This window comes from Neoarius graeffei, chromosome 22, assembly GCF_027579695.1.
Source record: "Neoarius graeffei isolate fNeoGra1 chromosome 22, fNeoGra1.pri, whole genome shotgun sequence".
Taxonomy (NCBI): Eukaryota; Metazoa; Chordata; class Actinopteri; order Siluriformes; family Ariidae; genus Neoarius; species Neoarius graeffei.
In genome coordinates this window covers 42,958,190-43,030,278 of record NC_083590.1, presented here as the reverse complement: position 1 = coordinate 43,030,278, position 72,089 = coordinate 42,958,190, and the positions used below count along the sequence as shown (strand labels likewise).

The window sequence follows — 72,089 nt, the reverse complement described above, 5'->3', positions numbered from 1 at the left end:
GATATAGAGCTCTGGGACTCCAGCAAACCACAGTGAGAGCCATCTCCAAATGAAATCTTAGAGATGAAGCTTCCTACATGTGACCAGCCTACCAAAATTCCTCCAAGAGCACACAACTTAGAGTTGTGTGTTGGAGTTGTTTGTTTGCAACGAGTCTTTTTTCCATGAGTGTTGGCGTTAATCACTAATCTATCTTCTCTACAAATAATTTCCAGTATCTTTTTCATTTTTGATTGTGCTTTCACTTTTCCTTTTTCTGCATTTTAAATTTTTTCAGGGAAAGCCAAAACCAGAAGTTTTTATTTCCTCTAGTGCAAAGACCGCAAGCAGAGGCCATCCATATCGGATCTGCTTTAATATCAACAGATCTTTGATTAAGGTACATAAATCCATCCATTCATAGTGGCACACCTTCAGCTTGTTCAGTGTGCTGAGTGCAGGATGTTTAGTCATTCTTCCTCCCTTATTAGTGATGGCTTTATTTGTGATAAGTGCAGATTAGTTAGTTCACTGACGGAGAAGATTGCAGCTTTGGAAGTGGCATCCAGACTCAAGAAAGGGTTAGTGAGCAATGTAGTTTCTGTTGGGGAAAGTCTGGATTCCCTAGGTGTAGTTAGAAATCCCCTAACTCCAGCATTAGAGCCCTTATAGCAGGGCGAATGGGTGACGATGTGGTGGCATAATCGTAGAGCCAAAACTACTACTGAGGCTTGCTCACGGGAGCACCACTCCTCTCTGCTTCACATGTCAAACAGGTTTGCTCTCCTCAGTGATACACCTGCTGAGAAACCTGAAAGAGCTCTGGTTATAGGAGACTATCATACAGCATGTGAAATTAGCTAGGCCTTAGGGGCACTAGCAGCTTTAGTCAGGAGCCAGGGTCCTAGGCAAGCACAGGTTCTCAAAGATAGTTATCCACATAGGAGCTAATGATATATGCCTTTGTCAGTCTGAGGTTATTAAGAGTAACTTTTTGTAGAGGTGTTTAAATTAGCGAAGGCAATGTCCAATGGTGTAGTATGCTCTGGCCCCATCCCAATGCAGCATGACGATGTAGCTTACAGCAGGTTATGGTCACTGAACTGCTGGTTGTCCAGGTAGTGCTCTGAAAACAATGTGGACTTTATAGACAATTGGACTAATTTTGAGGGCACTGCTAGCCTGTTAAGGTGGGATGGTATCCATCCCATTCGGGAAGGTGCTGCTCTCATTTCTTACAGCATAGCTCATAGCCTCAGAACAGGCCTAGTTAAGTCAAGTCAAGTTTATTTGTATAGCGCTTTTAACAATAAACATCGTCGGGGAACAAGATGGCGTCATAGAGTGAGCAGCACTGTTCGGCAGCTCCAGTGGCTATCTTTATCTTTTTTTTATATAAATATGTGTTTGTATAAAAGACATACGAAATAACTGCGAGGGAGGTACCCTAATATGAACCTAGACACTTATTTTGGACAAAAATCGACTATGGACAAAAAAATTGATGAAAAAAACGAAGAATACTCCTGCGAAATCTAGCTTGAGAGGTGAGCAAACGACGGCAAGCGCTATGGAACCTAGCATTGTCCAGACTTTGGATAATTTATCAGATAATCTCACGAAAGCTATCGACACGAAAATCTCCACCGTACTAGATGCCATTAAAGAACAGACCTCACAAATTCAAGCTGTTGCTACACGCATCGAAGAGGCTGAAAAACGAATCCTCTCAATGCTGAGGAAGCGGCCATAGCCTCAGAAGCTAGGATAGCATCACTTGAAAAGCAGGTTCATGATATGCTTGAACATGTCGATGACTTGGATAACCGGGGTCACAGGTGTAATGTGCGTGTCGTTGGCTTACCGGAGGATTCAGAAGGGAAAGATCCAGTGAAATTTTTAGAAACATGGATTCCCGAACACCTCCAAATGACGACGAAAGGCAACCGCATAAAGCTTGACCGAGCTCACAGATCCATGGCACCAAAACCCGGCCCGAATCAGCGTCCAAGGCCACTGATTTTGAAGTTCCACAACTTTCGAGACAAACAGCGAGGAATGGAGGCGGCAAGGCAGCTAGGATCCCGTGATCAAGATGGCTCTATATCCAGGGAGTCCAAGATCTCCTTTTTCAATGACTTCTCGGCTGAAGTGGTACGGAGGTGCAGGGCATTTGATGATACGAAGACACAACTGAAGAAACTTAACGTGGCATTTGCGTTGCTCTATCCGGCTACTTTGAGGGTGACATTGGAAGGAAAACAGACAAGATTCAACTCTCTTAAAGATGCCGCATTACTTGTACAGTCACTAGAGGAAGGAACACAGAGGTAACGTTAGGTCGAGCCAGAGCAATGAGTCTGAGGATGATAAAGTGGACACTGATTAGCCTGGTAAATTTGTAAGTAGTACCTCCCTGCTTAACATTAATGAAAACTCGAATATTTTATTTGTCTAGCCACTGCGAGTGTGCTGAAATGTTTTTTTTTTTTTTGCTTGGGTGTTTTTTTTTTACTATTCTTATTGAGGGTTCTTTTGTTGTTGTGTAGGCTAAAAGCGCCTCAATAGTGGCTTTACTTATGGTAAGAGATGAGGATTGGATGGCAAGCTATTTAAGCTGGCCGAGGATGATGTTTAGAGTTCCCTGCAGGTTAGGTAGCAGGGATATCCCCTGTGAACTTTTAAGTTGGACTTGTTTTTCTTTGTATGATAGTTCTTTGTTACACTATCAGCAGTGTTTCTCTCTTGGCTCAGTGAATGCATTATGTTTTTTTTAACGTTTTATGACACATGCTCAGTATAGGTTATTATTTGTGTAAGCTTATGGTTAAAGTCAGACAATATGTCAAATGATAAATTGCGCCTCTGTACATGGAACATAAAAGGGGTTCATAATCCTGTTAAAAGAAGAAAAATTTTGACCTTTTTGAAAAGAGGTAATATTGATATTGCTCTCTTACAAGAAACGCACTTAAATGATGAACATTTAAAACTGCAGCGGGGAAGTTTTGCACAAGTTTTCTTCTCTTCATTCACTTCAAGGAGTAGAGGGGTAGCTATATTGGTAAAGAAGAACTTACAATTTTCAGTACTGGATTGTGTTAAAGATAAAAGTGGCCGATATGTTATTGTTAAGGGTATTATACAGGGCGTGACCATCTCTATTTTAAATGTATACTATCCTCCTGCTCACCCTTCGGACTTCATAACAAAAGTGTTTTTGGATTTTTCTGCTATTCAGTCAGATATTGCCATTGTAGGTGGGGATTTTAATTGTTTATTAAACCCAATGATGGACAGGCTCCCCCCTAAAGCTATGCCTCTCTCACCACAAACTAAAGCTCTCAGTGCAATTTGTGAGGAACTTGGATATGTAGATGTTTGGAGAGCTCTTGATACAACTGATAAAGCATATACTTTTTTTTCTGCTCCCCATGGCTGTCATACTAGAATTGATTACTTTTTTCTATCAAGGCTCTCTTTGCACAGAGCTCTGTCCTGCTCTATTGGCAGCATCCTGATTTCTGATCATGCTAAAGTGGTTTTGGATCTCTCCATTAAAGGAGTGAATAGTAGGGTGAGATGCTGGAGACTGAATACATCTATTTTGAAGGATCAAACATTTCTTGATTACTTCACTACGGAATTTGGGTATTTTTTGACTACTAATTCCCAGTCCACAGATAACTCAGCTTTACTTTGGGAAACTACTAAAGTGTTTGCTAGAGGGTTAATTATTGCTTTTTCAGCCAGTAAAAGAAAACAAAAAAGGGAGAAGCAAAATAAGTTAATGGTGGAACTCAAAACTAAAGAAGAGGCTTATGTAGCATCCCCATCCCCTGCTATTATGGCAGAAATAAATGCAATAAAAATAACCTTAGATAATCTTCTAACACAAGATGAAGAGATCAAAATTCGATTTATTAGACAAAGGATGTATGAACATGGAGACAAACCTGGAAAGTATCTGGCTTATCTCACCAAGAAAAGAACGGAGTCACAAACCATTGCAGCCCTTGTTGATGCACAGGGCAATCTCATGTATGAGAATAAGCTTATTAATGACACTTTTAAGATATTTTACCATAATCTTTACACTTCAGAGCAACCATGTGGTGTATCTGTATTGATGGATAATTTTTTTGCTCCATTGGAAATGCCCACTGTATCACCAGAGGATAAGCTTATTCTTAACTCCCCTGTTTCCAGAGAAGAGGTGATTAATGCTATAAAAGTACTACAGAATGGGAAAGCCCCAGGACCTGATGGGTTCTGTGTTGAATTCTATAAAGAATTATCTGGCTTATTAGTGGATCCATTGGTTAGCATGTTTAATGATGCATTTTCAAAAAATGAATTGCCCCAGACATTAAGAGAGGCAAATATCTCCCTCATTCTTAAAAAAGGGAAATGTCCAGAGGCATGTGGCTCCTATAGGCCCATATCCCTTCTAAATGTTGACAGAAAGATTTTGGCAAAAGTTCTGGCCACACGCCTTGAGGGTTTATTACCAAAGCTCATAAAGGAGGATCAAACCGGATTTATTAAGGGACAAAACTCTTCTAACAATGTCAGGCGTCTTCTGAATATCATTCAAGTTTTTAAAAGATGGCAGATTGATGGTTTGGTGCTTTCTCTGGATGCAGAGAAAGCGTTTGACCGAGTTGAATGGTCTTATTTATTTTACTGTTTAGACAAATTTGATTTGGGAGATAATTTTATTAGATGGGTTAAGGTCCTATATGATAACCCTCAAGCAGCTATTCTAGCTAATGGTATCAGGTCTGGCAACTTTTCTCTATTTAGAGGTACTAGACAGGGTTGTCCCCTGTCCCCCCTTCTTTTTGCCTTGGTCATAGAGCCATTGGCAGAGGCCATAAGGACAACACCTTCTATTCATGGTTTAAAAATAGACAAGATAGACCATAAGATAAGTCTTTATGCAGATGATGTCTTGATCTACATTGCAAACCCGGAAACATCAATACCCATATTACTCAATGTTATTGACTTGTTTAGTAAATTTTCTGGATATAAGATTAATCTGACAAAATCAGAAGCCATGCCACTTGGGAGTCTTGAGTCAGTTCCTAATGTGCTGCCTTCTTTCCCCTTCAAGTGGTCCCCAGGGGGCTTTACATATCTAGGTCTATTCATAACCCCTGAATTTCAACAAATGTACAAAGCCAACTTTGTCCCACTATTTGAGAAGGTGAGACAAGATCTGGAGCGTTGGAGTTCATTACCAATCTCCTGGCTAGGACGCATTGCTATGATCAAAATGAATACTTTGCCTAGATTACTGTATCCTATCCAAATTATTCCAATTTTGTTTTCAAATGCAGTTGTGAAAAAGCTAAATGGCTGGCTTAGTGCCAGGGCTTTGAACCGGAATTTTTTTCCTATTGGTTCATTCCGAACAGAAACGGAATTTTAACGTTTCCGGTTTTGGGTTCCACCATTAAATAGACGTTCCCGAACCGGTTAGAACAAAAAAAATTTCGTTCCCGGAACGGTTAATTACTTTCCCTGTCAGCGGTTTAACAAATAGCTATAAAATTATGTCTCTGTCTCATCCAGCTTAAGCCAAATATAGGCTAATTCTATTACAACCTTCATTAAATAAGACAAGAAATAATTCAAAACAATTATTATTTCAAATGTTGGTGATTTGGATTCTCAGTATGTCTTCCCATCTACACAAACAGAAAAAGTGCCAAAAATGAAAGATAATTCGTTTAGTATGTTACCAAAGGCTAGTCAGGCCCTATAGAGGGCTACCGCATGACGTCACCGCGCCGCGAGATTTTGTTAGGCGCCATATTGGAAGACCAAGTACACATCTATGCAAGTACATACATACATACATAAAACAAACTACACCTGAAATGTAGCCAGGGCCGGTTCTGCCCTAATCTGGACCCGGGTGCAACATTGCGCAACCCCCCCCCCCCCCCCCCAAAAAAAAAAAAACAGTCTAAATCAGGACAACCATCACATAACTATAAACATTTTATATCAACTATTTTAACTAAATGGGCTATAATAAATAAGCCTGCAGGCAGCCACGGCGGGCTGCCTCAGAAAAGTAACCATTTGTCCTACCTTAAAACTCGTTTTGCATTTTCTGCCTCCTTTTTTGTATTTTCGACCCTCCGTTTATTTTCTTTCCTTTTCTGAAAATCCGATTTGTGTCCAGACATTTTGTTCTGCTACCAACGAACTAACTCGTCAGGTCTCGTCTCTCGAGCCCGCGATGATTCCCGTGGGAAGGGCAACAATTGATACATTTTTACAAACAGCCAATAGGGAGGTTGCATCGTTCAGGCTCTTCTTTGCTCAGACACTCAGTAATGCACTTACTCACTAGTAGTCCACCTTCCCGCTCTCTCCATTCAGTCAGCGAACGTCACACAGGAAGTGAACCCCAGCGGGTCATAGAAACTTGCGCAGGAGAAGAATGACTATTTGTAGGCTACAGAAACTTTGAGGAACGAAATAAAAACCGGTATTAACCGGTTACCATTATTTTTAATAAGCGTTTCTGTTCCGGAACATAAAAAATAATAAAGTTTCTGGTTTCGTTTCTGTTCCATGTGAAATAGAAAAAGTTCCCGGTTTTCGTTTTCGTTCCTTGAACCGGTTCAAAGCGCTGCTTAGTGCATTCATTTGGAGCAAACGCAAACCCAAACTAAAGATGACTACCTTGCAGATGCCGCATTCTGAAGGTGGGCTAGATTTACCGAACTTTAGAAAATATCAAATATGTGCCCATATGCGATATATTTATGACTGGTTCTTTGTCGACAACGGGTCTGTCTGGTTAGATGTGGAAACTTCTCTATCTAAATACCCATTAAGGGACTTGTTGTTCATCAAAAACTTTAAAACAATTAAATCACTCTGTGATAATATTATCACCCTCAATACAATTAAGGCATGGCGACTAGCCCGTAGGCTTGAAGGAAGGTCAAAACTAACATCAATTTACACCCCCATCTTGAACAATCCTGATTTCCAACCAGGATTGATGGATGCTGGCTTTAAGCTTTGGAGTGGCTATGGCATATACAGTGCAATGCAATAATGAGTACACCCCCCCCCCCGAAAAACGACATTTTTCACAGTATTAAAATGAACACAAACAATATGTCCCAAACAGTTCCTTGATGATGTTTATTGCACTATGTTCTTACATTATAACTCAAGCAGAAAGGTGAAAAGATGCCTTAAATTACATATTTTTCTGTTTCCGTGAAAGTGGGGTGGAGCAAAAGTGAGTACACCCCACAACAAACTCAATTACATCCAGTACATTTAGTACTTTGTATGGCCTCCATTATTTGCAATGACAGCCCCAAGTCTCCTTGGCATGGAGTGCACAAGTTGACAACATTTGGCTACATCAATCTTTTTCCATTCTTCAAGGATGACATCTTTCAGAGCCTGGATGTTGGATGGAGAGTGATGCTCAACCTGCCTCTTCAGTATTCCCCAAAGATGCTCCATAGGGTAGTCAGGTGACATACTTGGCCATGGAATCACTCTCACCCTGTTCCTCTTCAGAAAGTCAGCAGTGGCCTTAGATGTGTGTTTTGGGTCATTGTCATGTTGAAAAATGGCACGATGACCAACGGCCCGAAGTGATGGAAGCATCTTAGCTTTCAGTATAGAGCAGTACATTTGAGAATTCATGATGCCATCAATGAAATGCAGTTCTCCAACACCCGCAGCACTCATGCAACCCCACATAAGAACACTACCCCCTCCATGTTTCACTGTGGGCACCATGCATTTTTCCTTGTACTCCTCACCCTTGCAACGCCAGACTGTTTTGAAGCCATCAGTTCCAAAAAGATTGATTTTGGTCTCATCACTCCAAAGTATAGAGTCCCAGTAGCCTTCATCCTTTTCAGCATGTGCCCTGGCGAACTCTAGACGGGCTTTTTTGTGACTGGGCTTTAGGAGAGACTTCCTTCGGGGATGACACCCATGCATGCCATTCCGCTGCACTGTACGGCATATTGTGTCACGTGACACATTCACTCCAATTTCAGTCTCTACTTCCTTAGATACCTGTTGTGCACTTGCATGCCGATTTTCCTCAACTTTTCTCATTACAAGCCGCTCCTGCCTGGGTGTTAATTTTCTTGGCCGGCCTGTACGTCTCTGTACTTTGGCTGCAGTTCCATCTGTCTTGAATTTTTGGATCACTTTTGCAACCGTGTTCTTACTGATAAGTAAGGCTTTACTGATCTTCTTGTAGCCCTCACCTCTCTTGTGTAAAGCAATAATCCGCTTTCTCAGATCCAGAGACATTTCCTGGCCATGAGGTGCCATTGCTGACAGCAGGAAATGGGAAAGGGTGGTTTGCTTTAGGTAACAGCCTTTTGTAGCCAACTGCCTAATTAACACCTGTGTAATGACTAATTAGACTCACCTGTGGTTAATTGTTTGTTCAGGTCCACATTGGTAGCCTAAAAAGTTGCTTTACTCAGAGCCCTTCAGTGGGGTGTACTCATTTCTGCACCACACAAATTTCACTAAAACTGAAATAAAAATCATTTAAGTTATATTATTAGTCTTTGTTTTGAGTTCAAAAGCTCAACAGAACCTGTGTTTAACTTAGTCTGGGAACATTTTGGAAATATATCTTTGTGTTCCTTGTCATATTGTGTGAAATGTTACTTTTCAAAGAGGGTGTACTCATTATTGCATTGCACTGTATATGTTAAATGATCTATTCTCTAATAAGACGATAATGTCATTTAGTCAACTGGTTGAGAAATACAATATTCCCAGACAGCATTTTTTCAATTATTTACAGATAAGACACTATATATTACAAAGTACAACTCTCACTGATAACTGTGAATCATCTCCCCTGGAGAGAGTGCTGTTTGGAACATATGGGAGGATGTCTATTAGACTACTTTATGGAGCTCTGCGCACACTACCAGCTGTAGGCCTACAGGAGCTTAGAGAAAAATGGGAGACTGAGCTCTCTGTTACAATAAGAGATAATGAATGGCATGATATGTGGACCTATGCTAAAACAATTTCAGTTTGTAACCGGGCTAAATCAATACAGTTCAAGATTTTACATAGAATGCACATATCTCCTAACCGCAGACATATGTTTAATCACACTTTGTCACCAATGTGCCTCAAATGTAAAACAGAGATTGGTACTTTAACTCATTGCCTATGGTCATGTCATAAACTGCAGAGCTATTGGTCAGATGTTGTAACAGAAATGGAAAAGATACTGGGTGTGAGGGTAGAAATGGAACCTATGTCTCTTATTATGGGTCTTCCAGGCAGATTTGTGATGTCAAGGAATCAGAGACTTTACTGTATTCTAACATACGCAGCTAGGAAAAATATTTTATTGCAATGGATCAGTGATAAGGTGCCTACTATTAAGGGTTGGCATGATGTATTGTCTGGCATGGTACCTCTAGAATATCTTACATGTGTAATACACTCAAAGTCAAACCAGTTCTTTAAGGTTTGGGAACCATATCTGAATTTTTTAGACCCGGATGTGTCTGATATTATGTTACAAGGATTTTTTGAAAGGTAATAGGAAATTGCTTGATGCTGTGTAACTGTCATAACTATGTTTTTGTAATAATTATTGTTTTGTGCATGTAGCTGAGCCGTGTTGTTGTTGTGGTTGTGTGTTATGTTTGTTTGTGTGTCTTTTCTAAAATGAAAACCAATAAACATATTTCTAAAAAAAAACAAAAAAAACCCAATAAACATCGTCGCAAAGCAGCTTTACAGAATTTGAATGACTTAAAACATGAGCTAATTTAATCCCTAATCTATCCCCAATGAGCACGCCTGTGGCGACAGTGGAAAGGAAAAACTCCCTCAGACGACATGAGGAAGAAACCTCTAGAGGAACCAGACTCAAAAGGGAACCCATCCTCATTTGGGCAACAACAGACAATATGACTATAACATTAACAGTCCTAACATGAAGTCAGCTTCATTGATGCTATAAACCCCCCACCGACAGAAACCCGAGCGCAAAACCATTCACCAAGTCAACTGCAGTCCTAAAGTCAGCAAGTCAACTGCAGTCCCCAGCCACAAAAGCACCACTGCAAGAGTCCAGAGCGTCCTCCAGGCGCAACCCCCAACTGTCCACATGGAGCCACCCTCCACAGGACTGATGCGATGAGACAGATACAGAACTTATGACAATCCAGAGCCAAAGCCAGGGAGCAGGTGAACAGGCTAAACCAACTGTCTGCTAGCTGCAGAGTCACCACTCAGGTTCCACCATATCAAAACTGTGTGTTCCCTGAGCTAAACAAAAAGTAGAAATACTCAGTTTGTTCTAGTAATCTGGTTAATATAAAACTAGATCATCCTGACTGTACAGCCTCTGGCAGTACCTTTGATCTAAAGGTAGAACTCTTAAATATTAGATCTCTTACATCTAAAGTGCTAATGGTTAATGAACTTATTACTGATTAGAGTTTAATGTATTGTGTTTAACAGAAACATGTATTAAACCAAATGAATAGAGAAGTTTAAATGAAGCTAGTCCTCCTGGATACAGTTATATACACCAGCCTCATCTAACTGGCAGAGGAGGAAGCATCACAGTTATTTATAATGATTATCTAGGTGTAACACAACAACCTGGTTATAAATTTAATACGTTTGAAGTTCTAATATAACGTATAGCCTCAAAAAACAAGTCTACCCAGTTAATTCTGTTACTTATTATTTACAGGCCCCCGGGGCCATATTCTGAGTTTCTTTCTGAATTTGCAGCTTTCGTCTCAGACCTTGTTATTTACTTAGACAAAGCTTTAGTTGTCTGAGATTTTAATATTCACTTTGATAACCTAGAAGATCCTCTGAAAACAGCGTTCTTGTCCATTTTAGATTCAGTCAGGGTTAATCATAACGCTACCCATAAGGGTGGTCACACTCTCGAGCTAATACTAACATTTGTATTAAATACAGAAAATATAGTCACATTTCCACAGTCTGAAGTTACCTCAGATCATTTATATCATCTTATTCAAAATATATTTGTGCAATAATATATGCACCTTGCCATGCTCCTCTATTAAACATAAATTCACGTCAACTATTACAGTGTCTTATGGTCTCCCAGAGTTATCAACTTTGATTGGATCACTGTCAGCCCACACAGAGCTTGATCAGGCAACTGAATGCTTAGTCAATATTCTGCTATACTTTACACAATGTAGCTCCACTTAAAAGATAAATTATTAGAGAGAAAAAATTAGCACTTTGGTATAACAACTGCCCTTTAAAACAGACTACTCGAAAATCAGAACATAAATGGCATGAAACAAAATTGGTAGTGTTCAAATTATTATGGAAGAAGAGCTTCCCGAAGTATAGAAGAGCTCTTAGTGCTGCTAGATCAACATATCTTTCCACCTTAATAGAGGATAACAAAAATAATCCTAGATTCCTATTTAATAATGTAGCAAAATTAACTAGGAAAAAGACCACTATGGACACATGCACCCCTGCAATCGACTTCATGAATTTTTTCAGTGACAAAATTGAAAATATCTGATGACAAATTCAAACTACTAATTTTAAGGCCAGGCAATTTAAGTAACTCTAACAGTATAACTGTATCAGACCAGCAATTAGAATGTTTTACTCCCCTCGGATAAATCAAACTAATTTATAATTTAATAAATTATAATAACTCTCCACATCAAAATCTTCAACTTGTAAGGGAACTAGTACACAACTCTTCAAACAGATAATACCAGAAGCAATCGAACCTCTTCTAAAATAAATAAATAAATTCTTCCCTTAGAATCAGCTATGTATCCAAATCCTTTTAAACTCGCAGTTATCAAACCCCTGATTTAAAAATAATAATAATTAAAAAAAAAAAACTTGAGGTCTTTCACCTCAGTGCAGCAGCCTCTGGTGGACACCTCCATTGCTCAGGCCCTACTTAAAACTACTTTTGCATTTTGTTTTATTGTTGTTTCTCGAGGGATTTTTTTTTTAGGGCCCGAGCACCAGAGGTGCAAGGCCCTCTTGTTTCTCCTCCGATTCTTATAAGGGCCCAAGCTCCGGAGGTGCAAGGCTTCTTGTGTCCACTAGAGGCTGCTGCACTGGAGGTGCAAGGCCCTTTTTGTTTCTGTACAGATTTTTTTAAGGGCCTGAGCACTGGAGGTGCAAGGCTCTATTTCTGCTCTGATTCTTCTTGAGGGCCCGAGCACCAGAGGTGTAAGGCATCTGGTGTCCACCAAAGGCCGCTGCATCGGACGTGCAGCGTCCCTATTGTTTCTGTTCTGATTCTTATTATTATTATTCGGGCCTGAGCACTGGAGGTGCAAGGCCTCTGGCATTCACCACAGGCCGCTGCACTGGAGGGGCAAGGCCCTATTGTTTCTGTACTGATTATTATTATTATTATTATTATTATTATTATTCAACACTGCCATTTTGGAGGTGGTTCCCATGGGCGAAAACTCATGAAATTGGTACACAGATCAGTCCTGGCCATTGATGCTCAGGGATAGAGGCTTGGCCCCAGGTTTGTCCAGAGGACTCCATAGTGTGCTCACATATCATTGAGACTTCTTCCCAGTATATAGTTTCACCTATCCATGTCAAAATTGGTAGGTGGTGTGTAAGGTGCCCCAAGATGAACAAAACTGAAATATACATTGTTTTAGCCAATTGACTTGCAACAGGATTTGCAATATCTTGCATGATGTTGAAATGAGTCTCAATAAATTGAAATGAAAACCAATAAATTTATGTTTCGCCATGCAAAAAGGAAGTGTGTCACAAATTCACCATGCATTGCCTGATATGGCTAAAACTTCACAGATTATAAGACATAATGGTTCTGATGACGTCCACATGCCCAAAGTGACCCTCTGGTATAGCGCCACCATTTGAACCTGGACAGTAATGACTCCATTGGCAAAAAATTTAAACTCATAAAATTTGGTACACACATCAGTCCTGGCCACCACTACTCAGGGATAGAGGCTTGGCCCCGGGTGTATCAGTGGCACTCCATAGCAACCCCCCCCCCCCCCCCCCCCCATGACATTTGAGACTTCTGCCTGGTATATAGTTTCACCTATCTGTGAACAAAATTGCAATATAAATTCTATTAGCCATCCTCAACAAGAAGTGAGTTATTTTTGGTTTTGTGCATATTGACGCTACATTTTGACATACTCTTCTGAGGCAGTTTGTTGTATTCATGCCATATTTGGTGTACGTGATTTCAAGATATTGCTGACTTCAAATTTTGAAGGGATTTGCGATATCTTGCAAGCTGCTGAAATGGCAAAACAATAAATGTATGTGTTAGGCAACGCAAAGAGGAAGTGTGTCATAAATTCAACATACATTACCTGATATGGCTAAAACTTCACAGGTTATAAGACATAATGGTTCTGATGACGTCCACATGCGCAAAGTGACCCAGTGGTATAGCGCCACCATTTGGACCTGGACAGTAATGATTCCATTACCTATAAACTCTGACTCATGGAATTTGGTACACACATCAATCCTGGCCACTGCTACTCAAGGATAGAGGCTTGGCCCTGGGCGTGCCCAGGAGACTCCATAGCACCCCCACATGTCATTGAGACTTCTGCCCAGTATATAGTTTCACCTAATCGTGTCAAGTTTGGTAGGTGCGTGGGGTGCCCCAGGACGAACAAATCTGTAATATAAATTCTATTATGCCTATGTATGCCTATGCCAAGGTGGAGGGATCGCAAATATATTCAAAGCCTCTTTTCAATGTAAACAGTCCTCACTTGGTGATTTTACATCCTTTGAAAACTTATGTGCACTTGTTACATGCTCTCCTAACATATTGTTATTAACTATTTACAGGCCTCCGAGACATTCAGCCAAAGTTTTTCTGGAAGAGTTTGGTGAACTGTTGTCAGTTATTTGCTTAGAGTTTGACTGTCTTTATGCCAGAGAACTACTTGCACTTATTGACAACTTCAAACTAGTACAACATGTACAGGGGCTGACCCACTCTCATGGTCATACCCTTGACCTCGTCATCACAAAGGGTCTTACTGTTTCTACTACTGTTGTTGACCTGGCCTTATCTGATCATTTCTGTTTTCTCTGATGTTTCTATGTCCCCTCCCATTCAGAACAGCTCAATGACTATGGGTAGGAGAGTCATAAACGACAACACGTGTTCTCTTTGAGCAAGCTCTCTCTCGGATCTCAACTAAAATGTCAGACTCTGTACAGTAGATGACTTACTGGAAATTTTTAATTTAAATATGACCCAAATTATGGATGATATTGCTCCATTCAAAATCAAAAGAGTCAGTGACAAGCAGAAAGCACCATGGAAGCAATACCCAGCTGTTAAATTGCTAAAGAGAGAATGTAGGAAGACTGAAAGAAAATGGCACAAATCTAAACTTCACATCCATTATCAAATCCATAAAGAGATGCTTTGTAAATATAATTATGAAATTCGTAAAGCAAGACAGTCTTTCTTCTCCAACATCATCAACAGGAATATGAACAATGCCCGTGTGCTATTTTCAACAGTAGAGAAGCTAACTAATCCCCCACCACAATTAGCACCTGAACTTCTCTCAGTTAATAAATGCAATGAGTTTGCATCCTTCTTCAAAGGTAAAATTGATAAAATACGGCAGAATATTGCTCATAATATATCTCAGTTGCAAATAACTGAAAAGCTGCAATCACCAGTGACACAGACAGACAATTTCAACACAATGTCAGAATTTTGTTTGATTGATTATGAGACTCTTGAAAAAACTGTACAAAATCTCAGTTCCTCAACATCTGAATTGGACATTCTGCCCACCAACTTTTTTAAGTTTGTTCTTCACCTTATAATTACAGATGTGCTTCAGATCATAAATACATCCCTAGAGACTGGCATTTTTCCTGCGTCCCTGAAAAAAGCCGTTGTAAAGCCCTTACTTAAAAAGAATAATCTGGATGCTTCAGTATTGAACAACTACAGGCCAATATCAAATCTACCATTCATTGGGAAAATCCTTGAAAAAATTGTCTTCAATCAATTAACTGCCTTCTTGATATCAAACAGCTGTTTTGATAACTTTCAGTCAGGATTTCGTGCCAATCATAGCACTGAAACAGCGCTGATTAAAGTTATAAATGACATACGTCTTAATACTGATGCAGGCAAAACATCGGTCCTGGTGTTACTGGACCTCAGTGCAGCTTTTGATACTGTTGATCACAACATACTGCTATATCGACTTGAACACTGGGTTGGGTTGACTGGTAAAGTTATCAATTGGTTAAAACCATACTTAAAAGATAGAAGCTTCTTTGTTACCATGGGAAATTGTACCTCAACAACAATGTCCTTGACCTGTGGTGTCCCCCAGGGGTCGATCCTTGGACCATTACTATTCAACCTTTATATGCTCCCACTTGGACAAATTATCAAGAACAACTCAATTTTGTATCACTGCTATGCAGATGACACCCAAATTTATTTTGCTCTATTACCTAATGATTATGCCCCCCTTGAATGTTTCCAGTGTATCGACCAAATCAACAACTGGATGTCACAAAATTTTCTTCAGCTGAACACAGATAAAACAGAAGTAATTCTATTTGGGAAAAAAGATGAAAGGCTCAGGATTACCACTATTCTTGACACAAAGGGGATTAAAACAAAAGATATGGTTAAAAATCTTGGTGTTTTCATTGACAGCGAGCTAAACTTTGACAGTCACATGAAAGCAATCACTAAATCGGCATTTTATCACCTAAAAAACATTTCCAAACTAAGAGGACTTATGTCAAAAAATCATCTGGAAAAACGTATACATGCCTTTATCTCTAGTAGGGTTGATTACTGCAATGGCCTTTTCACAGGCCTGCCAAAAAAGACCATCAAACGACTTCAGCTGGTTCAAAATGCAGCGGCTAGGGTTCTCACACGAACAAAAAGAACAGAGCACATTACTCCAATTCTAAGGTCCCTTCACTGGCTTCCAGTAAGCTACAGAATTGACTTTAAAGCATTGCTGCTGGTGTACAAATCTCTAAATGGTACAGGGCCCAATTACCTCTCTGATATGTTGCAGCGGCCTAACCCAATCAGATCTACCAGATCGCAGCAGCAAAATTTACTGGTAAAAACCTGTTGTTAAAACAAAGTGTGGTGAAGCAGCTTTTAGCTACTATGCAGTACAGCTATGGAACCAACTGCCAGAGGACATCAAAAATGCTCCTGCTGTTGGCAGCTTCAAATCTAGATTAAAGACCAAGCTGTTTTCAGATGCTTTCTGCTAACTGATAAATGTCATCATCTTTACATGTTTTAAACTTTACTTAACTTTTACAGTCTTTGCATGTTTAAACTTTACTTAACTTTTATTCCATTTTATTCTGCTGTTTTTACTGAACTTTCTCTCTTCTTCCCCCTTTATTTTATGTAATTTTATTTTCTAGTGTTTACTGTTTTGCTTTTACCTCTGTAAAGCACATTAAACTGCCACTGTGTATGAAATGCGCTATATAAATAAGCTTGCCTTGCCTATTAGCCATCCTCAACAGGAAGTGCTATTTTTGGTTTTGTGTGTTTTGACGTTACATTTTGATGTGCTCCTCTGAGGTGGTGTGTTGGATTCATGCCATATTTGTTATATGTGATTTTAAGATGTTGCTGACTTTTGAATTGTGAAGGGATGTGCGATATCTTGCAAGATGTTGAAATGGCAAAACAATAAATTTGTTATGTCACACAAACAGGAAGTGTGTCATAAATTCACCATGCATTGCCTGATATGGCTCAAACTTTACAGGTTATAAGATATAATGGTTCTGATATTCACATGCCCAAAGTGACCCTATGGTATAGCACCATCATAACTCCATTGCTTAAAAACTCATCACTCATGGCGCACACATCAGGTACCCAGGCTTTTGTCTCACATCTTGGATACGTGTGCATTGTACGATGAAAACGTGTGATGGGTCGTGGAACCAGAGGTGCGAGGGGCCCCTCGTTGCTGCTTGTGGCTATATTTGTTATTCTTTTTCTTCAATACTTTTTGCCATTTTTGAGGTGGTTTCCATGGGTGAAAACTCATGAAATTTGGGACACACGTCAGTCAGGCACACTGCTACTCAGTGATAGGGGCTTGACCCCAGGTGTGTCCGGGGGACTCCATAGCATCCCCATATGTCAGAGCTTCCTGCCTTGTATAGAGTTTCACCTATCCATGTCAAATTTAGTAGGTGTGCAGGGTGCCCCTCGACAAACAAAATTGCAATATACATTGCATCAGCCATACTCAACAGGAAGTGAGATTTTTGGTTTTGTACGTTTTGACGTTACATTTTAACATACTCCTCCTAGGTGGTTTGTTGGATTCATGCCATATTTGGTGTATGTGATTTCAAGATGTTGCTCACTTTGAATTGCGAAGGGATTTGCGACAACTTACAAGCTGGTGAAATGGTGAAACAATAAATTTACATGTTACGCCACGCAAACAGGAGGTGTGTCATAAATTAACCATGCGTTGCCTGATATGGTTCGAACTTCACAGGTTATAGGATATGATAGTTCTGATGATATCCACATGCCCAATGTGACCCTCTGGTATAGCACCACCATTTGAACCTGGACAATGATGACTCCATTGCCTAAAAACTCATCACTGGTGGCACACATTTCAGATACCCAGATTTTTCTCTCACATCTCAGATGCATGTGCATTGTATGATTAATACATGTGGTGGAGGTGCGAGGGCCCCTCATCACTGCTTGCAGCTATATTTATTTGTTTTTGGTTGGTTTGTTTTCAAGCAATGAGAGAAATGATCATGGGTTTATTGTTTTAATAAACATTTAAACTGAACATCATTACCTGTGGTTATATTGATCACCTGAGATAGCACTGACTTTGCATGAAGTTGGTTCAGGACACAATATTTTAAAAATAGCCTCTGATGTAGTAAACTACTTTTGCCATGTTTATTTTAAGTGAAGCTTCATTTAATGTAGCAGTTTTCCAAGTAACTTTCCAGCACCGCTACCTAGATGAGTAAATTAGTGTGATATGTTCAAGTGCTAAAGCAAATGCCCAGGGCAAGCCTGCAAGGAAGAAACTCAAGAACAACTGCTAAATGAACTTCAGGGCAAAATCTCATCTCATTATCTCTAGCCGCTTTATCCTTCTACAGGGTCGCAGGCAAGCTGGAGCCTATCCCAGCTGACTACGGGCGAAAGGCGGGGTACACCCTGGACAAGTCGCCAGGTCATCACAGGGCTGACACATAGACACAGACAACCATTCACACTCACATTCACACCAGTCACAGAGTCACCAGTTAACCTAACCTGCATGTCTTTGGACTGTGGGGGAAACCGGAGCACCCGGAGGAAACCCACGCGGACACGGGGAAAACATGCAAACTCCACACAGAAAGGCCCTCGCCGGCCCCGGGGCTCGAACCCAGGACCTTCTTGCTGTGAGGCGACAGCGCTAACCACTACACCACCGTGCCGACTTCAGGGCAAAATGAAAGAGAAAAATGTACAGATATCTCTGGATACATTTCTTTTAAAGTTTGGATTTTTCATGTGCCCTGTATGCAACGTTCATGTCCTTTGCCAGTCACATACCTGTTTAAATGATCAACTGCACTACTTGTGGTTGGTTTTAGAGATGGTAAGAGATGTTTCATACTTACTACAATTTTGTGGCCTCATTCTCATTCTCATTATCTCTAGCCGCTTTATCCTTCTACAGGGTCGCAGGCAAGCTGGAGCCTATCCCAGCTGACTACGGGCGAAAGGCGGGGTACACCCTGGACAAGTCGCCAGGTCATCACAGGGCTGACACATAGACACAGACAACCATTCACACTCACATTCACACCTATGGTCAATTTAGAGTCACCAGTTAACCTAACCTGCATGTCTTTGGACTGTGGGGGAAACCGGAGCACCCGGAGGAAACCCACGCGGACACGGGGAGAACATGCAAACTCCACACAGAAAGGCCCTCGCCGGCCCCGGGGCTCGAACCCAGGACCTTCTTGCTGTGAGGCGACAGCGCTAACCACTACACCACCGTGCCGCCCTATTTTGTGGCCTGTGCTACAAAATGATCAAACTCTGTAGTACTAGTGCTATGTACAAAAAGTTAACGTACAGCTCTAAAGCAGAAAATCCTGAAGGACAGTGTCCATGATGTGAGGCTCAAATGCAATTGGGTGATGCTGAAGCAGATGATCATGTACAGCTCGGAATGGCTTAAAATAAACTAAATTAATCTGATGGCATGGGCTAGCCAAAGTTCAATCTAGAAATTCCTTCAGTTTTATTAAGCAATGTCCTTAACTTGAAAGTGAGGTCTCACCAGCCACAGATTAATCGCATTTGTTCTTTGTCAATGACAGGCTTAAGATTTAGGTTATTAACATCAGCATTGTTTAAAATCATAATATCTAATGGTTTTATTCATTTTTACAATCATTTGTATTCAGAGATAAGCCACAGACAGTAGACACTGCCTTTATTATTATGGTTTCTATGGAAATTAGTGATTTGGTCTTTTAAAAAAAAACTAATCCTCCTTGGAAGTTTGTTTGTATGAGTTTAGATTGAGTTATTACGATTGTGTATTACAAAATTTCAGTAGCTATGATATTTTCTGATAGGACTTGAAGGTTGGAATACTCTTGCTGAGTTTGACTAGAGGTAACTTCTAATTCCCCAGAAACCAGAAAAAGGGAAGGGAAACTCCCCTTGAACATGGGTTCCATTTTTCAACCAATGGGAAACTCCCCTTGAACATGGGTTCCATTTTTCAACCAATGGCTCCTCTGACGTTAAATCAACATGGCGGCTCATAGCGTCAGCAGTAAACACAGCTACACTTCACTTTAAATTAGTTCTACTGTATATACACAAGTATTAGCTTTTGATCAATCAGCATGGACATGTTGACTTGTTAAATCTGTAACACTGACTCTACACTTCACTGTTCTGAGGTAAATACAACGATTGTTAATTTGTTGCGTTGCTAATAAAATTAATATGCAGGCGTCTGTTTGTTTTTCCCACTTTGTACCTCGAATGCACGGAAGTCGAAAATCCCGAGCTCAGAATTCCCGCTTTAGAGGTCAGTCCAATGGTTCGACTCCGCCCGTGTGGGAGGTGCTGGATGATACATGACTCCGCCCCCTGGACTTTTGGTTCTGGAGCGACAGAGGGAACTTGGCAAACAATTCAGATACGACTCGAAGTCTTTCTGTTTCATGTGTGTTTCGAACAGACCCTTGAACACTATCGAGTGTCTTACTAATGACAAAAATACTGAAACCACTCTCCTAAGGACTGAATCAGATGCTTTACTAATGCTGCAGCTAGAGCGGAAGTGGCGTTAAATTTCGCGCAAGGAAACCGGCGCGCCAAATTTCAAAGCACTTCCTGGGAGGAAATCGCTAAAAAATGTAGTAAGGAGGAAACAATAAGAGGCATAATGTTCAGGTTTGTAGTAATCCGGCGTAATATTTTGAGTATGTCATGTTTATTTTATTTTATTTATTTTTACAATGGTTTATTGCCCTAATGCTCAGCTGAAACAGGAGTTTAAATGACTTTTAGGCACTTTATTTTAAGTTTTTGTGGACTTGAGCCGGGAGTTCAGCCGTGTTTAGCGTCTTCCCATCGCCATTTCCTGTTTACTCGCTGGCGTTAAAACTGCACGCGCACCGTGTCTCTGATTTATAAAACTCAATAATACAATTAAAGCTGCAAGCGGCCTTGACGGGCCCTCGCACGTGTGGTTCCGGACCGCAACCCAGGACATTCCGCCACCCAACAAAAGTCACGTCATCATCAAATGTTCAAAGGTCGTGCATGTTGCAAATGCCATGACTGCTTGACGGATGAGAGATAAAGACTATGTGTGTGTTTCCGTGGTGTGAAAATGTACATTTTATATATGTACAAAACTACATGTCTCCTCCTTATCTCTATCTCGCGTTGTAATCTTAAGTCATCTTAGCTTTCCTGTGTGTGTGTGTACATGCAGAGTTTTCATATGTCTGCAACAAAATGCACAATGATGGCAGGTCACTAATATATAGATTTAGGCACTGCCTAAAAGCAGAGCTCCTGTCTGTTTCTGGGTTGTAGAATCTTATATCCTAGCCAGTCTCTTTTTTGTTTTATTTCTTTCCTGGTTCGCACTGTGTATGACTAGTAATTAGTCATACGCACTAGGTGTGTATGACTGGTAATTACTAGCACTGGCCACTAGGCGGTGGGTATGATTGGTAATTACTAGCACTGGCCACTAGGCGGTGGGTATGATTGGTAATTACTAACACTGGCCACTAGGCGGTGGGTATGGCTGTAATTACTAGCACTGGCCACTAGGCGGTGTGTATGACTGGTAATTACTAACACTGGCCACTAGGCGGTGTGTATGACTGGTAATTACTGGCCACTAGGCGGTGTGTATGACTGGTAATTACTGGCCACTAGGCGGTGTGTATGACTGGTAATTACTGGCCACTAGGCGGTGTGTATGACTGGTAATTATTAGCACTGGCCACTAGGCGGTGGGTATGACTGGTAATTACTAGCACTGGCCACTAGGCGGTGTGTATGACTGGTAATTACTAGCACTGGCCAGTAGGCGGTGTGTATGATTGGTAATTACTAGCACTGGCCACTAGGCGGTGTGTATGATTGGTAATTACTAGCACTGGCCACTAGGTGGTGTATGGCAGTAATTACTAGCACTGGCCACTAGGCGGTGTGTATGATTGGTAATTACTAGCACTGGCCACTAGGCGGTGTGTATGGCAGTAATTACTAGCACTGGCCACTAGGCGGTGTGTATGGCAGTAATTACTAGCACTGGCCACTAGGCGGTGTGTATGATTGGTAATTACTAGCACTGGCCACTAGGCGGTGTGTATGACTGGTAATTACTAGCGCTGGCCACTAGGCGGTGTGTATGGCTGGTAATTACTAACACTGACCAGTAGGCGGTGTGTATGGCTGGTGGTACACGGACAAACCGCAAAAAATCGACTCGATGGTTTTACCATTTTTTCTTAGGTATGGTGCTCCGCTGGAGCTCCACTATTATTGTGTGTGTGTGTGTGTCTCTGTTTGTCAGAGGGAGGGGGGGAGAGAGAGAAAGTGTGTGTGTGAAAGAGTGTGCTCATAGATGTTGCGTGTGCATGAGTGCATACTTGTGTGTGTGTGTGTGTGTGTGTGTGTGTGTGTGTGTGTATGCATAAATATACATATGAGTGTGCACAGAATTGTATATGTTATATCATCAGACTCATGAGATCCAATATTTTGTAAAGTTTCAGATCAATCCATCAATAAATTGAACATTTTTTCCCCATTTCCTGCTTGGCCAGATGGTGGTGCTGTGCAAGGCATCTGAATTACACATGAATATCATCACAATCATAATACGCAATATTTTGTAAAGTGTCAGATCAATCAGTTAAGGCATTGCCAATTTCTGGCACATTTCCTGCTTGGCCAGATGGTGGCGCTGTGCTAGGCATCTGAATTACACGTGAATACCATCACAATTATCTCATCTCATTATCTCTAGCCGCTTTATCCTTCTACAGGGTCGCAGGCAAGCTGGAGCCTATCCCAGCTGACTACGGGCGAAAGGCGGGGTACACCCTGGACAAGTCGCCAGGTCATCACAGGGCTGACACATGTCTATTCACGCCTACAGTCAATTTAGAGTCGCCAGTTAACCTAACCTGCATGTCTTTGGACTGTGGGGGAAACCGGAGCACCCGGAGGAAACCCACGCGGACACGGGGAGAACATGCAAACTCTACACAGAAAGGCCCTTGCCGGCCACGGGGCTCGAACCCGGACCTTCTTGCTGTGAGGCGACAGCGCTAACCACTACACCACCGTGCCGCCCTCATCACAATTATAATACACAATGTTTTGTAAAGTGTCAGATCAATCAGTTAAGGCGTTACCAATTTCTGGCACATTTCCTGCTTGGCCAGGTGGCGGCGCTATAACAGGCAGACCCATTGGGTGTCAGGTTATCATAATAATCATAATATCTATTGAAGTAAGAAGTGTCCGAACATAGTCAGTGCCCTGTGGCTTTCTGACATGTTTCATAAACATGTGGCAAGATATTAAAATCATAAGGCCATTTCAACATCTCATTATCTCTAGCCGCTTCATCCTGTTCTACAGGGTCGCAGGCAAGCTGGAGCCTATCCCAGCGGACTACGGGTGAAAGGCGGGGTACACCCTAGACAAGTCGCCAGGTCATCACAGGGCTGACACATAGACACAGACAACCATTCACACCTACGGTCAATTTAGAGTCACCAGTTAACCTAACCTGCATGTCTTTGGACCGTGGGGGAAACCGGAGCACCCGGAGGAAACCCATGCGGACACGGGGAGAACATGCAAACTCCGCACAGAAAGGCCCTCGCCGGCCACGGGGCTCGAACCCAGACCCTCTTGCTGTGAGGCGACAGTGCTAACCACTACACCACCGTGCCGCCTCCCATTTCAACATATTACAAGATATTAGTAATCCCCTCGCAATTTAATATCAGCGACATCTTGGCATCACGTATAACAAATTTCACATGAATCTCATGAACTGTCTCGGAGGAGCATGTTAAAATTCATCATGTGTCAAGACACATATTCAAAACCCTATTCTTTCCTTGGCCAGTTGGTGGTGCTATACCAGACAGGCCCATGACGGCTAAAGAGTATCAGAATCATATTACAAGATATCAAGTTCAACATTTAGCAATATCTTGGCATATTATACAGGCTTAGACATTAAGCATTTACCACTGGTGGCCCATTGGGCCAGTGGAATTGAAAAGTTACTGGCCCAAATGGAAAATGTGGTGGCCCGAATGCGTGTGGTACCCGCATTTGGGCCACCACATTTCATACAGTTCATAATACACTATGATCATTGATTTTTGGCTAGAAAAGTAGAGTGTTGGGGTATATGTTGTTGCCGAGCACAGCGAGGCTGAAAATTTTTGCAGAATATCCCCAAGCCACATCATTGTAGGAGGCAATAATCTCCTCATCTCCATACAAAGTAGGGTCACATTTTCATGACACCCCCCCCCCCCCCCCCCCCATCAAGTAGTGTCACTTTTTCATGAACCCCCCCCATAAATAATGACCGCCCCCTAAAATTAAAAAGAGCCTTATCAAGATTATCACAATTTACACTACCGTTCAAAAGTTTGGAGTCACTTTGAAATTTCCTTATTTTTGAAAGAAAAGCACAGTTCTTTTCAATGAAGATCACTTTAAACTAATCAGAAATACACTCTATACATTGCTAATGTGGTAAATGACTATTCTAGTTAAATTCTACTAAATGTCTGGTTTTTGGTGCAATATCTACATAGGTGTGTAGAGGCCCATTTCCAGCAACTATCACTCCAGTGTTCTAATGGTACAATGTGTTTGCTCATTGCCTCAGAAGGCTAATGGATGATTAGAAAACCCTTGTACAATCATGTTAGCACAGCTGAAAACAGTTCAGCTCTTTAGAGAAGCTATAAAACTGACCTTCCTTTGAGCAGATTGAGTTTCTGGAGCATCACATTTGTGGGGTCGATTAAATGCTCAAAATGGCCAGAAAAATGTCTTGACTATATTTTCTATTCATTTTACAACTTATGGTGGGAAATAAAAGTGTGACTTTTCATGGAAAACACAAAATTGTCTGGGTGACCCCAAACTTTTGAACGGTAGTGTATATTTTGATTTTGTACCTGAAAACAATACTGACAAAAGACAGTAACTCAGTCCAAATTACCAGCAATGGACTCAAAAACAGTCAAATAAAATTGAAATAAATATATAAAATGTTTTTACTTCTGAAAATGTGCACTGCATTGAAATAGCAATAAAGTCAATTTAAGGTTTATAGTTTAGTGCAATGGAGCACTTGCATGTGACGTCACAGCCGATCCAGATTGTGACAGACGCCATCGTGTCGGTCAAACGCCATATTCCTCCTTCTACTTCTGGTTCTACTTCTGCTTTTACTTCTACCTTTTCTTCTGGAAAACCCTACTATATACAATTCTACTACAATGGCTGCGGCTACAAGCTCTCCCTACCTGTGCACGTTTTTTGTGTGTATTTTTGCGTGTTGTTCGTCTTTACCGGACTTCAATATCCACTACAACCGTATGGACTTACTGGACATTGGTTTCCAGCAGAAAATGACGGTTTGTAGCGATTTCCATCTCATGCACAACATTCCGGACGAGAAAAAAAAAAAAAACATTCCGGGCGAGACCAGCGGGGTCTCCGTGGATTGTTATCGGAAGCAAAGCGAAGGAGGTGTCGTCGGGAGAGGAAGCAAAAGCGAGGCTACAGGCAGAGCCGGCCTGTTGACTAAGCTCAGAAAACAGCTACTCAAACCTCCACTGCCAAGCCTCTACCTCTCCAACGCCAGATCCATGTAAACAAGACGGACGATTTGGAATTACCTTATTCTATTCTATAATCGGCTGGTCAGTGCTATACTCAATACTTAAGTGACTTACCCATCCAATGAGGATTGTTATTTTCTTGTTTACAAAATGCCACATCTGAGTCGCTGACAAATCCTGAATTTCTGTAAAGATAACTGTCCAGAGATTTATAAGCACGCAGTGCTTCACCACTGAACAGCGAGGGAAAGTTGATGAGGTAATCATACACGTCGGGGTATTCGGCTGGCAGTTCAAAATCCGGTCGTGAAAACTCCGTCCGGTAAGCCATAAGGGTCACAAATCTGTAGATCGTTTATTTTAGACATATATCTAGTTATCTGTTCATTAGAAAAATGAGCCGTGTAGTCCGTCGGTTGAAATTGATCCATTCTGTACACGAGTGCAGCAGTATTCAGCAGTGTTTTTGACCGACAAGATGGGGGTTGTGTACTTTCTGGTCATGTGACTGCAAGATCTCTATAGCTTTCCTCTTCCACACTCTCATCTAAAATGCGTGCACATCCTGCTGCCATGGTGTCACTAAGTGTGTCTCGATGGTCATCTGAGACTTTGGTAAACTCAGCCCTTCTCTCCTCGATCTGGCGCTCAACCTCCTCCAGCTCTTGTTCTAGTTCCTCCTCGGTCGGCTGAGACTGGCGGCCTTCCCAGACAGTGAAACCAGGATGTCTAGAACGCTGACCAGAATTCCACCACCTGGTAACAGCAGAGTGGACTTCAAACTGGTCAAGACTAGGGCTTTCCAGGGTTAAATACAGGAGGCGATTCAGTTGGACTGTGGTCAGAGATGAACGCCGATCAGTCTTCACTCGTTTCATGCACGAAAATCCCCTCTCACAGACTGCAGTACTCACTGCCATCACTAGGTATATTTCTGCAAGTATACCCAGACCTGCAAACTTCTTCAGATCAGCTAAAAATGAAAATAAAGACAAGTCTATCAATAATGTTTGTATTAGTTAGTTGAAACTTCAATGAATGAATGAATGAACGAACAAATGAACATTTTCAGTACAAAGGGGTATACGTTGCCAGATCAAATTGTCAATTAAGAACAAAATGAATAAACAGTTATAAATACAGCACCTCCAATGAAGGATATATTTCGAAATATATATTTAATTTTTTCTATTAAACAAAGACTCATCTCTCTGTAGAATTTCTAGGAGTGTTTCCCTAAGGGGCACTTTCCTGTTATGGCAGAATGCCTTGTATAAACGGTATTCCCCAAGAACTGACTCTACATCTGTTCCCTCGGAGTCTAGCAGTTTCTGGTAGTGGTAGCAGAGGTCCATAATATCCTCTTTCCCATGCAGAGCATACGCTTTCTTATCCTCAACCTTTGGCCACAAGCTGTAATCAGGTGCTCTAAATTTCAAGATTATGCTGCCTGAATAAATGTCCCCAAGACATGACTGTACGTGTGTAATCATGGCATCTGTAAATAGAATTTTAAAAAATTAAAGTGCAATGTTAGGTGCAGTGGTAATGTGACATGGTCATGGCCAACAAAACAGAAATAGAGATTTAATATTTGAATAAAACATTGAACTTTTTATGAATTGGATACAGTTATGCAACCATAAGAGTCTCTGTTCACACATCTTGTGTGACAAACTCTTCTGATGGGGATCAAACCCAGTGCATCGCTCCGCTAGCTGGCCCTTGTACAGTATTGAGCTTCTGAAAAGATTAAAAATCCAATGACGTAAAAAGTAATACAGATCTTGTTTTATCTTTTTTTGAACTCCCTCCAGTTGTTTTCACCTTTTGAACAGCCACTGAAATAACCCGAATCTGAAAGAAAAATATTTTGATCAGCAGTCTGTGGATTACCTGAAAAGGCTGAATATGAAATAAATAACATGCCAACCTACTGCTATTGGGGTAACAAAATGACTAGAATCTACCAAATACTAGAGATATTTGTATTTTTTCACACATATTCCTCACCTCTCATCTCATCTCATTATCTCTAGCCGCTTTATCCTTCTACAGGGTCGCAGGCAAGCTGGAGCCTATCCCAGCTGACTACGGGCGAAAGGCGGGGTACACCCTGGACAAGTCGCCAGGTCATCACAGGGCTGACACATAGACACAGACAACCATTCACACTCACATTCACACCTACGGTCAATTTAGAGTCACCAGTTAACCTAACCTGCATGTGACTGTGACTGGGACTGTGGGGGAAACCGGAGCACCCGGGGGAAACCCACGCGGACACGGGGAGAACATGCAAACTCCACACAGAAAGGCCCTCGCCGGACCCGGGGTTCGAACCCAGGACCTTCTTGCTGTGAGGCGACAGCGCTAACCACTACACCACCGTGCCGCCCTCATATTCCTCACCTCTGTTCACAAAAACTAAAAAAAAAAGGCTATTTTCTTGCAAACTTGTAATAACTTTTACGTAGCACGTCATTGAATTTTCTTGTTATTCCACAACATTTCAATTAAAAAAATATATTTTTGAGACATATTCCTCACCTCTGCTCACAAAAACTAAAAAACATGGCTTTTTCTAGCAAACTTGTAATAACTTTTAAACTGGTGCATGAAATCATACCAGATGTCTACCAGGACCAGGCGTAAATACTCACTTGTCAGCGACATCAAGATATTTCCTGCAGATTGAACACCATACGGTGTTTGTCTTGGCGTCATGGTGCAGCCATGGCCATCTGTGTGTCCATGAGGGTACGAACTTTCTCTCATACTCTGCCTTCCTCTCCTTCATTTCTTCATCTGGCAGCTTTCTCTTTGCCCCAATCCCCTTGGCAAACTGTTTACCTGGCCTTTGGCCAGGTTGGGGAGCGTGGAGTTTGAACATATTTGAATTTCACCATTCTGATGGTCTCCTTGCCGCAACCGTCTTCGTCTACAAGATGCTATTTTCCCGCCAAAGTGACGCTTCCAAACAGAGGTTCCGAACAGTGCTGAACATCTCCGAAGATGCACGAAGACGGCACGCTCCTGCCGTGGAGCGGAGCGTGACGAAAACAAAGATGACGGACCTTGTATAGAAAAGGTGCATTTTACGAACAATTTATTCACAATTCTGGGTAAAATATGAGTAATAAAATTTAATTTGTATTGAAAATGTACTGGCCCGCCCGGGCCATTGTTTGACCAAATTTAGTGGCCCGAACTGGCCCGAAAGAAGTAAAAAACACCGCCAGGTCATCGGGCAAGTGCTAATGTCGAGCCTTGTTATGTGTTATAATATTTCAACATATTACAACATATCAAAAATCCCTTAGCAAGTCAACTTCAGCAATATCTTGGCATCATGTTTGCCAAGTTTGACATGAATTTGATGAACCGTCTAGGAGGAGTACGTTAAAAATGACCATGTGTAATTTCACTCCAAATGGCTTTATGACATCATCATTCCAAAGTTCTACCCATTCATTTCAATGGGAAATGGAAAAAGGGGCGCTATGAAGTCCCTGGGCCATGCCCGGGGCCAAAAGTCTGTGGCTGAGTAGCGATGACAATGACTGATGTGTGTATCAAATTTCATGAGTTTTCGTTCATGGGAAATGCCTCAAATAAAGCCAAACGTGGCATAATAATAATAATCCTTCGAAAAACAATAGGGTCTTGCACCGAACGGTGCTCGACCCTATTGTTTGTTTTCCTTCGAAAACAATAGGATCTTTGCACCGAACGGTGCTCGGGCCCTAAATACTTAAAAAAGAAAGAAAAAAATGCATAGTATAATTTGACTTGTATTTAGACATCATTTTCAAGGTCATTGACGTTTGGACAGCTCTGCTAGCTTGACAGTTAAGACTTGATGCTAAACAATAAGAGAGCAGTAGCTGCAGAAGCTAAGTCACAGCTGACCAGTAAAGGGCTTTACACCATGAAGAGTTAAAGGATAAAAAAAAAATAAATTATAACTTTTTGTTCACGTGTTAATGTTCATGATATACTGCATATTACTAAGTGAGCTGATGTTTTATTTTCCGTTGCAATAAATACTCATATTTCTGTTTAAGTGATGTATGGATGTCTTTATTTCTTCCTAGGATGAAGACCATCTGACTGTGACCTCACCATCATACATCCAGCTGTTTGCACGAACACTTTTTTATATGATGCTGGTGTAAACCTTTTCCTAATTTACACAGGATTTAATCTATTGAATGATTAAAGACAATCTACAATGGTGGGTTGTAATCCTGCAAGCTGCAGTTCTATGTAAGTTATCTAAAAGTGGGTGTCATTTTGGCTGTTTTCCCTTGTGGGCATGCCAACATGTTCCCTGGAATCCAGCCCTGTTTCCAGCTGTTGAGAATTGGATCATCGAGTATTGTAAACAGCCATGGCAATGCTGTATCAGACTCTGCTCATGACCTGTACACTTTTCGGCCAGCACTTGTGCACTCTGTGTTCAGATTGGGTAGGCTGGCAGAGTTGTGCGACATTACCCTGGACTCAGCAACTGTTTCACATGTACATGCTGAGCTGCATGCTGAAAAACAGACTGACACTGCAGGAGAGGAGAGCTGGAAGGTCCAAGTGAGGGACCGGAGCAGCTATGGTTAGTGTTAAAGTAGTCAGTGGGGTGTGTTGTGCCCCGCCCCGTTTTTCCAAACTGTCATTTCAGCGTATTCCAGATATCCAAATTGCTGATATAGGTTAAACAAATTTTTGTGCCCCAAGTTAAAAATTATTTTCCGTAACATCAGTGTTTTTATATGAAGGTGCAGATCATTACTGGTGACTGCAGCGTCACTAACTTTTTTTTTTTTAACATCTGTTAATAGGTACGTGGGTGAATGATGTTCGTATCCAGTCAGGTGTCTTGTTGGAGATATTTGATGGTGATACGCTGACCTTTGGTGGCCAAACAGTGCAAGGGAGCCCAGAGTTCTACTTCCTTTTCCAGAAGGTCAGGGTCAGTCCACAGGAATTTGATGCCATAACTGTCCCAAAGGCAAGCTCTTTCTCGTCCAATATCAATAACCGGATCAGAACAAGCCTGGACTGCAAACAAGAGCCTGGCCTTGACATTTCTAAGTTGTCCATCAACAAAGCCACAGTCATTCTCTCAACCATCTCAACCATTGGCAGCCTTAGTAAGATCAATGGCAGTTGCTGGACCTTCAAGAAGAATGACAAAACCACTGGCTTAAATTCAGCCGACACGCCTTCATTTCAAACTTTGGTGCCACCTTCAACTCCTCCTTCTCTTTCTGATGGTTGAGAGACTGTGAAGTTCATCCCACCATCATCCAAGAGTCGACGCAAATCAGCCCACACTGTGCTTTTGGAAGATGACAGTGTGGAGGACCATGATGGCTGCAGGACTGGGTTGGAGGAAGCATGGAAAGCCAAAGCTGGGAAGAGACGACGTTTGTACGAGTCGGAGATTTTCCAGTCTTCTCTGTCCAACATGGAGTTAAGTATGAGGCCGCAATTTGACACCAAGCTGGTCATGCCCAAACAAAATGCAGTCATTTTCAATCAGCTGAGCAATGGGAAACTCGATCATCCTCCTTTCACCTTGATCCTGAAGCGCAAGAGTGAAAGTACAAGCCATAACAGCAACAGAAGCGGCAACAGAAGTGTTGCTCTTCAGCTCCCTGTGGCAGGAGAAGGGCGAACAGCACTCCTTTATGCTCTTCACTGGTCATTGGAGGTGACAATTATCAGCTGGCCACTTCCCCAGCACAGCCAGCCAAAGCGCTGAGGGGACATGCTGCACGGTTCCATGCCACAACCACCAGGTACCTCAGTTTGCTGACTTAAAACTGTTTTTGTGCTCCTCTTTTATAAATGTCTGTGATCATCTTGCATGCAAGGAATACTTATTTTAGAAACCCTAATTTTGTTCAGCTGAGCTTGGAAAAAACATTTCAGATGCTGATTCAGCAATTCAGTATATTTCAGTCTTTGGTTCATACTTCACTTTTCATTTTACATACAAAACTGAGTTTAAAGATGTTCAACAACTTTTTCCTTGTAATTTTAAATAATTAACTCTTGAGATGCAGCAGAACAAAAGAATAGAGCAACACGGTGGAGATGGAGGAGTTACTATTGCTTTATCCTTCTGGTTGTGTGTGGAAAAACATTTAAATTGGCCTCTCTTTCATGACAGATCCAAATGGTTCAGCTTGATAAATAGATAGAATAAATAGATAGAATAGCTTTAACTTGGTATTCACACTTTTTGTCTCAAAATTCAAAGTAAGTAACAGAAGGATAGACGGGGATGATTTTTTAAAAAAATAAGCTAGGCCACACATGGCATTCTTTAGTAAATACTAAGCATGTGCAATATTATTAATTTTTCCACTTTAAACATTGTGAAAAGTGATTTTAATAATTAGAACTAGAAAACAAGGGACAGAAAAGTGTAACAATAGTCATGCTGTTTGTCAGTAGCTGCAGTCACAAAAACTTAGCTTGATAATGAATTTTAAACAACTCTGCAGCAAGCAATTAAACACACACAACCGCTTATTTTCAGTAAGGTCCTTGTTACAAATCCGTTGTCTTGCGTCCCTGTGGACTATATGTAATGGACCTTCATTGTGCTCAGTGTTTTGAACACATCTGCAGTGACAGAGCAGGGCAGCAAAAAAGCAAAACCAAAAAAAACCCCAGTGTATTCAGTCACTTGCTAATCATCACTGCTGTTATTATTTGTAAAGTGTTAGACCTGATACTTCATTGTAGGGCTTTCTTCCCCCAGAGCCGTTTTTGATCAAAATGTTTCAGTGGCATCCCTAATAAATCTGGTTCCCTGATGTGAAATGTGTCCGTTATCTAAGTCGAACCTACACTGATTGATTTTATTTCACATTAATGAAATGGAGTGTGAGAGAGATTGGGGGGAAGTGGGCGTGGCTTTCAGGTAGTGTTGGGTAATATCAGAGGGTGTTTTCACACTTGGTCCCTTTCAGCCATCTAACCGAACTCAGATCGATGACTCAGCATTTTTTGCGCATACTGTATGTGAACACTCCAACCGTACCCAGACCCCTTTAAAGCGAACCGAACTGAGATCACCTCAGGAGGTGGTCTCAGTACGGTTCGCTAAAAATCAACAATACGGTTCGCCTAATCTGCACATTGTGAACAAAAAACGCACCGGGTTCACTTCGCCTTTTTCACTGTAGTTTAACCTTCTTCGTTTACCGTAGTTGGTCACGTGACTGTAGCAGGGAAACTCAACTTCCTTTTGGAACTTACCACAGCCGCTTTACAGTTCTCTGAACTTACTGACTGACGAGTCGGCCACAATAATATAACTCTATTATAAATAAATAAATAAATTTATTAAATATATTAATATAAATATATAATATAATAAATTTATTTTCCTTAATCCGCACTATTTTGATCAAAGAATACAGCAGGGCAAGCATGGCAGCAGACATTTTGATTCAAGAGAAAATTACCCAGAATTCCATGCACTGGGGGTCTGAGGGCTCTAGAGGACCTGGTGTGAACAGAAAGAGGACTGAGGCCCCATCAAAGCTTAACTGGACCAGAAAGAGAACCCAGTCCTCTTTGTAATAAATTCACAGTGTGAACAGAAAAAGAACTGAGTTCTTTTTCTGTTGGTCCACTTTTTGGTCCACTTAAAGAGGACTGAGTCTGGTTCCTTTAAAGGGGACGAGGTGTGAAAACACCCAGAGAGTTCAGAACACCTGCACAAGTCATTCCAGATTGGTGTCAGTTGGCTCCTCTGCTGTTTTATGGGGAGGAAAAAAAAACTGCTTTTTTTGGTATATTTTTTGCGTGATAACTTGTACAAGCGTGGTCTGATGTTAAATTGTGATGGTCCTACACAAAATGCAGAATGTTTGGCAGATCTGGTCATATAATAAAAACAACAATAATAATGCTGCCAGACATTATGTGAATTACTCTGTTGTTTAGAAAAGAAAGGTCGAACTCTGGGCCATTTCCTATTAAGTTTAGCTTGTTGATGTGGGCTGAATGAAACAAGGCTTCAGGCCATATTTGGGCCTCGAGTGTCTTGGAGACTCGTGACATTTCATTAAAGGAGCTTAATATTTTTCAATGTTAAAAGTAATCTGAAATTGCTGTACATGTAATGAGGATTGATGAATGAATGAACCCTTTATTATCACTGTACCAGTGAAATTGACCATCAACCTGTCCTTACATACATACACATTAACAGAGGGGGAGTAGACAGGACAGGGAGACAGGGGAAAAAAGAAAATTACATGAGGATGGGGTGGGAAGGCGGGGGTGGGGGGGTGAAAGGGTTAATAGCACATCCAATCTAGACATTTATCGTAATAAAATGAGGCGATTTATTTATTTACTCGTGATGCTCCGATCACCATTTTTGGGCCCGATCAACGATCACCAAAATCATGATCTGCCGATTGCCGATCACGGCCGATCATAGAATGCCAGGCGAATCTGAATCTTCCATCTCTTTTATATATAATCTAGCAGTGTGTGCACAATGTGTAGAAATGAAACTATGAATTAACTGTCTTGGAAAAAAAACCCAGTAGAAATACAGTCAAGATCTTGAAGAACCACCAACTGCTTTTATTTTCTTATATAAAATTAGACAACTTAAGACTACTCTAGGCCATCTTTCCCAAATAAGGCAGAGAAACATAAAACAAGAGGGGTCAGGAAGACCCACATTAAACGCACATTAGATCAGTGGGATGGGATGGGATGAAGTTACACTAAGGCATACTTGAAAATTGTAGCCTCTCACTGAATACAATTAAATAATTGGCAGCAAAATGTAAACACCAAAACTGGCCACTGAAAATTATGGCAAACTTTTCTGCTATCATTATGAATGTCTGATGTTGAGGAACAACCAACTGTTTATCCAAAAAATAAATAATAATGCCAATGCCATCCTTCATAATATTAATAAAGAACATAAGAAGGCCAAGCAGATAGTTACCAACACACATTAGATCAACTTGGGATGGGATCAATCAATTAGTCACATTTAGGCCCAGGCTACTTGGAAACTTAGCCTTTTTAATATATTGATTAAATTAAAATGTTTAAAACCAAAATGTGCTAGGCTTACTACCACAGAGGACAAAATCCTTTAGATTCCAATCATAAATGGCAAGTTTCTCTTGATTACTATGAGCATCTTTGCATTTTTTGAGGTGAGCCGGTTTCTTTTGTCATCAATAACGTTTGCAGCTGTGCTAAATAGTCTCTCACTATCTACACTTGTGCACGGTGAACAAAGATATGCTCTTGCTGCCTGTGCAAGTGCTGGGAAGCGGCCTTTATTCACCTGCCAAGAGGCAAGTGGCTGTCCACTGCGTAGCATTATGGGTTCTGCTAGATAGTGGTTGATCTGCGAGATGATTGTGATTTCTTGTTGATTGTGTCCTGTATCCTCCTCTACCAGCTCAGCAAACATTGCCTGCAAAGAGCAAGCTGGTGGGCTATTTGTTGACCCGCTGGAACTGAGTACCTCCACACTGCTTGTACTTGGCAATTTAGTGTGGCTATGGGCTGCCACAGTGTCCCGAAACAGATCATGTAAAGTTGGTTTGAGTGCCTCTGGAAAGTATCTGTTTTTGTACCTGAAATAGATGTAAAAATGAAAACAATGTGAAATCAGTTGTTATGCCTTGCAGGCCACACACATCCATTTGTGTCAGGTTAGTTAGCATTGAAAAAAAATACAGTATTTCTAAATATGATAAATTATACATTTATTTATTTTAGATTACTGTAAGCTCATCTCATTCTCATCTCATTATCTCTAGCCGCTTTATCCTGTTCTCCAGGGTCACAGGCAAGCTGGAGCCTATCCCAGCTGACTACGGGCGAAAGTCAGGGTACACCCTGGACAAGTTGCCAGGTCATCACAGGGCTGACACATAGACACAGACAACCATTCGCACTCACATTCACACCTACGGTCAATTTAGAGTCACCAGTTAACCTAACCTGCATGTCTTTGGACTGTGGGGGAAACCGGAGCACCCGGAGGAAACCCACGTGGACATGGGGAGAACATGCAAACTCCGCACAGAAAGGCCCTCGCCGGCCACAGGGCTCGAACCCGGACCTTCTTGCTGTGAGGCGACAGCGCTAACCACTACACCACCGTGCCGCCCGTACTGTAAGCTGTCCTTCAAATATAGGCATAGGTAAAGCATAATTAGCCTATTTAAAAGAAAGAGGTAGTAGGCCTAAGAGATAGGTATAGTAAGTTTCTCTTACCTTGGATCAAGCATTGTTGCAATTGCATATAGCTTCTGTGTATCAATGTCAGCAAATCGTCTTCTGACAGCTTCCAGTAGCACCGTTTTTTTTTGGGGGGGGGGCTTTTTCCACCTTTATTGGATAGGACAGTGTAGAGACAGGAAATGAGCGGGAAAGAGACGGGGAGGGATCGGGAAATGACCTCGGGTCGGAATCGAACCCGGGTCCCCGGATTTATGGTATGGCACCTTATCCACCTGAGCCATGACGCCCCCCCAGTAGTACCGTTTTTGCTGTTTTCACGCCATGGTCAGACTCCACCGTCTTCTCCAAGAGACGGGTGAGAGCTCTTATACACGGAATCACATCTGCAGCTGACGCAGTTGATGAGCTGATCTGTTGTGTGAGCTCTTCAAACGGGGTGAGGATGGAGATCGTGTTTTCAATTAATTTCCACTGGTGGATTGTGAACATGCATGGCAATTTGTATTCTGCTGCATAGGAGGCGAGCGCAAGTTTTTGTTCTAACAGACTCTGGAGCATGTACAATGTACTGTTCCATCGTGTGGGAACATCCTGGCGGAGTTTTTTAATTGGTTGGCCGAGGTGCCTTTGAAATGTTCCAGCTGGTGTATGCCAATGGAGAATGTTTAAAGTGCCCAACAATGCGTCTCCCTGAGGCTGTGATATCCAATATACTTCGCTGGGACAATATTCCCTCACTCACAGCAAGCTGGAGAGTGTGTGCCATACACGGCAGGCCAGGGAAATCTGCGTCTTTCATTGCTTTTTGCATGTTTTTGGCGTTATCTGTTAAAATTGAGTGGATTTTTTCTCTTGAGATCCCCCATGACTGAAACATGCCGCTAAATGATTCCACCAAAGCAGCTGCAGAATATGTCCCTGTGAGTCAGGATTTCACAGGGACATATTCTGCAGCTGCTTTGGTGGAATCATTTAGCGGCATGTTTCAGTCATGGGGGATCTCAAGAGAAAAAAATCCACTCAATTTTAACAGACAACGCCAAAAACATGCAAAAAGCAATGAAAGACGCAGATTTCCCTGGCCTGCCGTGTATGGCACACACTCTCCAGCTTGCTGTGAGTGAGGGAATATTGTCCCAGCGAAGTATATTGGATATCACAGCCTCAGGGAGACGCATTGTTGGGCACTTTAAACATTCTCCATTGGCATACACCAGCTGGAACATTTCAAAGGCACCTCGGCCAACCAATTAAAAAACTCCGCCAGGATGTTCCCACACGATGGAACAGTACATTGTACATGCTCCAGAGTGTCTGACAAAGTCTGAGTCAATAAAGTACACCGTTAGGCTTAGCAGGGACATTGGACAGGCATCTGCACTCCAAATATCGCTTGTGAAGCTGAAATATATATTATCCTTCAGAAGCGAGTCAATGTATGTAAACACTGTTTGGTACAACCGAGGGAGACACGTGTCTGTTAGGTATTTCCTGCCTGGGGGGTCGTATCGTGGATCAAGACAGGTTAGCAGGCGACGGAACCCTGTATCCTCCACAACGGATAGAGGTTGTTCGTCGAGCCAAATGAATTCCATAATTTTAAATGTGATGTCTTTCCACCTCTTACTATCCCTGCTGTATGGTTCATGTCGTTGAAGTGTCTCACTCACAGTCGGCTGATTGGGGGATGGGGATGAGCTCAACGCTGGCTTCGGCTGGTTTAGCTTCTCATGCTCGGCATATTCAGTTGTATAATGGCGTGTTTGAAGATGCCTAATGAGGTTAGTGATATTGAAATTTCGAGGGTTGCTTCCACCTCAAGGGATTTCATCATGGCATACATTGCAAACTGCAAATTTTATGTCTTTGTCAGACACTTTGAAGAACTTCCAGACAGGAGAACTCATGCTGCCACTTGTAAGAGCTCCACTCTGCTGAGTCCATGCAATGAGCAGTCGGAAAAAAAAAAAACTTCGCGCGAGTAGCCTACGTCACGTGGTTTAATCGACATTTTTTGATTGGCGCTTTTAGGGTCCTCCGATCAAACAATTTTTAGGCAATATCGGCCGATCATGATCGGCGTCTGATCAATCGGAGCATTGTTATTATTTACATTGCTGTTTACGGTAGAAGTCAGAACATAATGTTCTGATGTCAATAAGAAGAAATGCAGGATATAGTAACAAATGCCATGAAAGTAAATTGTATTTTGTCACCAAAGAAGATTTATAAATAAGAACAAGACTTAGTAAGACAATTCAGAAGATTAAAAATATGTAATAAAAAGGCTTTCTGTGTAAATTTACTCAAAAACACACCCAGGTGGAATGCCTCACATGTAAAGACATGTGAGGCATTCCACCTGGGTGTGTTTTCTGGATTGAGGCATCAATAGCCTCCTTTCCCCTGCACTCTCCGTAATCTCCATGCTTTAAATAGGTTTAAAAATCTCCATGCTTTAACTTTGGTGACTGACCCCTTGAAAATGGTTCCTCCAGGAACGATGATGTTTCAGTTGTCAAGACAACGGAAAAACTAAAATACAAATACAAGAGCATTTTGTTTTGTGCACAAGAGCATTGTGACGTATCTTTCTGTTTTTGTATTTTAGTTTTTCCGTTGACAACTGAAACGTCATCGTTCCTGGAGGAACCATTTTCAAGGGGTCAGACACCAAAGGGTTAAAAATGATTTACACATACGCAGCCTAATTCAAGACAGATCTGATTTCCAGCATGAGGACCACTGAAAGGGAGTCCTATGCCACTTCAACACCTTTGAGATATTATCAGGATAGGAGGAAAAATACAAAATTATGAGAAGTAAGGTGGCTTTAATGTATTCAAAGCAGGCAAACACATTATGAACAAAAAGGTACATTACAGCACGTTACCCCAAAAGAGCTAAATTAAAATTTACCTTAAATATGTTTCACATTAATGAAAAGCCAATACTTCTGTAAATCCTCAAAAGCCCAATCAACAACAAGCACACCCTAGATTAAAGCAAAACTAAAATGCCACAAACTTCTTTGGAATACAAAAATAAAAAATTCTGATAATATCGAGCCCTAAATTATCCCTGTTTCTTCTTCCTTTTTTTTGGGGGGGGGGGGTCTTAACTAAAGCAGTGGTCATGATGTGCAAGGAGCTCTCGGTGCTGGCTTGTAGGGTACAAGGCCTTGCAGTTGGGACACTCCAGAAAGCTCTCATCCAACATGCTGGAGCTCTTTACTGGAGATGTTGGGTTCAGGATGCGGTCTTGAATGGTCATCTTCTCCAAATCCAGCCTGTATGAGCTCGGCACAGAGAACCGAGTTTCAGAAAATAAAACCCCAACAGGTTCATTGGTGTGGACTGATTCAATTACATTTGCAACTTTTCCCTCAAAGTGATACTGAACATGCAGTCCTGTGCAAAAATCTTAGGCACGTGTAAAGAAATGCTGGAGACCGAAAATGGCTTAAAAAAAATAATGAAAAGAAAATGTTTCAACATTTAAAAATATATAAATACTGTAAGCAGTAAGCCATAATAAAAGAAAGTGTCAATGTTTGGTTTGAGACGAACCTTTGCTTTTAAAAAAAAAAAAGGGTACAGTGAAGCTGTAGGTTTTACTGAGCATCTTACAGAACCAGCCACAGTTCTTCTGGACACTGTCACACTCGCGTCTTCATTTTGCACCAAAACCCAGTTGCCTTCATTATGTTTTCTTTTTTAATCTGAAAAGTGCTCTTATGTAACATGCTGCTCAGAAACAAACTTTTTTCCTGTGACATTTAATTTTGTGCTGGAAAACGAACATTTGGACTCTAAAATGTTTTTGTACTGACTCGATAATATAAAAGTCATAAAATAGAAATCTATAAGTTTGTATGAAAAAAAACCCCACCACAAAACCATAACCATAGGGTGCCTAAGACTTTTACACAGTACTGTATATCTGAACATAAATATATAACTGAAGAGCTACGGCTGATCAAGTGTCTTGCTCAAGAGAAGAACAGGGTCTTGAAGTGCGTTTCGAACCACTGATCCTTCATTATAACACCTGATACGTTCTGATGAACATCCTATGCTGCAAATGAACTCTTTAGCTGATTGAACCGTCAGTGTTGAGAGTGGACTTACTGCTGTCTCAAAGCGTGTGATTTGGTCTCGAGCCTTGCGAAGCTCCTTCAGTACTTTATGGAGCTGGCGCTCTAGACATTGACGGTCCCGTTCCTCATTCTCAGAGTTTCCAGCAACCAAATGGATTTGCATAATAAAGTTAGAAATGCTTTAGAGAATCTTTCCAACATGTCTCTGGTATTATAATGTTCACCGAAACAACATTTTATACCTGTTGCTCTAAAACTGCTATTCTTTTCTGATCTTCATGCTGAGTCAGGAGAGATTTCTGAAGAAGGTTCACCTTTCAAAAGGAGAAAACATGAGGCTTGTAGCTGAGACAGGGACAGTGCAGTTGACCTGCAGTGCATGCACTGAAAAAAAAATGCTTGGAAGAGGATCCAGTGATTTGATCTTGTATTTATTACAAATATACAACATTACTGTACGACCCATGCTGCGGAGTTCAGCGTACCTGCAGTAGCAACTCGGCCGCTCTCTTCCTTTCCTCCTCGATCCTTACATCAGCTGCCTCGATCTCACACTGCAGTCTGGCTACTTGCTCCATATTCAGCTTCCTTTCCTCTGCTGGAATCTGTCGGCCACTTCTGCGCTCCTCCTGGGCTCGCACCACTTCACGGCTCTTCTCTTCATACCTGGCCTTCAGCTCATCAAGCTCGGCCTGTAGGTGGCACGCCCGTTTGTGTTCCTCCTCCATCTCCCTCTGGCTCTCCTGCAGCTGCTTCTCCTGCTGCATGGAGGCAGATGACTGACCTGGATCACAGGAGTTTGGAACACAGACCTCTGGATATTACCTTTCGTGAAGTTAAGAGAAACCTGAAGCATCCATTAATCTTTAAAGGCAGGGTATGTTATTTTTGAGAAACGTGTGTTATATTTCTTGAAATTCGCTTTACATCCTGATAGCAGTGAATAAATCAATTGCATCAAAATCAATCATCGGGCTGGAAAAAGCTCCTCCAATCATTTCATTCAGTCCAAATTAAATGGCTGAATGATCTACCTGCCCGTCCACCTATGAGACGCAGCGTACACTCTGCCCATACATCAGGGTTGGACATTAACTGTTTTACCCAACTGCCACTATGGCTGCTCAAGTCCAAAATCTACCACACACACACACACACACACACACACACACAGGTGCTTGAAAGTTTGTGAACCTTTTAGAATTTTCTATATTTCTGCATAAATATGACCTAAAACATCATCAGATTTTCACACAAGTCCTAAAAGTAGATAAAGAGAACCCAGTTAAACCAATGAGACAAAAATATTATACTTGGTCATTTACTTATTGAGGGAAATGATCCAAATATTACATGAGTGGCAAAAGTATGTGAACCTTTGCTTTCAGTATCTGGTGTGACCCCCTTGTGCAGTAATAACTGCAACTAAATGTTTCCGATAACTGTTGATCAGTCCTGCACACCGGCTTGGAGGAATTTTAGCCCGTTCCTTCGTACAAAACAGCTCAGCTCTGGGATGTTGGTGGGTTTCCTCACATGAACTGCTCACTTCAGGTCCTTCCACAACATTTTGATTGGATTAAGGTCAGGTCTTTGACTTGGCCATTCCAAAACAAGTTGTACTGTGCACCAGCTGAATTGATCTGAAGTTAAACATGCTGAATGCTTTTTGAGAGTCATGTAGATAAGACAACAGAAATCAGGAATGTACGTACAGTGGCTTGAGAGGTCAGCGAGAGTAATTTACTAGCCATCAATGACTAACTGATAAAGCAGGTACAGGGAAGAACAAGGTCACCGTTTCTATAATAGAAGAACTTTGCCATTAAGGAAGAAAAAGTACAGATGTGAAGTGGACCTTTAAAAACATCTGGATATCTGGTGAGGCCCTACCTTCTGAATTGGCCTCTTTGTGCTGTTGTTGGAGTGTTTGCTTGGCTTGGTTTAACTGCTGCTCGAGCTCTGCAGTTCTGGCCAGAATCCCCTGAACATAGGCCTCTCTTTGCTGGTCATAAACACGCCAGTGCTGATTTTTTTCCCAAAGCCTTACACAAGGAGAAAGGAAAAAAAAAGAAAAAAAACCCATCAGTATGTAATGTTTTTGCCTTTAAGATGCTAGTTATGCTGAAAAGCAACAGAAGAAAATCTGAGGGTCATGAGGTGTCTCCACTCACATCTCGCAGTTGCTCCTGGACCATGGCAACCTCACTTGAAGGAACCTATTAAAATAGATAAATTATGTGATTCTTCAATTAATACACAAACCTACGGCTGCATATTAAAACATTTTTATACCATAATGTTGTTCAATACACAAATCTAATGCCCAGTCTTAATGTACTGTACTTGCAACTTTTTAAATGGTCTCATCAACCACAAAAAGACACTCACTCAGAATTATTCAATACTAATTAACCCTTTCACCATTGCATAATTTTTCCAGAAGGGGTTTCTCTACTACAATAAGACCAGACTGGCGGTATGCAGTGATGAAAGGGTTAATCTATCTAGACAGTGGTCCAGCCTGCAGAGGAAAATAGATAAACTTATGACACTAGGTCTGCTGGCCTCCAGTAAAGGTTAAACCATATTAACAGAAAGAGCAGTTATTTGCATCTGTTCAGTTTCTTCTCTTTTTAGCACTATGAGGTAAAAAATATTTACTTCCGTATTTTTGCCGATTGTTATTTATTCATTTGGCCAGCACACTTCTGCAAAGTGACTCACGCAAACATAGAACACAGGAGTTAAGGGCTTTGTGGCTGTTGGACAGTCCTGGAATTTGAAGTCAAAACCTTCTTGGACACTGGGATCAACCAAGCATCTGTGCTAATCATTAAAATCAGATTAGAACATCTGCTGATTTGTACTGTGGATATTTGAGGGGGTGGGCAGCACGGTGGTGCGGCGGTTAGCACTGTCGCCTCAATTCAGTTTGTGTCTGCATGGGTTTCATCCCATAGTCCAAAGACATGTAGGTCACCTGGCTACTCTGAATTGCCCACAGGTATGAATGAGAAAGTGTGAATGGGTGTGTGTCTCTGTTTTAGCCCTGCAATCGATTGACAACCTGCTCAGGGTGTGTCCCGCCTCTCAGGATTGACTCCCGGATTGACTCCAGCCTTCCCCGCAACCCTGACGGATAAGCGGATAACGGATGTTATTTGATCCACATTCACTGGATATGAGCAATCGTGTACTCTGATTGGCTACTTTACTACTAGGTTATCAGCTCATATACGTTGAGTAGAGAAAAACAAAATGGCGGAGTGTGTTGCTGAACCAACCGAGGACGAAATAAAAACTACTTGAAAACAAACCCCACCAAAAAAAAAAGTTACAAAATGTGGAATGAAAGTATTTTTCAAGAATTATTATTAACGCATTTTTCACAAACTGCTACTGGTCATTTCGCCAGTTTGTTTACATTCAAAGCAGAAATTTTGTTGGACATTTCGTATAAAGTTTTTATTTATCAAATTTGCAAAAAATAAAAATGCTCCGTTTCTCAAAATCCTACGGAGCCATAGAGGGGACATGGTGAATAAAAAAATAAAGCGTGGGAACGACTTATAAGGCGTGTGCACGAGATATTAATGCGCGCGCACGAGTTATAACCCGTGCGCACGCTTTGCGTTAAGGCGTGTGCTCGGGTAGTTAAAAGTGAGGGGACGAGTTACAAATCGTTCCCTCGCTTTCATTAAGGCGTGCGCTCGAGTTATAAAGGCGTGCGCACGGGTTATTAAAAAGTAAGGGAACGTCTTAAAACGCGTTCCCTCGGTTTATATCCAAGGCGTAGGAATGATATCCTATGTCGTTCCCTCGACTTATTAAAATATTCCCACAATATTCTTGTTTTCGTTTATCTTGTTGCCTACACACACACACACACGTACACACAGGCTGTAGCTCACCATGGTAGCTCCGGAAACACTAGACGCTATTTCATTATATTTTAGTATTGGACTCAGATACACAGAAATCCTCGATGCACTTGCATCCCAGCATGGCTTTATTATAAGTCTGAGACACCTCAAGAGAGTTCTGAGAGAGAATGGGCTTCGCTGTCGTAGTTTTTCTGACCTAAACTCTCTTGAGGTGTCTCAGACTTATAATAAAGCCATGTTGGGATGCAAGTGCATCGAGGATTTCTGTGTATCTGAGTCCAATACTAAAATATAATGAAATAGCGTCTAGTATTTCCGGAGCTACCATGGTGAGCTACAGCCTGTGTGTACGTGTGTGTGTGTGTGTGTGTAGGCAACGAGATAAACGAAAACAAGGATATTGTGGGAATATTTTAATAAGTCGAGGGAACGACATAGGATATCATTCCTACGCCTTGGATATAAACCGAGGGAACGCGTTTTAAGACGTTCCCTCACTTTTTAATAACCCGTGCGCACGCCTCTATAACTCGAGCGCACGCCTTAATAAAAGCGAGGGAACGATTTGTAACTCGTCCCCTCACTTTTAACTACCCGAGCGCACGCCTTAACGCAAAGCGTGCGCACGGGTTATAACTCGTGCGTGCGCATTAATATCTCGTGCACACGCCTTATAAGTCATTCCCACGCTTTATTTTTTTATTCACCATGTCCCCTCTACGGCTCCGTAAAATCCAGTGAATGTGGATAAAATAAAAGTTATTCCACTCAATCTTGTCGTACATGGCTTATAGCTTACTCAGTGCTACGCGCCTCATCAGCTATCAGCTCATCAATTTCGTGGAATAACTGTTAAATAGAGGATGGATGGGTATTACTACTGAATTTTAGAAACTTTGTTTGACAAACAACAGACAAAGGCCAGGCAGGGGTGTGTGTTGCATGGACAAGTGTGAGCGTTTTGGGGAAAATACTACCATCTAGTGGAGTAAAGCCCTACAAACACCAGGTAGACTAGGGCCATTAGGGAGAGCATCGGGTTACAGAAAATACATCAACAGAATGGCCTAAAGTAGACTTTATTCAAATTCTGTGAGTTATATGTCATAAAAAAGCTTTTTGGAAATGATAAAAATCAAGATAAAATGAATCTGTGCAGACTAAGCAATACTCTGGTTATTCAAACGATCCTACAGAAACACATAAAAAGGTCATAAAAAGAATTTTCCCGACACCCGATTATTTTTGTTTAGTGGACCGAAAGCTACTGAATTTGAATCACAGACTTCCAAAATTTTATTTGGTTTTTAAATAGAACAATTAATGAATTTAGGGCCACGTGGCCCTAAATTCTCCGCTATTTTTTCCTGCTTCACCATGACCCAATTCAAGATATTACGTCATGCATCACGTGGTGGGCTTTCCCCATTCACGCGAGGCATTGTGGGATACAAATTTGAAACAGGAGAGAAAAATGGAGGACATGAGTGTGCGAATGAAACGTGAAAGACCAACTACAGTAACGGAAAGTGAGAAGAAAAGACGTTATGTTATATACGAAGGAAAGGAAACGTAGGACCAAACTAATAAATATCGGTGGTTAGAGAGCACCTCGGTGTGATCAGCTGTTTGTTTAGTGACAGAATGATGGAAGTCAGTGCACGGTCAAGGTAAACCTGTAGATGGCAGTAATGCAACACTGTAGATGCCAGCTGCCGTAAAACCCAAAAGAAGAAGGTAAACCTGCACATGCACACACGGACTTCCTTTGTCTGCTTGACTGTGCGAAGCGAGCGATTTCATGCACATTATTTGCTCAGGAATCGCCTCAAATTAAAGAACTTCCCAGCCACAGAATGGCCTGATATTTTGTGAGATGTTACAGAAATAAATCTCACAATGACCACATTTCGGAGGGAACGAAATTTCACTGATTTTATGAAATCGAAAGGCCGTCTAGCTTTAATCAAACTGTTTCCTCTGAATAAATCTCTGGTTGCACCTTTTGTACAGATGCATATGAATGAACTCTACAAAGTTGATGCGTTCCAAGAATAAAAGAACTGTTTCATACACGCATCTCCCATAAAATCTGTATTTAATAAAAAGCAATGATTTCAAATAATGGGAAAAGGCGTGTTTAAAATTAGCATCTGCAACACTCGCATACAGTCCCTATTTGGTGTAAGTTGAATTTTGCTAATGTGCAAACCCAGTCTTGGCTAGAAAACCTGTAGTTTTTGGTAGCCAAAACTTGTAGTTTTTGTAGTTTTGCCCTGTAATATGTATTGTGTTATCCATTACTTATGCATAAGCAAAATGTTCCGTTGTATGCCATTGCTTAATTGAATTGAGTTCAGGTCTTTGGAAGTTTCGATACTTTCTGGTGATTGCTAATATTTCACCTCCAAACTCATTGAAAGAATGTCTGGAGAGGATTTAGTGTTCTGAAGTGTTTTCAGTAAATACTGATGCTGTTCTGATGTTTCTCAGATGCCATGTTGCCCTGATAACACACATCTTGTTAACCAACCAATTTAATAATACATCTTACAGTATCTTGTGACACCAACTTGTTGCAGACATATAGGTTGGGATTTTACCATGTTATTGGTATAACAAAGAAAAATGTTTATTTTCATGAAGTTTTATTGTGAATAAAATGTCACTACTTCTACCACAGTTGTTGTTGTTGTTGTTGTTTTTTTCCAGATAACAGGGCTGTGACATTATGTGGCACCCTGGATAATGCATTGGTATTATTTGTGTTATTAACTGGGCCACCCCCTTAATTAGGGGCCGGGCAGCTAAGCTGCCAGGACCCTACTGTTTTCCTCAGTGTTCTTCTTCTGAGGAAATCCTACTTCCCATGCACGTTCAGTGAAAATAACTTTGCAGAAAGCTCCAGTCCCATGCCAGATTTACTCAACTCCAAGCACATGTCAATATTCCTCATGGGGGGGGGATCACAATAAGCGTTTAAATTTAAAAACTTTAAAAAATCATAACAAACCAACCGTACGTGCTACAGTATTGCAACTTTCACCAAAACGTAGCCCCAATACTTTAGAAACTTTTGTACATTTAAACTCTGTACAAATTATGAAGTCCATCACTCTGTTTTTTTCAAAAACTGTAAAACTTATTAAAACCTATCTCCTCCCACAATGTTTGCTCAATCGACACCAAACTTGCTACAGAGCATCTTCAGACTGCTGTCCACAAACTATCCATTTCAGATTTTTGATTTATCAAAAATTGAGCCTACAGTGCATCAAAATGTTTTACTGTAAATGGTATTGTTAACATATACTTGCAAATTCTTGCTAAAAACATTTTCAATGTTCATTAAAAAAATGACAATTTTGGAGTCATAGTAGATGATGTTTGGAAAATATCAATTTTATCTCAAAAACTGAATTTTTACAGCATTTTGAATTTCACTCTCATGCAAACAACTGGAGTCAATGTAAGTGGCATTTTTAAACATCAGATTTTCTCTTATGAAGCAAAACACTTATCGTTAAAGGTCTCACTGCATCGTTTTTTCATTAATTGTGCAGTGGTCTCTAGTATGAATGAATGCCCTGTGAGCCGGTTTTGGTGAAAAAAATGCTGTGGTTCTCCTGTTTCAGGCTGTTCTAGTTTGGTGGAGGAGTGGGTGGCGGGAGAACGACAGGATTTCAGCTCTTTTTCATTAATATTCATGACATGTAAACGTGTTACCTCTGATTGGCTAACAGCACTGTGACGCTACCTCCAGTGGGTCCAGTGGGTGTCTTTTGTAAAAACTGTTTTGAGTTGCTATTACGGTCTCGACATCGATGTTTTGACCAATAACAATGTAGATAACACGAATTTTACATCACATTCAACGAGATTTAAACGAGACTAAAGATGGCGACTTGCACATAAGGCCATCCTTAAAAAAAATCCTTTTCCTGTCCACCGGGTGAGCAAAAAAATTTTCAGTCGGGAAGGAGGGATTTTTTTTTTTATATGGATGGATAAGAAATCACAATGCTGTGTTTGCTTTTTCTTTCAGTACTTTTTTATTACAAAAGCAGACACATTTAATAAAATGACAGTTTAATCAACTGAAACTTGTATAAAAACTTTAAGTTAGGATTTTAAATGCTGACTGCAACATTTGCAAAACTTTTACAAAGGTACTTAAAATGTCCGACACACGGACTTTTTGTAGTTCTAAATCGACCGTTAGGCCTAGTTCGGATGAAATTACACTATTAAAATGATCACTGAATGATTTGTTTTTCTGAATCTTTACTATTTTGTTGTTCGCTAGAATACCATTTTGCGATTTCACACTTAAGAAAATGTTTGAAAACTCCGGATCTCCTTCCTTCATGATGGCTGCCATTTTTTTGTGCTGCACGGAGCATGCGCAGAGCTGATTCGACAGGGCTTTCCACAAGCGCCGGCTGCCGGCCACACAATTAAGTCCAGCTGGCTACTTTAATGACTATTATATTTGTAGCCCACAGGCTCTAAATATTAATTTTCGATTTTAATAAAATTAAATGTTTATCTAACGGACTGACAATGTCAAACTGAACCGCACTCATTTAAGTTGTGATTCACGCTGTTTGTACCGATAATAACCACAAATTCCCCGCCAACTTCGTTGATCAAGGGAGAGTAACTCATCCGCGGCCCCGACATGCAGTGTGCACGCGCGCACTCGGCGGAGGCGACAACGGAGGGAACAGAAGCAGAGATAACGCTTATTTTGTCTCCGGTAAACCAGTCTTCTCTCGTTCAATTATATGCTGGCATCAAAAGACACCGTTGGTTGTAAATGAAACCAAACTGAGTCGTTGGAGTGTATTTTCATACACAAATGGAGAAATGTTCGCTGAGTGTTTGTGTAACCCCACTGCAGACCGTTGTCGTTAATTCATAGCATGCTCAGTTGCTTGAATGTGTCATGCACCGAAAATAAGAGATTTACAAGCCAGGAACGCCTCATGATGCAATACGCAAGAAAAGAAAAGATTTACTGCCATTTTACTTTGTATTTGAGTAAAGTGAATAAATAAATGGTCTGTGGAAAATACATTTAACCTGGGAACTGCGTGCACAGGAGTTTATTTTGTGTTTACTCCCCCTGGCTGGCTACTTATTTGTCATGGCTGGCTAGTATGAGCCTTAGTGGAAAGCCCTGGGAATGTGTAAATGTCAAGTTCGAGTTTAGATTTACGAACCCGAAAAAAATGTCGAAAAACCGGCGTTAAAAAAAAAAAATTCACCCGCACAAACGGCACTCACCCAGCCGGTGGACCGGAAACAGAACATTTTTTAATAATGGCCTAATGTGTAAACATCGTTGGAGTTAATAAAGTTTGAACAGCATGAAGGAACATACCCCAACCCCCCGAAATTAATTTTAAAAAATTCTCAACGGATTTGGCATAATATAAAAAGGTCGTTTTTTTACTCAGAAAAAGCGGAAATCCGCCGAAAAGCGGAAAACTCTCATCCCTGCCTAGCTTGTGACCATGTCATGCATGCTAACGTGGAGAATATGAACATGCTATTTTGTAACAAAAACCTTCGAACAAAAAGTTCATGTTTTACTTACAGCTTGTGAGCTGGTGGTCGATCGTCTTGACGGTACAGATCCAAGTATTAAAAACAACCTTGAAGCAAAACCACTACTGAAGGCACCGAAGTTTGAAAAGTCACTGTGCTTGAAATGATCAGAACACAGTACTAACGTTGCATTATACTTCGCTGGTGGTGTTCCAAAGATAAATTCCAACCATTTCTTCTTCACCTCTTCTATCTTGGGCAAGAAATGCAACGCTGATGTGTTACTGCCACAAATAACACAGGCACGAACTTGTTCAGACATGTTTTCAACTTGCTGTTAGGTCCTCTTCGTTAGCTACTGACGAGATGGGCTCTGCTATCTCTCCTCGCGCTTAAATCCGAACTTTCTTCCCGTGGGCGGTCGCAAGCCAAGGTGGGCGAGGCCATGAATACTAATTTTCGAAGTGACGTATGCTTGTAGGGCTTTTTCAGATTCACTCGTTTTTCCAACTATTTTCTTTCATAAGCTAATACAGGGGTAGAATTTAGGGATGCGCCGATACCAGTGTCGGGCATCGGGCCGATACTTCGTTAAAATACTCGTACTCTTATTCGTACATAAATTGCCGATACCATGCACCGATACCACTCAACAGTGGACTAGGCAGGCCTATTTCACCACATCAAAATTAGGCGGATGTGATTGTCCTGCGCGACTTCAATCTCTAGGGGGAGACAATGAGCTGGAAACTTGGCTTCGGAGATTCTGTTTGCAAGCTAGTGTGAAACTGAAAGTATCAGACCATGGACCACGTTTTTCAGTGAGAAGAGTAAGCAATGTCAGCAATTTGGGAATACTTTAAGATAAAAGACGATGACAGGAGTAAGGCAGATTGTAAGATCTGTATTGCTACGGTGTCGAGGGGTGGAAAGGAAAGTACATCGTTTAACACTAGCAATTTGATTAAACATCTGAAGACGCACCACAGTGCTAAGCACACAGAGTTCGCTAATGCTAGTGCAAGACCGCAGCAGCCAACCTTAACGCAAGTCTTTCAAAAGCGAGAGAAAATGTCAAAAGACAGCTATTCTTTTAAGTTCGTTTCTTAAGACACGTATTTTTAAGTATGTTACCTCGCTTGTTGACAGTTTCGGCGAACACTTCCGCCTTCTTCAAAACAGTCACCAGATGTCGAGTGGTGACGTGCCTTATCAGCTGATGTTACTCTATGGAGGCGTGAACGTCCCGCCCAATTTGACAGGTAGTCCACGCCTCCTGCTGTCAGATCGCTGCCCCAGGACTGCGCTCCAGGTATGTGACAGCGCGTACGCTCCCTCATCCCGGTTCATGGTCCTCTGCGCCCGCTTACGTATCTCCACTGCCTCCAAAATCCAACGCTGATATCTATTCTCTTCAGCGCGAATGACTCTGGCCTCTTCCCAATTCATAATATGATTTTGTCGTTTGCAGTGGTCTGAAATGGCTGATTTTAAGTTTTCTTGGCTTGCTTTTTCTTTTTCGGATCTTGTGAGTCTTTTTGTTGTTTCTTTTTCACATTCTAATTGGTGTTCTTTCCTGCGAGTGTGGAAGCATCTGCCCATTTCACCAATATAGACTTTATTTGAAGAATATAGACTGTTATGAATATAGACTGTTTTGAAGAAGGCGGAAGTGTTCGCCGAAACTGTCAACAAGCGAGGTAACATACTTAAAAATACGTGTCTTAAGAAACGAACTTAAAAGAATAGTTATAATTATCAGACATAATGAATTTTCACTACATATGTCAAAAGACAGCTCACGGGCCATAAAAATAACAGAGGCTCTTACTTTATAGCGCTCGACGACCAGCCACTTTCGGTGGTTGATAATGCTGGATTTCGCCGTCATCTTTGTGTGTTAGAACCACGATATGAAATTCCCAGTCGCCCCTACATAACAGATGTAATGTTGCCAAAGGTGTATGATGCCATGAAAAAACATGTTCGGTCCCTGGTGCATCATCATGCACCAGGGACCGAACATGTTTTTTCATGGCATCATACACCTTTGGCATTAATTGTGGCATTAAGTTTCACAACTGATATATGGACTAGTAGTGTCTGCCCAATGTCTCTCCTCAGTTTAACAGCTCAGTGGATAGATGATGCATTTACGCTTCACCACATCACTTTACAAGCTAAGCCATTTCGGGGCTCTCACACTAGCCAAGCAATAGTTAATGTATTCGAAGATCATGCTACAGATTAGTTGGCTGTGTTAACTAGGCCTATGCAGCACATATTTTCCTTTTCTGGTTCTATTTACAATTTGTCTAATGTGATGACATTGACTTATTGAAGGCTTTTTTGTTAAAAGTCAGAATGATCTGTTTATTTTTGGCTTGGAATAGCCTTTTTTGTATTTTAGCATTATAATAGGCTTGTCATAATCTGCTGAAGAGGAAAATAAAACCTGCCTCCAAATTATTTGCTTTTTCATGGAAACCCAATCTAAGAAGTATCGGTACTCGGTATCGGCAAGTACACATACAAAAGTACTCGTATCGGTTTGTAAAAAAGTGGTATCGGTGCATCCCTAATAGAATTACATTTTCACATGCAGCATGCAACTCGGAGTGAACTATGGTATTTCAAAAAGAGCCAGTATTAAACGTTGTTGGTGGAAGGGCACCTTTAAAAACAAATCACCAATATTTCCATGCTGTCAATATGCAATTTATGTTGTGGCAGCGGGGGCGTGGTCAAGCGCCGGTCTGTGACAGGAGGGCAGAGTCAGGGAAGGTAAGTGGCAGAATCACTACACCTGATGTCAATTAGCCTGTGTTTGTGTGTCTTCCCAGTGACCGCGCCCTATATAAAGAGAGAGAGAGCAGAGGAAGTGAGCTCTCTCCTGAACCTGATGACTTGTGTGTGTATGACTGGGAGAGTTATTTTTGTGTCTGAAAAGAACAAATAAACCATAAATTATGGAACTTTATTCTGGCCTGCTGTCTTTCTGTGCTCCTCCCCCTCCTACGAACTGCCACAGTGGTGCTGAAACCCGGGCCGGAGCACAGGAAAAGAACAGCCCCATGGAGTCCTCCCCCTTCGCAGACCTGGTCCACGCCCTTGCCACGGCCCAGCAGAGCCAGCACCAGGCGCTAGTCACCCTCCGGAAGGAGCAAGAGCGCCGGTTCGAGGCCCTGGTGCTGGCGCAGCAGGAAGATCGACAGGCGTTCCGGCACCTCCTCGCGTCGGCGGGGTCCACCATCTCCACCGCCGCGGGCCCTTCTTCCCTCACCCTAGCTAAGATGGGCCCGCAGGACAACCCCGAGGCCTTCCTCACGCTCTTCGAGCAGACAGCAGAGGCCTCGGTCTGGCCGGTGGAACAGCGAGCGGCGCGCCTCCTCCCCCTGCTAATGGGCGAGGCGCAGCTGGCCGCGCTACAGCTCCTCGCCGACCGCCGGCTGGCCTACGCGGACCTTCGCCGGGCCGTCCTCCAGTGGGTGGGGCGCACCCCCGAGCGACAGCGCTTCCGCGCTCTGTGGCTGGAGGAAGTCGGCCGGCCGTTCGCGTTTGGCCAGCAGCTCCGGGACGCCTGCTGGCGGTGGTTGAGGGCCAACAACCGCGACGCCGAGGGAATCCTCGATCAGGTAGTGCTGGAGCAGTTCATCGGCCACCGCGGAGTGGGTCCAGTGCCACCGCCCGGCGTCACTGGATCAGGCCATCAAGTTGGCGGAGGACCATTTGGCGGCTGTTCCGACGGCAGGACAGCGGACATCCTCTTCTCTCTCCTCTCTCCCCCTCTCTCCTCCTGTGTCTCGTCTTTGCCCCATTCCCCCACCGCGGAGGCGGGGGCCGGCCCCGCCCCAGCCGGCTCGTCGCACCCGCGGTGCCCTCCCGTTTTTCCCTTCTGTGTCTATCTCTTCCCCCCCCCCCCTCAGGTGAGTGAGCCCCAGGGCGCCGGTGCAGAGAGGAATCCCGGGCCGGTTTGCTGGCGCTGCGGGGAGCCGGGCCACCTCCAACAGCAGTGTTCGGCAATGGAAGTGGGCGCGGTGGTTCGGATCCCCGATGCACCAGGAGCTATCCTCGATCGGGCCAGAGCGTATCGCATACTGGTGAGTATCCAATGGGATACATATCAGGCGTTGGTGGATTCTGGTTGTAATCAGACCTCAATTCACCAAAGCCTGGTGCAAGACGAGGTATTGGGGGGAGCACAGGGGTGTGTGTGCACTGGGATGTTCACAGCTACCCTTTGGTGTCGGTCCACATTATTTTCCGAGGGGAAAAATTTATAGTAAAGGCGGCGGTTAATCCTCGCCTCACTCACTCGATAATTTTGGGGACTGATTGGCCGGGATTCGGGGAGTTGATGAGTCATTTAGTGAAGAGTGGGTCCTGCCATAGTTCAGCAGGGGGAGGTCCCGGTGTCGCCTTGGCGGGAGCAGCTGTCACAGAGCCGTCTACGTCATCTCTGTGTCAGAGTGAGGAGCCACAGGCTCCTCCTCCCTCTCTCGGGGAATCCCTTGCGGATTTCCCGTTAGAGCAGTCGCGAGACGAGACTCTGCGGCATGCGTTTGACCAAGTGAGAGTAATTGATGGTCAAACGCTCTCGCTGAACGCCACCCCGTCCTTCCCCTATTTTTCTATTATGAAAGATAGATTATACCGAGTGACGCAGGACACTCAGACGAAAGAGCAAATCACACAGCTTTTGATTCCAAAAAGCCGCCGGGAATTGGTATTCCAGGCGGCTCACTTTAATCCCATGGCTGGACACTTAGGGCAGGATAAGACACTAGCCCGAATAATGGCCCAATTCTATTGGCCGGGGATTCGCGGCGATGTCCATAGGTGGTGTACGGTGTGCTGCGAATGCCAGTTAGTAAATCCAGCGGCCATTCCAAAAGCGCCTTTGCACCCTCTGCCGTTAATCGAGACCCCTTTCGAAAGAATTGGGATGGATCTCGTCGGGTCATTAGATCGATCAACACAAGGGTACTGCTTTATATTAGTTCTGGTGGACTATGCAACGCGATACCCGGAAGCAGTGCCACTCCGCAATATCTCAGCACGCAGTATTGCGGAGGCACTCTTCCGCGTCATCTCCCGAGTTGGAATCCCGAAAGAGATTCTGACTGATCAAGGCACCTCGTTTGTCACGTACACTAAACGAACTGTATGGGTTATTAGGTATTAAGCCGATCCGCACCAGCGTTTATCACCCACAAACGGACGGTTTAGTTGAACGGTTCAATCGCACCCTCAAGAATATAATTAAAAAATTCGTAAGTGAGGACGCACGTAACTGGGATAAATGGCTCGAACCCTTGTTATTTGCAGTGCGAGAGGTCCCCCAAGCCTCCATGGGGTTCTCCCTGTTTGAATTATTATATGGGCGTAAGCCACGCGGCATTTTAGATGTGCTGCGAGAAAATTGGGAAGAGGGACCGTCACCAAGTAAAAATGAAATTCAATACGTTATTGACCTGCGCGCAAAACTCCACACACACACCTAACCCAGGAGAATTTGCGGCAGGCCCAAGAACGACAAACCCGCCTGTACGACAGGGGTACTCGCCTTAGGGAGTTCGCACCGGGAGATAAAGTACTTGTACTGTTGCCCACATCGAGCTCCAAATTGATCGCCAAGTGGCATGGACCCTTTGAGGTCACATGGCGAGTCGGGGACATCGACTATGAGGTGAGGCGAACGGACAGGGGTGGGGCGCTACAGATTTACCACCTCAATCTACTCAAACTCTGGAACGAGGAGGTCCCCGTAGTGTTGGTGTCGGTGGTTCCGGAGAAGGCGGAGCTGGGGCCGGAGGTTCAAAAGGGAGCATTGGCATCGCGTACCTCTCCGGTCCCCTGTGGAGACCACCTCTCCCCGACCCAACTCACGGAGGTTGCCCAGTTGCAGACCGAGTTTTCGGACGTGTTCTCGCCCCTGCCTGGCCGCACCGACCTCATAGAGCACCACATTGAGACGCTCACGGGGGTGGTAGTGCGTAGCCGCCCTTACAGGCTACCCGAACACAAGAAAAAAGTGGTTCGGGAAGAACTCGAGGCCATGCTCGAGATGGGCATCGTTGAGGAGTCCCACAGTGACTGGAGCAGCCCGGTGGTCTTGGTTCCCAAGGCCGACGGGTCGGTCCGGTTCCGTGTGAACTACAGAAAAGTCAATGCGGTGTCTAAATTCGACGCGTACCCAATGCCTTGTATTGATGAGTTGCTCGATCGGCTAGGCACGGCTCGCTTTTACTCGACGCTGGATTTGACAAAGGGTTATTGGCAGATCCCCTTGACTCCATTATCCCGAGAAAAAACGGCCTTTTCCACACCGTTCGGCTTACACCAGTTTGTCATACTTCCTTTTGGGCTGTTTGGGGCGCCTGCTACGTTTCAGTGGCTGATGGATAGGGTCCTCCGCCCCCACACCACCTATGCGGCCGCATACCTCGACGATATCATTATTTATAGTAATGACTGGCAGCGGCACTTACAACACCTGAGGGCCGTCCTTAGGTCGCTGAGGCGAGCGGGTCTCACAGCCAACCCAAAGAAGTGTGCGATTGGGCGGGTGGAAGTACGGTATCTGGGCTTCCACTTGGGCAACGGGGAGGTGCGTCCCCAAATTAACAAGACAGCAGCAATTGCGGCCTGCCCGAGACCCAAGACCAAAAAGGGGGTGAGACAGTTCCTGGGGCTGGCTGGCTACTATCGTAGGTTTATACCTAATTATTCGGACGTCACCAGCCCGCTGACTGATCTCACTAAAAAGGGGGCACCAGATCCAGTCCAGTGGACGGAGCAGTGCCAGTGGGCTTTCTCTGAGGTAAAGGCTGCACTGTGCGGGGGGCCACTGTTACACTCCCCTGACTTTTCTCTCCCTTTTATGTTACAGACGGATGCGTCGGACAGAGGGCTGGGGGCTGTGTTGTCCCAGGAGGTGGAGGGGGAGGACCGTCCAGTGCTGTACATCAGCAGAAAGCTGTCAGTACGTGAGGGGCGCTACAGCACAATCGAAAAGGAGTGCCTCGCGATCAAGTGGGCGGTCCTCGCCCTCTGCTACTACCTGCTGGGACGCCCTTTTACCCTCTGTTCGGACCACGTGCCCCTCCAGTGGCTCCACCACATGAAGGATGCCAATGCGCGGATGGTACCAACCCGTTGGTATCTGGCACTCCAACCCTTTAACTTCAAGGTGATCCACAGGCCGGGGGCACAGATGGTTGTGGCGGACTTTCTCTCCCGTCAAGGGGGGGGAGTCGGCTGCAGGCCGGACGGCTGCCCGGCCTGAGTCGGGCGGTGGGGGTATGTGGCAGCGGGGGCGTGGTCAAGCGCCGATCTGTGACAGGAGGGCGGAGTCAGGGAATGTAAGTGGCAGAATCACTACACCTGATGTCAATTAACCTGTGTTTGTGTGTTTTCCCAGTGACTGTGCCCTATATAAAGAGAGAGAGAGCAAAGGAAGTGAGCTCTCTCCTGAACCAGATGACTTGTGTGTGTGTCTGACTGGGAGAGTTATTTTTGTGTCTGAAAAGAACAAATAAACCATAAATTATGGAACTTTATTCTGGCCTGCCGTCTTTCTGTGCTCCTCCCCCTCCTACGAACTGCCACATATGTATTATCAGATAATTGTTTTGATAACAGAATTTGTCAGATGTCTCACTGGCATCATCTTCAGCTTCTTTTGGCCTGGTTGCAATGTAAAAGCGTAACATACTCAGCTTTGCAGTCATGTACATAATGCCAATACAGGGTTTCCCACACAATGGATTCCTAGCGCCACACGATCGGACTCGCGATTTAAAAAAAAAAAATTCCATTGTGCATCGTTCCGTTCATTTATGGTGCTCTTTCTTCTCGTTCATGCGCGTGCGCGCGCCCAGAGACAGACGGAGAGGCATGCTAATTAAAAAGTTCCAGGGATGAGAATTTTCCGCCGATCGGTGGATTTCCGACTTTTTCAGACCAAAATGATCGTTTTTGAGATCGATGTAAATCCATTGAGAAATTTTCGGGGGGGGGGGTATGGTTAATGACCTGTGGTCACCTTATGACGCAGACATCCCAAGTCTCCCGGAAGTTCCGGGAGTCTCCCGCATATTGATAGTGGTTCCCTGATGCCCGCACATTGGAGAATATCTCTCGGAATCTAGAGCAAGCGAGGAAGCGCGTGCACGCAAAACATTAATGTCTGCCTCGCGCATATGACGGAGTGCGCGAGGGAGCGCGCGAGAGAGCGCATGCTAGACAAAGAGCATCCTGATTGGGTTACTCAGCAAAATAAGCCAATCAGCTTTCAGTGTGGGCGGGCTTTTATCTCTTTTCTCGAGGACCGAAGCTTTCGGTTGAGTCAGTGCAGCCTACAGGATCGTAATGGCAGTGTGTGTGCGCGCCCCAAAAAACCAAAATACAAAACCCACTTCGCGTCAGATTACACAAAAGAATCTCCCTGTCTAATAAGGGTCAAAAATAATGACAGTTTCGCGCGATGTACTGTTTGCAACAGTGAGTTCAGCATTGCCCATGGTGGCTTAAATGATTGTAAAGGACATGTTGAGGTGAGGAGTGTCATTTCATGTGCATTATATTTAGGTCTACAATAGGCTGTCATGAAAAGACCAAACTTCGTGAAGATTTCCGTAAAGTAACAATGTATGAATATACATCATATATATCATATATATATATATATATATATATATATATATATATATATATATATCAAATACACGTCATATATAAGTGTTTCTCTTTTATAAATGGGGTTAGCTTATCTAATGTAGCATGTTGGGGAGAATCATAGTATCATATCTATATTTCTGATCAAATTTTAGGTATGATACCATGTATAACACTCCTACTTATTGCTCATTTCATGGGGGGGGAATTGCTGGCATGTGCCGTGCGGGAGCATCTGCCCAAATTTTTTAGGCCGAGATGAACTTAGTTTTTTATTTAAAAAAAAAAATTCCAATATGTAATGCCCATTGTACATGCCTGTTCTTTAATTCAAAATCACCATCTTGATCTTCAAATTGACCATATGGTATATGTATTACATTACACAACATCCTGTCCAGATAAAACCTAGTTAGTACACACAACAGTTGAAAGGGAAGTGATAAGTGATGTTGAATGTTGCCTGCTTAATATGCAGGACCTCCTGCTACCATGATAACATCAGAAGAAAGCTTAAGAGAATATGATAGAACTTTTTTCTGGTTTGCACTTCATTTTAAAGGATTAGAGTTATTCAAAGACATAAATAGCAAAAATGCAGAAATATAATACTGTAGAGCTCGTTTATATTAAAAGGTGCATTGATTTTTTGAAATCATCAAATGTGAATTGATTAAAAACAAGTCTCTTGTACCATATTAATCATTTTCACCTGGTAGTCCACCAAGAAGGGGAGTTTATTTCCAAATACATTGCAACTTTTTGCTGATAAAATTAATGGTTTTGGGGTAAAAAAAAAAAAAAGCCAAAAATCATTAGCTCCCTGCCCTTGGGCCCTGCTGGGTGCCTGCAGCCCCCAAATCCCTGGCTTTTTTTCAGACTTTTTAAATATTTTTCATTCTCATCCCTGAATAACGCAGCCTTCCTGATTCGCCTTCTGACCCCTTATTTTAAAAGGTAGCCTACGTCGTGCTCGTGATGAGCTTTATCATAGCCTTCTTGGCTTACATGAAACGGACATCCCTGAGTCAGGCTATAAACCAATTTTGATGCATACAGTAGCAGCTTGACATGAGGAACTGGCCTTATTGCATTATCCCGTTTATCCCGCTTCAGCATTCATGCAAGTTATTAATAATGGCTTGACATTCACAATAAATAAGGCTTTCCCACTAGCCTAAATAAAAATGTTATACTCGCAGGGATGCCTAGTTGATGCTATCTGAGGCATAAAATCTGAATATTTTATGAAACATCTTTATTAGCTTTATTGGCGAAGTAGATAAATCATCACTGCACTGGATTTCTCAGCTATGAATAGGGTACGCACATAGAAATTCAGTATTCCTTTGTGTATATATGTGTGTGTGTGTATATATATATATATATATATATATATACACACACACACAATATATATATATATATATATATATATATTTTTTTTTTTATGTAATGGAAATTTTTAGTGCTTTGATGAAGAAAATGTATTTTTTTAATCCATAGATTAAAACAGACCTCAGGAGTAGGCTCCAAGGGGAACACCTGGCAGCCTGCTTACGAATCTCCATAAATGGTCCCGAACCCTTACGATAGGGCACTTGAGGTTTTTTTTTTTTTTTTTTCAGGAAGCCACACAGAATTAAATGTTCTGATAGGGCATGCAGGCTTTGCACCAATTAGGGTAATGCTTTTTCATTGTTAGTTGCCTTGGTGTTACCTTAAGTGGTTTCTTACATCTAATTATGATATTTTATTATTATTTTGTTGTTACATTATACTTTATTTCATTTTAGTATTGGTTGAGGTAAGTGTTGAGTTCAATATTTAAAATAAAAACCTCCAGCTTGTTTTTTGCAATTTATTCCTTGAATGTCAACTAAAGAATGATTGAAAGATTGCCACCAAAAAGGCAAAAAACTAAGGTAAAAACTAAACTTTAACTTCAATTTTGGTGAGTAATTTTCACAAATTTAAAAAGACAGGTTTTCCACCAACATCAAGCTCAGCAAACTAATGGCCTGCCCTGTAATGTAAAGTTGGGTCAAGGAATGAAACCAGGCAGGGTTCTGGTAAAAATTGTTTTAGCTGTCTTCTCTTAAAGAACTTAAAAGAATTTGGATTGAACTGAATAATCTCAAATGCTTCTTGTAGCTTTAAAATAGTCCCAGCAGGTGACTCTGAAGAAAAATACTGTGTGTTTGAACACCGCCCGCTGTAAACACTTTGCATATACCCCAATGACCGACTCCACCGACCGCCACAACACCACTGCGCACGATTCCCTCATCAGCACAGTGGAGCACCACAAATTGCTACCTGGTCTGTGGGAAACAATGCAATAGACTGGCAAGTTTCATCGGTAAGACTGTTCTGTTTGAAATCGCACAACTCAAACTGAAAATCAGACACTGGTCCTTTAGGAGAGATCCCACCAGGAAAGAAAAGCTTCTGTCCTTCTTCAACAATAGCTTTTAATCCAGCATCAGTTGGCAACTGTGTCTTTCTAGTGCCACCGCCCTGTTTTGTCCTCACCTGTTTGGCTCCTTTACCATCATCATGAATCCATCCTATCTCTACATTTCTTGTAGTTCTTAGCTTCTTTGTGTCCGTTGTTCTTGTGTCTTCATGTAATGTCTTCTCCTTCGTGCTTTTCTTTCTGACTCTCATTTTCTCATGAAGTTTCTCCAAAAGCCCTTGCTTTCGTTTGGGGAGGGACTTTTTACTTCTGCAGAAATTGAAGACAGCAGTTCGGTCACCGTAGGAAGGAATGTAATTTGCCAGAGTTGCATCATCCATGAGTACAATGACCTCATGGTCGATCTGCACAGAGGAGGACATAAAATAAGAAACAATGATGTTTTTCAATGTGCACATGCAAAAATGTTCAAGTGATGTTACACGCTCTCACTGTGAGACAGATTCCAAAGAGATGTTGCCTGCAATCATCGTTTACTGTATTCTGGACCCTTTCCATGCACGTAGGAAAAGCCATACATCTAACCCTTGGAAGCACTGTGCTGTTTATATTACCCGTTATGGCGGCGCACAGTAGAGCAGCGGCTTCTCGAGCTCCCGGGACTAAGCCCTTTTTTAGTGCTAGTTTAGAGCTAATTCAGCATGTGAAGTACAGCCCAACCGAACTTATGCTCATCAGAGATAGTTCGGTTACTACGATCTCACCGAAGCTGAAATCCGCACTTGGAAGACAGGGGCTCCTGAGGACAACGGAGTGGCGCAGCAGAGTATGGGGAGCGGCCGGCAAGAGGAAACGATGTGCCCGAAAACAAAAGCGAGGAAAACGGGCAGGCGCGCTTGCCCAGCTGATAGCTAGCAGGCCATCAATTCCAACTCTCTTCCTGGCCAACGTCCACTCCCTGGACAACAAGGTGGACTTGTAACGTCTGAGGCTGAGTGTTTCCACAGAGATGAGGAATTGTGCTATCCTTTGCCTCACGGAAACCTGGCTAAATCACAACATGCCGGACTCAGCGTTCCAGATTGACGGCCTGCAGCTCTTCTGGGCGGATCGCGACCACCAGTCGGGGAAGTTACGAGGAGGAGGGCTCTGTGTGTACGTGAATGAAGGTTGGTGTACAAATTGTGGACTGATAAAAGCCTACTGCACTGAGGCGATAGAACTTATGACAGTGAAATGTCGGCCGCACTATGTGCCTCGGGAGTTCATCACGGTGTTCGTCACTATTGTTTACATCCCACCGGGTGCTAATGCTAATGAGGCGCTACAGGAGCTACATGAAACTATTAGCTCGCTGCAGACTAGGCACCCGGAGGCGTTTTACATGGTTGCGGGGGACTCGCGTGAAACTGACAGACACTCTGCCCAGGTTTTATCAGCATGTCACCGTACCCACACGGGGAAACAACATTCTGGACTGTGTGTACACCAACATCCACGATGCATATAGAGCTCTTCCTCGCCCCCACCTTGGCCTCTCCGACCACATTTCCATCCTGCAGCTTATTGCCCCTTGCTGAGACGGATCAGGCCAACAAAGAAGACTGTCACTGTGTGGCCCAGTGATGCAGCCTCTGTGCTTCAGGACTGCTTCCAGTGCACAGACTGGCAGGTCTTCAGAGAAGCAGCTACATATGAGGGAGAGGTGGACCTGGAGGAATACACCTCCTCCGTCCTCGGCTTTATCTCCAAGTGTGCTGATGATGTCGCCACCACCAGGACAGTAACCTGCTTTCCCAACCAGAAACCCTGGCTGAATGCTGAGGTGAGAGCTCTCCTGAAAGCTAGGGATGCTGCGTTCAGGGCAGGTGAGGCATCAGCACTGAGAGTGGCGAGAAAAGAACTGATGGCAGGCATCAACAGGGCCAAAGCCACATACGCTCGTAAAATTCAGGGGCACCTCACGTCCAACGACCCCCAGAGCATGTGGATGGGCATAAAGTGCATCACGGACTATAGCATCAGAGATGCACAATGCCCAAGGGACCCTTCCCTGCCGGACAAACTTAACAGGTTCTACGCTCGCTTCGAGGATCCTGACCCCCCCCCCCGCACTAGACTTACACCACTACCCGGTAACACGCCCCTCTGTGTGTCCACAGCGGATGTGAGGAAGACCCTTAAAGGTATCAACCCCTGCAAAGCTGCTGGCCCAGACAACATCCCAGGGCGTGTACTGAGGGACTGCGCACACCAATTGTCTGAGGTGCTGACAGACATCTTCAACACCTCACTGTCACTGGCGTCCGTCCCCACTTGCCTAAAGACTGCCACTATTGTCCCCATTCGAAAGTGTTCCACAGTGACAGGCCTGAATGAATACCGACCCATAGCTCTGACTCCGGTAGTCATGAAGTGCTTCGAGAGGCTGGTTATGGCACATATCAGAGAGACTATCGACGTCACTGTGGACCCCCACCAGTACGCCTACAGGAAAAACCGCTCTACGGATGACGCCATCTCATCAGTGGTCCACACAGCCCTCACCCACCTGGAGAGCAGAAACTCCTACGTCTGCCTGGTCTTCCTGGACTTTTCCTCTGCTTTTAACACCATCATCCCACAGACCCTGGTACAGAAACTCTCCACCCTTGGTCTGAGTCACACACTTGGGAACTGGGTCCTGGACTTCCTGACCAACAGACCTCAGACTGTCAGGATCCACAACTTCACCTCCTCCTCCATCACCCTCAGCACTGGCTCCCCCAGGGCTGTGTGCTGAGCCCCCTCCTGTTCACTCTGCTGACGTACGACTGCTAGGTGAGGCATCCTAGCTGTCACGTAGTGAAGTTTGCAGATGACACAGCAGTGGTGGGACGCATCAACAACAACGATGAGTCGGGATACAGAGAGGAGGTGGAGCACCTGGTGCAGTGGTGCAGAGAAAACAACCTCTGCATCAATGTGACGAAGACCAAAGAGATGGTGGTGGACTTCAGAAAGGACAGGCGCCCCATCCCTCCCCTGCACATTGGAGGAGTAGCTGTGGAAGTGGTTTCCAGCTACAGGTACCTTGGTGTGCACCTAACCGAGGACCTTACCTGGAACACCAACACTTCCCACCAGGAAGGCCCACCAGCGTCTCTACTTCCTCAGGAAGCTGCGGCGAGCTGGGCTTGGGAGCTCAGTCCTGAGGAGTTTCTACCACTGCGCGGTAGAGAGCGTCCTCTGCACCTGCATTACTGTGTGGCACGGCAGCTGCACCGCTGCTGAGAGGAAGGTTCTGCAGAGGGTGGTAAAGGCTGCACAGAGGACCATGGGGGGCTGCCTCCCCACCACCTCAGACCTCTATACAGCACGATGCAGGGGGAGGGCCCTCCGCATCATGAAGGACTCCACCCATCCAGCACATGGACTCTTCCAACCCCTCCCCTCAGGCAGGCGGCTGAGGAGCATCCGGAGCAAGACCACCAGGCTCAGGAACAGCTTCTTCCCCGAAGCTGTCAGACTGCTGAACTCCAGCCATGCCCTGTAGTTCCCCCCCCCCCCATATCCATATATACACACACACACACACACACACACACACCCTTGACCCCCCCCCCCCCCCCCCCCCCCACTCCCGTGCACTACAAACACTTTATCCTATAAGTGCAATTGCAATAGAAAGGACCCACAAGTGCAATACTAAGGACTACTTTTTGGATTACCTCATACTTGCACACACTTGTACATGCATACTTAGGCTGCTATATGTTAAAACCGGCTTCTTATTTAAGTTTGTTTAGCTTATTTAAATGTCTAGTTTTATATTTTTTTATTTTATTTTCTGTTAGTTTTATTTCATACTTTATATTTTTATTTTTTTACATTTTATAGTCCATTTACTGCTCCCTGGACCTGAGTCCTAATTTCGTACCATAAACATGTGAATGTGAGCTGGTATGACAAAGTTCCTTGAATCCTTGAATCCTTTATGGTTCAAACAATAAATCAACAGGCTAATTGATCCTAGGGAGTGCAATGCCTGCACATGAATTTACATAAACATGAAGTCATGTAATGTCTTCTGTTTTAGTCTTGTCTGTCTATTTCTCACGTTTGCATTTGTGTAAACTGGGAATCCAAAATGTCGCCATACGGCTGATTTGAAAGTGCTTGGAGCATCTGTCAGTGTTTCTCCTACCATTTATATAGTATATAGCACCAAATCACAACAGAACCGGTCTGGACCGTGTTCTTTCAATAAATAAATGATGCTATTGCTCTCATTTAAGCGAAGACATTTCATTTCATTCTCTTCATCGTCGTGCATCTCTCTGTTTGACGAAGGGCGGAGCTCCGCACCGACGTCCACATAAACAAACCCATGTGACCACACCCCTCCAGCCAGCCAGAGAGTGAACTGAGAGAGAACTGCCGAGAAAGCAGACCAAGAGAACATAAACGTCAGCTCCGCAGCCTAAACACCGCCAACCGCCCCACTTAGCCTACTCCTTACGCCTTGTGGCGTGATTCATTTTTTAATTTAACCGATGCATTCACGATCGTTCCATCCCTACCATTGCCCGGTGTAGCCCGGTGGAACTGTGGCTCTCCGCCTCTCACTCGGTAGTTGCTACCATAAAAGCGGACAGCGAGCAGCGTTCCTCACAGCGGCAGGTCACTAAATTACTGTAACAAAATGACGACAATCGGGATGGACTCGTGGATATTGTCCGGTAGCAGTAGCACAACCATTTAAGCTAACAAACATGCTACGAGTTAACGAGCTTGTAACATACATCATATCTGCAGCCATTTCTTCGTTTTTACAAGCACCAAACCAACACACGAGGATGTGATTCTTCCGGATTTTTCCGGAATTCCGGATTTTCAGGCATAAAAATGTGACCCTCGTGAATCATGCAAATTCGTTTTTTTGGGGGGGGGTAGGACCACATTATCCATAGGCAACTCCAATGAGCCATGCGTGCGCGTAATAACCTACCCTAGGTTAAGCGGTACCAATAATAATAAAAAAAGCCCATTATGCATAACGCGAGAGTAACCTTTATGTGACCCGAGTCAAGTAATGTAAGACGCACGCGCGTTAGTAGTCAGTTTGTTGTTGGAATGGATGCAGCTGTCACCCTACTCTCGTGTGTGACGTAGCATACCAGTGTCTTCGATGTCTTCAGTTGTCAATAGGATCGACATTTGGATGATTCAGGTAGGCCTATGCTAATATTGTTTTTATGTATTTGTTTGCATGTCTATTATCTAATAGTTTTTCACTGATCTAAATGTCCAATATTTGCCATGGTGGTATAACGTTAGTCAAATGTTTCTTAGTTAGCCAGTTATGGTACTAGCCAGGTTAGTCAATGTGTAGCTACCAGGCTTGGTTGAAAAAAATGTAAACGGCAGGTATCAGTGAGTAAACATTTCTCCTCTTGAAAGTGTTTAGATGATTTACTTGTATAGTTGGAAAAAGGCATTTTTTTGTTTTTGGGAAAGGAAAGTTTCGCGTGTCAGCATTCAACATGATTTGCCACAGCTAACAAAATTGTTTGCCTAGCAATTGCCTAGCCGTTCGCATGAGATGGCTTCCTAATGTCACTAAGGTTTTAGAATGTTAGCGTTAAGTGAATGTTAAGTGAACAAGGCAATTAAAAGTGTTAAATTTGGTTGTAGAAGTATTATTTTTTTTACTATGAGGTGTCCTAATTTGACTGAAATTCTGTCTGCTACAATTCGCATCAGTTTGTTTAAATGGTGGGCTTTAGCCTATCAAGATTATCGTCTCAAACCTGAGGTCTCAACAGTTTGATGCCGACGTCATAGCAATTCACTGGTTGTTTGTCATTTGAAACACTAGTATGTATAGCATATATGTTAAAAGTCTGTGTACACATTACAAAAGGTTGCTGATTAACACTTGTAACTCTGTCATGATGGTGTAAAAATCTAAAGGTAGTAAAAAAAAAAGGTATTAAATTTAATTTAAGGATTGCTGTACAGTATACCCTGTTCTGTAGTTGAGTTGGTAGAGATGATTGGAATGCCTTGCCAAGATAGCAATACTCATTGATTACTCTCAGCCCCGGCTTCATGCCTGCAGCTAAACCACACCTGTGAGGATATCCAGGAACAGCCACACTCCCACCCTTGTTATATTGCTTAATTACAGAATGTTCAATGTGGTTCATAATAACATAACAGTGTAGGCAACATAATATCAACATCAACATTGATGCTGATGAAAAACTTGAACTATTATTATAGTCCATCATGGCTGCATACCACATTATCATACATGCTGCATAATAACAATGTCAGTATACTGGTGAGAGACCAAGTTCATGTGTACTGCAGTTTGTGTTTATTGGCTAAAATATGCAGGGATTGTGTCATAATTGTATAATTTATTTTATCATATCTTTTCCAGCATACTTTGGACTTATGGCCAGACTTGCAGTGAACAGCCCTGACATTAAAGCTGTTGATGAGGGAGTTTAGTGTTTTTTCACTTGTACGTCCATGTTACACTTCTTGACTTTATACTACACTTACTGACATTGTTATTGTGCATATTTTGAAAAAAAAAATGATGACACTGAGAGTGTGCTCATCACCTGTTCTAATATCTGCACCTATTGTTTGATGTTTGAGGTTGTTTGCCCTCAAAATAATTGTTTTCCAATGATGAAAATTGGCACTAAATGTTTGTGTATTGCACTTTTCATTAAAAGTGTCAAAATGAGGTTACTGTGTGTAGTGGCTGCACTGTTGCCCGCACCGCGTCGTTGCCGTGCCATACCACACCACACTGCTGCTGTGTCGCATTATGGGTCTATATATTTTCCTGCTTTTTTGTCCTTGGCCATTCACATCCCTGAACACACATCATCTTCACTCACCTTCTGCTCTTCCATGAATGAAATGGCTTCCTCGGGGACTCTTTGAGCACGCAAAAACTCACTGAGGTCCGACATTTCCGGTCCGCGCGAAGCTCTCTCCTCCCCTCCACTCTAGTGCGAAGTACACCCCCAAACTTGGTTCCCTACAGGCACCCATACTTCTGAGTTTAAAAGTCAGAATTCTGAGAAAAAAAAGTCAGAATTCTGAGAAAAAAGTCAGAACTCACTTTTTTTTTTCTCACAGTGGCCCTAATCCTCTTCCGGAAACCTGTGTTGACTCACTGGACTTGAACTAGAAAAAGAAGTGTTGAACATTGGTCAAATCACCAGATCCAAGCCTGGGTATTAGTATGAAAGAGACATATCCTAAGCACTACTTCACGTAGGTGTAAGATATGTCACGCAGGGGTGTCAGAAGCATTTTTAATGTGGGAGGGGGGACACACTGGCAGGGGATCTGGGGGTCCTCCCCCAGAAAATTTTTTATTAATTAGATGCCATTTCCTGCATTCTGGTGTATTTTTAACAGGTTGTTAAACATCTAGTTTTACCTACAAAAGTCACTTAATTCAATGACTCTTTTATGGCCCTTTTCCACTACCCTTTTTCAGCTCACTTCAGCCCGACACGGCTCGCATTTCGACTACCTCAGAGCAGCACGACTCAGCTCGCTTCAGCCCTACTCAGCACCCAAAACTCACACGGTTTTGGAGCAGGGCTGAAGCGAGCCAAACCGAGCTGAGTGGGGCTAGGGGCGTGAGGAGACACTTCCCTGTGCACTGATTGGTGAGGAGGAGTGTCCTCACATGCCCACACACGCCCCGCGAGCACGCTGGGATCTGTAAACACCGTAAACCGGGAAGAAGAAGAATTACGAATTACGAGAATTTCTGAAGCCTTATGCGCCTCGCCTCATCTATACGCTCTTGCCAGTATCTGTTGGCGTTGTCGGTGACAACAAGCCACAGCACCAAGACCAGCAACACTAACGACTCCATGTCCTCCATGTTTATTGTTTACTATCCGGGTCGTGAGACTACCGCTTAAAAGGTCACTGATGTCACTGTTTGCGCCGCCTAACGACATCACGTGACGTCCACCCACTTTCGCTAACTCCACCCAATGTGTCCACCCACTTCCAGCCAGCACGGTTCAGCGCGGTTGTAGTCAAAATGCAACTCCAACAGCCCCACTCAGCTCGACTCAGCCCAACTCAGCACGGCACGGCTCAGCCCAACTCAGCCGCGTTGGTAGTGGAAAAGCGCCATTAGAGACTCAACAATAAGTCCTCATTCAACTAGTCCATATTCATCAGCCTGTTTTTAAACCCACTGCTATGCCTAAGATAATGAGATGAATGTGACACAATTTATCACCAACAATGACTTTATGGGTGCATTTTACTTTTTATTTTGTGTTTCCTTTTTTATTTAGTTTTAGATGTAACACAACATGCCACTGGGCCAAGCAATAGTGACACTCAACTGTATGTTTAAAAATAAGAGTATTCATAATTTCACACAATGAACAGGCATGACATGGCATCATGCAAACTTCATAACACAAAATCAAACTGTGTCAAGCAACGGTGACACACAAAAAATAACTTCACACAATGAACAGGTGCAATTTTGTTAACCACCAATAGTGACTTTAGTGGGTGCATTTTACTTTTTTTCCGATTTAGTGATACTCAACAAAAATGACATGGCATCATGCAGTCTTCATAACACAAAATCACACTGTGTCAAGCAATGACACAGAAAAAGAGAACTTCACACAATGAACAAGTGCAGTTTTGTCAACCTACATGCAATGGTGGTACTACAGTAACATTTACAGATTAGTATAACAAATAGATTTATAGATATAACTCCTTCTTACATTGGTGCCACCACAATTTCTACCACTTCATAACTTTTATCCCCCTTTCCTTCACAGTCCACCTGGAATAACATCCATCTCTCTCCATTGCTTTCCTTTCTACTATTCCTTCCCCATACACTGATTTCCCATGTTACTTTCCAGAAAACTGGCAAAGACCAGACAAAACAAGGAATCAATAAATATCATCAGAGCAGACTTGACCTCATTCTTGGCATTACAATAAGGTAAGCCTACTGGGTTTGAATTAAATGATAGCTAACATTAAGCTAGCTGATACATCTAACATTGACTAGCCAGCTAACTGCACTAACGTTTCCATTCCAACACTAACAGTTTTTAATGAAAAAAAGGGGGGGGGGGGGGGGGGCACTGCTCATCAGTGTTGCAGTTCTCAAGATTGAATTGCTGTCCAAATCATCCGAAGCGCATAAAATCTGTGTGCCATCTTGCAAGAAGTTTTACCTCCAAATAGCTTAAGCGTTGGCTTTTATCCTGTTTATGGTGGGCGTTCCCACCGTGAAAGAGAAACCAAGTGAAAGTGATTATCATGCTGTTACCATGTAAATAGTCTTTTATGATTGTGTAAGTGAGCACTCAGCACTCTGACTCCAGTGTGACAAATAGTAAGGTGACAAGTTTTATGATTCTTCTAATTTAGGTAATGTAAAAAATATAATATTTGGCAGTGGGCACATAGGAAAGTATAAAGTTTGTCTGTTTATCATGTTTGTATGATAAAAACTTGCGAAGATATTTAGATAAATACATGACAAATTCTAAACCTGCCGAGTTTCGCCGGCGAAGCTTTCGACCCCTGAAGGTTAAATAAGTATTTAAGACACATCTAGTTGCTCTGTTGTGTATATGTTTTGTTCCAGATATCCTCACATTATCCAGTGGTAGATCATGAGTTTGATGCTGTTGTAGTGGGAGCAGGTGGTGCTGGACTGCGTGCTGCATTTGGATTATCAGAAACTGGCTTCAATACAGCTTGTGTCACCAAGCTGTTCCCCACACGCTCTCACACAATGGCTGCACAGGTACCAACCATCCATCCATCCACATCTGTAATTCTTGGCTTAATATTGTCTGACTTGCTTGCTTAAAATAAATAAATAAATAATGCTTGAAAAACCTCATGTCCGATCATCCGAGACGACTAAAGTCTGTGCAAGGATGAGTAAAACCTGAATGGTAATCGGAGGACAAAAGTTAGTGGTAACCTAAGCAGCACAGGCACACAGGCGCTAAGAGAGCAGGAAACCAGTCTAAAGTAGCTCGTCTCATTTCACAGGAAATGCATTAAAAAGTTTTATTCATCAACATGACGACATATAAAAGTACAAAACACGTTTTGAGGAAATCATTCAAATTTCCTTGTTTTTGGTTATAATTTGTTGAAGTACGCATGTGTTTGAGTGTACTGGAAAAGCTCTGCTCAGAGGGGTCCACGTAATGACCGGACTTGTATCAATTGGCTAAGGGTGACTAGGGTCAAGGACATCGTGTGCCAGCAGCACAGTTGAAGCAGGCAGGTCTCAGACTTGAAACTTTTATATCACGATTGGATTTAATAATAAACGATATCATCGAATAATGTTCTTTACCTCTAACGTGTGTGTATATGAATAAATGAATGACTAACAAAAAGCCGGTTTCCGATAGCAAATTTTCGATCCCTCACAGGGATCTTCTTCAGGCACTGTATTTAAACGTACGAACAGCAGTACACGGAGCTTAATTACTCGCTTAATTAATGTCAGTCGTGCCACTTCGCTCATGTCTTGACACTAATTGCTTTCCTGCATATATTCCCCTCATTTTATGTGTGTATATGTGTATATATATAATAAAAATTTAAAAAAGATAGATAGATGGATGGACTGGATAGACCTTGCTTGGAGCCGGTCTAGAATGGAGATGTAAGGCACATCCTTCCATCCGCTAGTCTGGGTGGACACCTTGGGCAAGTGTACGCACACCCTTAGCCTCCCTTGGCCTGGGATATGGCCTGGGTCACTTACACCCCCCCCCCGGAAGGTTCTGTCTGGCAGCAGTTCTGGCAACGGTGTAGGCAGGCCCACTGGGAGTGATGGACCCCTAGTTCTGGTCAGAACATTCTTCTAAGAGGGGGAAACTCATAGATTAAACCTGAGGTTCAGTTGGTTGCTGGTCGTCTCAACCTTCGTTGTGCCACTGGTGTCAAACTGATTGTACAAAGAAGTGGGTTTAGTGTTGTGCAACACTTTATCCACTCAAAACAAACTCACGTGCAGGAATTTCTTGGACTCACCCCTCCATCGATATACTGTATGTCAAGGGTAAATGACTAGAAGTCATAGACACATTTGTGTACCTCGGTAGCACATTATCTAGATCCAACACACCTGACAAAGAGATCTCTTATAGACTCTTGAAGGCATGCGATGAATTTGGTAAACTGGAATCAAGGCTCTGGTCACAATCAGACATCAAAGCAGCAACAAAAGTCGATGTGTATCATGCATGTGTGTTATTAACCATGCTGTACAGCTGTGAGACTTACCGCAGGCATATACAGCATCTCAAGCGTTTTCATCAGCATTGTCTGCGTAATATTCAAAAGATCTCCTGGCGATCTCATGCTTGATACAAGAGTGCTGCAGTTGGCGAGCACAAGAAGTATTGAGTCCATGGTTATGAAACATCAACTTGGATGGTCTGGTCAACTTGTTCGCCAAGAAGACACTCACATGCCTAAGCAGGTTATGTTTGGTGAGTTAGCACAAGAAAAACGACCGCAATGCAAGCCCCGCAAGCGCTTTAAAGACAATCTCAAAGACACGCTCAAAAAGACACATATCGATGTAGACACCTGGGAAGACCTTGCATCAGATCAGCAGGTGTGGAGAAATCTGATTGCTACTGGTGTCAAAGATTTCGAGAAC

General features: G+C 42.8%; 2 protein-coding genes across 2 annotated transcripts; one reads left to right on the top strand and one right to left on the bottom strand.

Moving 5' to 3' along the window:
* Positions 1–28,532: 28,532 nt before the first annotated feature.
* Positions 28,533–36,331, top strand: LOC132870884 (transcription factor 19-like protein). Its single transcript, XM_060904820.1, is given in 3 exon segments — positions 28,533–28,576; positions 29,583–30,097; positions 30,324–36,331. Coding segments are annotated over 2 exon segments (1,212 nt in total). The 5' UTR covers positions 28,533–28,576; positions 29,583–29,811; the 3' UTR covers positions 31,250–36,331.
* Positions 36,332–38,853: 2,522 nt separating this feature from the next.
* On the bottom strand, positions 38,854–60,509 carry LOC132870315 (centrosomal protein of 55 kDa-like). The gene is made up of 5 exons (XM_060903946.1): positions 60,490–60,509; positions 41,729–41,880; positions 40,321–40,619; positions 40,078–40,149; positions 38,854–39,132 (listed from the first exon to the last, which is right to left on the bottom strand). Exons 1-5 carry the CDS (start codon positions 60,507–60,509, stop codon positions 38,854–38,856), a joined length of 822 nt encoding a protein of 273 aa, XP_060759929.1.
* Positions 60,510–72,089: the final 11,580 nt, after the last annotated feature.

Bases quoted from the DNA above. Each gene is read 5' to 3' on its own strand.
- LOC132870315 (XM_060903946.1), bottom strand. From the start codon at position 60,509: ATGGTAAAGGAGCCAAACAG. The intron at 40,620-41,728 runs GTAGGGCCTCAC...CCTGTGATCCAG, and splicing joins CAAAGAGGCCAATTCAGAAG to GTCAGTCATCTGCCTCCATG. The intron at 40,150-40,320 runs GTACGCTGAACT...TCCTTTTGAAAG, and splicing joins CGGCCGAGTTGCTACTGCAG to GTGAACCTTCTTCAGAAATC.